The sequence below is a fragment of the Silene latifolia genome, chromosome 9 (assembly GCF_048544455.1).
Source record: "Silene latifolia isolate original U9 population chromosome 9, ASM4854445v1, whole genome shotgun sequence".
In the NCBI taxonomy this organism is placed as follows: domain Eukaryota; kingdom Viridiplantae; phylum Streptophyta; class Magnoliopsida; order Caryophyllales; family Caryophyllaceae; genus Silene; species Silene latifolia.
This window is the reverse complement of record NC_133534.1, coordinates 7,144,699-7,216,787: the sequence shown is the minus strand read 5'-3', so window position 1 is coordinate 7,216,787 and position 72,089 is coordinate 7,144,699. Positions and strand designations below refer to the sequence as shown.

Genomic DNA, 72,089 nt, shown 5'->3' with positions numbered 1-72,089 from the left:
AAAATTTCATAGCTATGAAGATTGGGCTTTACTTGCGAGAGGGTCAACAATCTTATTCAACGGTCCGGGGCAAATTGCTTTGAATGCCCTTAACTTATGGAGAGATGGAAGACAACATTGTTACATTCGTATGTAGTTTTACCTTGGATGGATATAATGATTACAAATGAGTGATTAGCGTAATAAAATCGGATTATATAATTAAGATTATGTAAACTAATTGTAAAATATGTTATTTTAAAATAAATTTATGTGATGAATCATATTAATAATACATCACCCTTTCTTTTCAAGTCATTTTCATACGTGTATTCAAAATTTCTCCAACAAAATTGGAACTAACGTATGGGTTTGTCGAAAATATCTATAACATATCATTAATAATATAGTCATGAGCTAATCCAGATTATTTTTTTTTGATGAAAAATAAATTTATTCTAATTTAGTTGTTTAACTAAAAGTTAATTCCCAAAATAGTGTTGATTTAAGATTATATTGGAGATTTTTTTTATTAATAATCCGATTTTATGGAATAATAAAACATGCATGGAGAAGTAGAGTTAAAAATATTGATTTTGTGTTTGTTACATAGATGATGAAGATGAGTTAAAAAATTCGACAAATGTTTGTTTAGGAGTAGATATTTTCTCGGGACTCAAGTGAATTTAATTTTGACCTTTTAATTAGTTTTGGTTTTTTCTTTCATTAAATAAAATGTGCCATTATAACTTTAGTGTTATACGGACTATATTTTTTAATAGTTATAATGGGTAAAACTCGTATAATAAATGAGTTTTCAAGAGGAAAAATGGTGAAACTTTGACATATGGGACATGTTGACTATCAACAAATACACCAACAAATATGCCTACGGAGATTAATGAAACTGCACCTCTTTATGCTTATAATCGTACCATAACGTCTTAATATTTTATTATGTAAAGCCTTCATATAAAGGCGGTTTTATTGTGGACGTAACAAAAATTACGGCCCAGGTAAGGTGAAATTTGGTCTGAGCTTCATCCCTGCTCACAATCGCCTTCCCTTACTAACATCATTTTAATCAATTTGAGACGTTAAAAGCTTGTAACACGTCACAAATATGAATTTGTGTTGACACATCTACAAATCTTTCATAGTACAAAATTTACCCGTGCGAAATAACCCTACACCAAGAAAAATAAGCCCACATGATTTAATATTGTCTACTTAATACGTAAGTTACTTATACAGTTATACATATATACTCTCTCTAAGTTTTTTTTATCTTCCCTTTTTAATAAAATACTCTTCTCATATATTAGAGGAAGGGGAAGATAAAAAAAAAAAATTGGAGGGAGTATGTTCGAAGGTAGATCCACTATGATGATATGATCTTTACCAAGATCCTTACACGAAGCACAATGCATTTGTACCACACCTAAAACACAAATTCTCATTTATGACGGAGATTTTTCGTCATAAGTATCTAATCTCTCAAAAAATACAACTGAAAGAGCAAGGGAAAAAAATAGGAGAGAGCTTATGAGACGTCACAAGCTTATAACCATTATAAGCAAGACTTAATGCACCTAAAAAGACTAAGTTAAAATACAGAGGAGTGTTGTATAGAGACAATACATGGGACAAAATATATACACAACATTGGAAAAGTTTTCTATCTACATGCGTTCCTATGAAACATCTTGACCAAGTGGTAAACATCCAGTGCTAGCAGGGAACAGGCCCCTGCTAGCATAACAATAATTATCCGCCACTACTTTGTTCCATGAAATTACTCCCATAGTCGTACAAAAAAAAGTGGAGTGTTTTCGTGTTCTATAATTACCCTCACTTTATTTATAGTATTCCAGACAAAATTTTATGAGCTCTTAGAGCAAGTCTAATGATTTGGCTTAGAGAATGTAATGTTAAAAATGTGGGTCTAATCAAGTTAGTAAAAAATTAAGCTAAACCATTGAAATACATTACTAGCTTAAACATTTTGTTAGAACACATTTAGTTGATGATGTCAAGTCCCTTTGTTATTTGATTGTTTGCTTTTAGTTGAAAATGCTTAGTTATTGAAGCAATCAAATGGACTCTCAATGATGGCTCAAGATGATCAAGATAAAGCAATCAAGAAGTCAAGACAATGATATTATCCTAGCCTTAGTCGAAAATTGTAAGTGTAACATTCTCAATCAAGTCTAGTTATGACAAAACCATGCAACAGTACGTTGTACTGTAGTTTCTGATACTACCGTAAGGAGAAAGGTTTTATATGAAATGTTTAAGTGTCAAAATCTTCACAAATTTCATATTTTCAAAGATTTTACATTTGAATTATCCCAGCTTAAAAACAAATCTGAAAAATCACATGTTGACTCCTCTAAAGTTGTGCCTCTACTTTTGACATAAATGGAAAGTTGATTTAGCCAAGTAATAAAACACTCTTCCATTTGTGATAAGTTGTCATTTGTCAAATGTGTTGAAGTCTTAAAACTGAAATAAGAAGCAAAGCAACCTGGTTGTTGCACTCACATGCAACACCTAATACTTACAATCAAATAAGGCTAGTTATTTTATTGTGTGATTAATTAATCTTAAAGTATTCACCTCAAGACCACTTCTTCTACTATAAATAGCAAGCCTTAGCATCATTTATTTCTCAAGACTTTCCAAAGCATTTATTGTAAAACATTACAAATCATTTGTGCATTTTCAGATTTTCCTTATTGCGAATTCGTATGCCCAAATATGTTTGGACCTGAGAATGTAGTTAACCAACATTTTAGAAAAGAATGATATTATATGCGCTTTAATTTGTTGCTTTATATGAGTATATACGAAAATCCTAATTAACTAGCTACTCCATATGAGATGAGATAAGATGAGATGACATGCTTTAATTTGTTTGGTTTTTTCACAAAATGGAGTAAGAATCCTTCCAATTATCTATCATCTTGGTTGTAGTTACCAATTTGTTGCTTTATATGAAAGCAAAGTATTGATTTTTTTATTCTTATCTTAAGAATGAAATTAAAAACGAGCCTTTGTATACATTTAAATATGTGGGTTTCACTTTCAATCATTTATTTTTGTACTTAACCATAACATTCATAAAACAAAAATTTTCTTTAATTTAACCCTTTTGGATCGATGGCACACGTAAGTTAAAAAACTATATATGATTATTCCGAAAATAGTGGTTATTTACGTAGGATCGTTAGTTGGGATAACAAATTAACAATGCTAGTTAGTTATTGCCTTGATTTGTACTCAACTCTTCGTTTATTTTGTTAATACATTATATCCTGTGTTGGCTTAATTTGGGAATTTGAGTTTTCAAAGTGTTGACGTTATAGGAAAAGGACTACGCAGGCATGGAAAACAGTGGAGAACAAAGTGGAGAAGAAGCTCCCATGTACTCGGATCGGATTCTTACCTTTTGCCGATACTTGAAGAGTTACATAAGCCTGAAAAATATGTTGGTTATCCCAGGGGGGTGTGGTTGAATGTTGCTGAGGAGTTTATTAAACCTGCTACTGGAACCATTAAACAAGGTTCAAAGGTATATATGTTGGTAATTTATTACTCCCTCCGTCCCAGTCAATACTTACAAAATAAAGTAAAGTAAATCAACTGATGTTTATTGTTTATGCAAACTTGGTGATTTATCATTTATATAGGATGCTTTATTGCAGGGCCGCCTTATAGTAATACATGACCTTCAGCAGCTTGCAAGGCAGAATAAAGGTCTAGATAAACTTGGAAGGCTATTCTCTGAGGTAGTCATTACCGGCGGATGATTAACTGATTAGCATATATACTAATGTATCAGTATTGAATTAACTGATTAGCATATATACTTATTTCTGACAAAGAGAAATAATGAATGCAGATGACAAGTGAGATTTTGAATGACAATGATACACACAGTATCACACTCAAAGTGCTCAAGTACTTATCAAACTATGGTTGGGAAGAAAAAGTGACTCGCGCATTTGCGGCATTTGCACTTACCTTTTGCGGCTTCTGGCTCCTTGTTAGGATTTACGCTGACAATGTTGTTAAGTTTAACGAACCCACGACAGGCGATCAGAGGGAACTGATATCTGCGAACAAAGAAGCTTACAGAAAACAGATCGAAGCCAATAATGAATTCATCAAAATCCTGGTTAAGTCATTGTGATACTATTTTGATATTATGATGATCTCACGTTTTGGCCATGTTGATATGCCCGATGATCGACGAGCAATAAATGGCTACTGGATAGTGAGATGTACGATTGTCGCTGCAACCCAAATTATTGTATTGTCTAGCAGGGGACTTGACCAGTAAGCCTATATATTTAATTCTAATAGTGTCTTGTCATATTTTGAAATACGAGTAACTCACTAAGTGTCGTTGTAAATTAAATACGTTGCAAATGGACTTTAACGCTTTGAATGATGTAAGTCATCATGTATTATGATGGAACAGATATTTAACAGGGATTCGAACCCCAGCAGAAGTTGAAAAGCTCATATCACTCAACGGGGAACTAATGTACATAATATCCAAGAGAGACGAACGTGAAAGTAAGTAAATGTACATCTGTCTAATTCTAAACCCATAATTTGAAATATGATTTAAAATCTTCAATGTGAACCAATGCAGGGGCACTTAAAACTATTACTAGAATAAAATATCAGGACGACGTTGTTGGAATCATGAGAGTTCTAGTCACAGATAAAGATGAAGACATGCCCCCATTATACCATGGTGAGACCAAGAGTAAGGTATGGCTTAAATTAATTTGGCCACCCTTTGTTCTTTATAGCTCAAAACCTCAATGTCACGTGTAATGGGTCTGACAGGATCATCTTGACGTCTTGACGGGGAAACGTGTGTTGTTACTCATCTCTGGGATAGACATTCCTTCTGAAGATATAGAAAGTATTAAGCGTGCCACCGTTGACACTGAAAAAGATGAAATTGTATGGATACCTGTTATAAACCGCTTGATTGCTGGGTTAGACCGTGTCAAGAATGAGATAGAGACCTTGCAAAATTCCATGTCATGGTACTCAGTCCAACCTTCAAGGGTGACAGACCATGCAAGTTACTTCTTCGAACTTGAATGGGGTTTCAGAGGTACGCCTATGCTTGTTCTTTTAAGTCCATGGGGAAGATTACTGAGACATGGTGCACTCGATATGGTGCGAATTTGGCAAAACCTTTCCGTTGATAACCTTACACGTGATATGGAGCGACAATTGTGGAAGAAGGAAACATGGAACCTAAAGCTTCTTGTAAATGACATTATTGATCCAATCATCCAAAAATGGGTAAGTTCCACTCATTTCATATTAGCTTTCAATCTTAATACATATTACCTGTCTGATCTTCAACATGCGTATAATTGAACTTTAAACTCCAACTAGTTTTATACTTGTGCAAAAAATGCACGGGTTTGCTTAAAATTTCTGATATACAAAATGTTATACACAATTATAAAAAAAAATTCAGATCTGATATTATTCTGCTAATACAATACTTTTTCTCCAACTTTTGTAAAACTTAATATCTGAGGCAGTGACGAAGCCCACTGGGCCAGGGCCCGGGCGGAGTTTCAGAAAAAAATTGCGCATAATTAGGATGTATTACCTTTACACTATTGATCTTCTCTAAACTTATTCATTGAATATAAAAGGAAGTAGGGCCATAAATATTTAAACAAATAAATCTTTCTCACTATTTATTATTCTCCGTATATATATTCCATCCCTTATATGAACTTTCTGAAAATAAATTTAATATTTTAAAAACTATAGTGAATTTTAAAACGGATTATTTCACAGTAATAATCCATTCTATTGTTGTCCAACTTATATTAATTCATCCTTCATATTAACTCACAATAATACCAACTATCACACGACTTTCCTAGCTTGCACTTACCGACTTAATTGACCTACTAATTCCGGTTACTTTTTTTAAACCCCATATGTGGCTGTCTTTCTTCTTCTTCTCCTTCATTTGGTTCCTCTTTCTCCCTCCATTACTGCCAAATTCACCATTTTTTTTCTTTCTTCAAACCTTTGTTCTTCTTTAGATCAACATTTACTTATCCTATTCACCCCTTCACTTCTCCATCACTAACAATCAAACACTAAAAAACCACCACCACCAACCTGCTGCTGTCACACACGCCACCACCAACAACATCATCACACAAATTAGCTAGAACAAAAATCTCATCCCTAACCTAATTTCATCAAACTCAAATCAATCACCCCCAAAACAACCCTAAAATCCCTAAATTCAAATTCAAATACAATTAACAAAACACCCCAGAAAAAGTACTCAAGAATAATCTGAAATTCAACATTATTCAGAGAAATAGAAGAATCAAACGCGGGATTGAGCTTTTCTTTGAGACCATCGCATAAACAACAACCAGGCTTTGAATATAATATTAATTTTCTGGGGTTTTCAATTGAAGATGATGAAGCGAAACAGATGAGTTTATATTAGGAAGGAGTAAGAGATATGATATATTAGTGACGATGATGATGATGATGATACTGGAGGTTAACACCATTTTTGGGAATGAGCTTGAATTTTGAGTAATGATAGTGACAATGGCTTGTGACTGAAAATTGACGCCATTGATTTCTGGATTGATTTTTGAGTTTTCGTTTGTGTTGGTGGAGTAAATGGTTGATGAAGGGTGAAGGTGGTTGGCCGGATTGAGGCCTTGAGGTACTGGAGTGGTGGACCGGTGATTGGTGATGAAGGAGGTGTGACAGAGAAAGATAAGGGATGAATAAGATGATAATGACTTTTTTGGTGTAATTAGTATATGGGTGTACCTGTTTAACAGGTAGCCCTTCACCTGAGTGCATAGTGGGAAGTTAAGGTTGTGTAATAAGTTGGATTATTGTAAGATATTGTGAAGGATGGATTAATATAGGTTAGACAGCAATAAGATGGATTATTCCTGTGAAATAAGAAAATAAATACGATTACAAAGAACGAAATAGTCTCAAATTAAAAAGATTAGAATATTTGATAGGAAAAAGAGGAGAGAAGAATGCATGTCTCAATTTAATTTGTTGGAGACTAGAATTTTAAGAGATTAAAGCACAACTATCACTCCAAATTTGCACAATTAGTGTTGAAGCCACTACTTGAAGGTAATTTCGCATTTAGTCATATCTTTATTTAAAATTGGTTTTGCGTATAATGATTTTTTTAAAGTAATGTCGATATTCAATGTTCATTTCAAATGATGTTTGACGAAATGTTGAGAAATTAGTTATATGAACAATGGTTTAAGATGCCCGAATGATGAACATGATATTATTTCGGCCCAGGTTAGAATTCGACTCTAGCTTCGTCCCTGATCTGAGAAAATTATACAATCAATAATACTCTCTGTATGACGATTACTTGTTCGTTTTTTTAAAATAAAAGTTAATTAAACCTAATGATTTTTGAAAGTAATTAATGATTTTGAGTTGTTTACTGAATTGAGAAAGAAAGAATTAATGAATTAATAGAAGAAATAGAGGAAGGAGGAGAGGGTAATTAATTAGCTTGATGATCATGGGGCTCTTACATTAACAAAAAATCAAATTCTTTTCCAAAATTCACCAGTCAATCACAATCCCCTAAATGTTTTAGCTTTTATAGATAGGAGATTGGAGGATCGGAGTTGAACGTAACTCATCTTGCATTTATCAATTTATCACATCAAGCATACGATTTGTTACTTTTTTTACGCAGCAGTTATTAAAACATCTAAAAGCTAAGTTATTTCTTGCATTCTTATTGGCCAATAATTGTCAAGACTTATTTTTTTTTGTAGGCCCCCATGTTCTTCATACATATTTAATTACTATCTCTCCTAATTTCTTTAATTAATTACTCTACTCTATTTCCTACTTTTTTAAAATAAATACCTTACAGTATACAGTATTATGTTTTTTTAATGTATTATAAAAAAACTAGGTTTGTGACCCGTGAAATCCACGGGTTTATCTGTTTTAGTTTTGATATTTTTATCGTATTGTTAATATTTGTTCGAACAATAAGTTGTTGATCCATTTAAAAATATACAGTCTTGAAATACATAGAAATTAGTTAGTTGATACCTTATTTCTTTAACAACTTTGGGGTTTTTTTTTAAATCGAATTCTGCAAGTGACAATGTGGTAGCTACTAATTTTGAGAAACTTGACAACGGAGCAATGACAAAGACGACTCATTATATATACGTGTGTTTTACTCCGCAATATAATAAAGTGAGTTTTTTAAATATTAAAAGTTGAAATCATCCGTATATAAGGTTGTAAACTCAATACCTCAGTATAATCATCTCCAAATTATTTCCAGACCTCTTTATCAACCCTCCTATAGAAATATCTTTGAAGTCTTATCACCACGTGCATGCTTCAAATATTATTTATATCCGAAAAACATTTATTATATCGTTAGAAAAATATTAGATTTCATTCAATGGTATGGTCGGTATCTACTCCATGTATTACAAATTAAATTTTCATTTCAATTGCTCAATAGTCTAAAAAACTATATTCCTTAAATCCGAATTCCAAAAGGTTCATAAAAGTTTTTAAGTTCCTTATTACTATTTCAAGAATTTGATCCATCTCTTGTTATACTTATGTCCACGATCCTATATAAAAATAAAAATTGTATTAAAGACTATAAAATAATCTATTCCGGTTTTGAAAAAAAAAACACATAAACTTAAAAATATACGGATTAGAATTTAGAAACCATACCATTTAATATTTGTCTGAAGGTTCACTTTCGTTTCCGTTTAGTACGCTTCCTTTTAGTACATACCTTGATAATAGTTCATATGAAATGAAAAAGAAAAATATATGTTAGAGATGATTATACTCATGAATACAAAAATACAAATTCAAATAGGTTGATCGGGAAAGCATAATAGTAAAATTACACAACAATATACGCTTAATAACAAATTTAATGAAATTTTATAAGATCTACATTTTTAGATCAACGATCATATTATAGTGGTTAAAAAAGCGTAAACCACTTGAAAAAGTAAAGTAAATTTTTATAGAAAAACAATCAAAAGGTGGGAGTTGGAGAAAACTTAAATTGGAAGAAGAAATGACATATAATTAAAATGATTAATTATTGTCATGATGGTTCAAAAAGTAAATTGTGAAATTTTAAAGATTTTTCATTCAATTATTTGTACTTATTTATTTATCATTAACTATATGAGAGTAGTTTTTTTTTTTTGGATATTATGAAAGTAAGTTTTATGTATTATTACTATTTTGACAAAAAAACACATAAAGTTAAAAACACACGACACGAAATAGAATTTAGAAATTATACTATTTAATATTTACCCGAAAGTTCACTTTCGCTTCCTTTTATTACATGCCTTGATAATAGTTCATATAAAATGAAAAAGAAAAATATATGTTTGAGATGATTATATTCGTGAATACAAAATTACAAATTCAAATAGGTTGATCAGGAAAGTATAATAGTAAAATTACACCACAATATACGTTTAATAAAAAATTAAAAGAAATATTATAAGACTTCTATTTTGAGATCAACAATCATCCATTACTTATCAGTTTCTACCTTATATTTTTCTACCTTTAATTTTTCCTCAGTTTCGTGCCTTTTGTATTTCTTCCCACTTCAGATTACCCACGTGATGGTTTGTCTTATCTGCATTCACATACGTTTCATGGTGCTTTAAAGATATATAAAAAACACATTGACCAAAAGATAAAACATCAACCTGGTTAAAACTTGACAAATGAATCAAAACATTGTCACACGTAAGTCACTTAAATTAAACCAACTGGAAAACCTGAATTCAAATATAAAGCAAACGATTAATAAAACCAACAACATAACCAATTAAATTATACTTTATTGGACACAACAACAACAACAACAACAACAACAACAACAACAACAACAACAACAACAACAACAACAATACTCGACAATAATATTCAATATAATCAATATAATGAAAAAAAATAAATTAAACCATAAAATACAATCCACAACTTAGAAACTCATTACAAATGGGCATATTTTAAATAAATAAAGTGAATAAAAACTATTATAGGTATTGTAGGTTTTATAGTCATTACACAACCATAAATTTCCATATTTTAATTTAAATTTTAATTTATTTTGTGGTATTATTAAATTAGATAATTAATTGCCGAGGACCCCAAGAGATGAATTTAATAGGACAAAATGTTAAAGAAAATTATGGGTGTTGAGTAATATAAGGAGTTTTAATAAAATTATTAACGTATTATATTACAAAAAATAATTAAATAGGAAATTTTTTTAATTAATTTGGTGTGTATTAAGTATTATGAAGAGTTTTAATCAATTTATTACCATTTTTAATTAAAAAAATTAAATAGGAAAATGTTAATAATGGTGGGTGTTCAGTAATATGAAGAGGTTTAATTAATTTATTAACAGATTTTATTACAAAATTTTTAAAAACAATGAATTAAATAGGAAAATATAAATAATGGTGAGTGTTTAGTAATATGAAGAGGTTTAATTATTTCCTTAACATGTTTTATTACAAAAATTTCAATTAAAATTTCAATTTTAATTACAAATTATGAAATTTATTAAATGTTTTATTACAAAAAATTCAATTAAAATGTCAATATTAATTATAAATTATGAAATTTGATGTAAATTTGTAAGGGTTATATAAATTTTGGAAGACAGTATATTTAATATACAAAATTAATTTAAGAATAATGATAATATCCTTTCATATTATAGATATACGTGAATTAAGTTAATTTATAGATAAATGATTTAAATTAATGTCATGTAATAATAAATCTATAATCCATGTCACATTAATTCGCCATGTCACATTAAAAATATGCAACATCACATTTAAATATGTCATGTCACATTAAATTTTAATCTAGGTGGCTTTTTGGATCCTATGTGGCTTTGTCAAGGTGGCGTTTATTTGTCATTTTAGGATAGCCTTTTAATTATATTTTATAGATTAACGTATAACTATAAAGTGTCAAGTGTATATATTAAAGTTTAATTAATTATTCCTACATAGCTATATATGGAGCCAATGGAGGGAATAGTTTTCAAAGAAATTTTTCGATAACTGTAATTATATTAGTATTTTAAGTTATAATTATTTGGAATTTTATTTTTAATATTTATACATTTGATTAAATTATTGAATATATAACCCCGTACAATTTTATTGCACAGGTATAAAACTAGTAACGATTAAAAAACAAGACTAACAACTAAATGAAAAAAAGTTATAGGACAACGACGTCCCAGATACCCTTCAATTTTCCATAATAAGCGATAACATACATAACTTCCGTTTGCTTGCAATAACTAACGACTTTAGCTTTGAGAGAATGTATTTTAGAACCCACAAAAACCCCAAAGAGACGGTCTTTCAATAGCGTTATTTTTTGGTGTTGACCAGGAGTATTCCCTACCGACAGCTGGGGCAATCTCCTTCGGCAGTGAGGATCCTCTGTCCCACTTTTGTGTCCCATTTCGTGTCCCACTCCATACACATCTTGACACATCATTTGATACAAATAAAAAATACACAATAAATATGGTGGTGTGTTGATGTGTCAAAATGTGTATGGAGTGGGACACGAAATGGGACACAAAAGTGGGACAGAGGATCCTCACTGCTCCTTCGGGATACTAAAGGCAATTTAATGGGTTGACCCCTCCCAAGTTTGACTTTTTTTATTCGCAAGAGTCAGGAATCGAACCCCTGACCACTTGTTTAAGAGATGAGAGCCCTTACCACTCACACCAACCAACTACACCTCTCACATGATTGGGTAAGGGACCCACTGAATTTCTTTTTTCCATATTATGTCTCCCGCTAAATTAATGGGAAGATTGTCTCATGAGACCTGATAAGTAGCATTTTAGTTGTATTTTACCCCGCATTTATACCTTATTCCGACTCGATTTTGCGTGCTTAATGATTAAATAGCTCATTTAATTTACTAATTATAATAATTAGTCATCGTAGTCATATTTATTAATTAGTCGGATATTTATTTAATATTATTATTAATATTACTTTATTATAATAATTTGTAGGTAAGGCGAAATAATAAAGAGGATATTCGATTCAAAATAAATCAAGACGGAATTGAGACGGGTCAGATAGCAAAAACGGATCAAATGAAAACAAGAAAAAGGAAAGTCAAAGGTTGACTTTGACCTTCCATGAACCAACTAATTGTCTCCTGCATCGTCTTCTTCCCCTGCATTTCCATTTTTCCATAACCAAATACCACCTTCATCTTCACCATTCACCACCTTCACCATTTTTTGGCCCATCACCATTGTTGTCCCCTGTCTCCACCACACGACATCATCAAACTCACATCACCAACCTTCACTCACCATTAATTCACCTTCCTCATGTCATCCGTCATCGTCCTCCATTAACAGACATCACCACCATTACCATCGTCATCTTCATCATTCAGCTCCACCTCGCCACCATTTTAATCCACCACCATTAACCAATTAGCAGCTAGTACTCACCACCATTACCGTCCCACCTCAACAATCACCATTTTCACTCCCCTGCAATTCAACCATCATCATATTCAGTCACCATCCGTACCCGCATCATCATCAACTCGTATCATCGGGTATGAACTCGGAATCAAAGCAACAACAGAATTGAAGACGAGAATGAAGAATTTTGGCCCACTCAAATCAATGAAAACTGATGAAGCTTTGCCCTGCCGGTCAACCGGCAGCCGACATCCTCAACCGGCAGAACGCACCCATTTATCCTCCCTTTTGGTAAAGGTCTCGCTACCGGTATAGGGACCGGCAGCCGTCTAGCCGGCAAAACGCACCAAATCAACTACCTCGCATCACTTTTGTGCTCCATGCCGGTGCCCCGGCTGCCGACAGGCCGGCATAACGCACACCCATCCTTTTTCTGCTCTTTCTTCAATGGCCTCGCTGCCGGCATCAAGCCCGGCCGCCGGTGGACCGGCAAAGAACCCATGATCGTCCTTTTTCCTTGTTTTGTCCTTTTTTGTCTACTTTTTTTGTTCAATTATTTGGGGAATGCGTGAGTGTATTATTATTATTATTAATATTATTATTATTATTAGTGGTAGTGGAATTATTAGTAAAGTGGTATATAAAGACCACATTAGATTAGAACTTGGACACTACTCATTACATTACCCATTACTTACCTTAGAAATTAGATTAGAAATTAGTCTCTCTTACTCTCTCAATATTTGTAGAACCCTAAATATTTCCTCTCTTATTTTCATTCAATAAAAAGTTGTTATCTTTCTTTAATTATTAGTTTAATTCTTCTTTTGTTCATTCAAGTTCTTTCCTTTTCATTAGTTTTACAATTAGTAATTTTGGGTTGTATTTGGGGAATTGAAGAATCCTTTCATTCTTTCAATCCAAGTTTCCACCTTTTGCAATTAAGTGGTATAATTTCTCTTCCTAATTTCATTTGCTTACATTTGTTTTTCTTTCAAGTTTAATCTTAATTGTTTATGCTAGATTGTTGTTATTCTCTCTCTTGTTCATCTTTTCTCTATTCACCATTGTTGTTTACAAGATTGAATCTTTGAATTTCTCATGTTAAAGATTGAGTCTTTGAGTTTATTGAGTTAAAGTTTGTGCCTTTAGTTTAATCTTCATTGTCTCTTGAATTAAATTGTCTCTCCTTATAATTTAAGTTGGATTGTTGCATGATTAGTAATAGAATTTGTTCTTCCACCATGTTTATGCTTAAAGTTTCCATCTTTGTTGTTTCTCTTGCAATTAGGAACATGATTAGTGAGTAGTCTTCTACTAGGACTCGGTTTGACCCGACATGAGTAACTTCACTAATTGAATCTCATAAAGGCTAATTATTTGGGGAAATTGGTGAGGGTAGTTTAGAGGAATTTGCATGTTTAAGGTTTGGCTTTTGGGTAGTGTCGACTTGTGACCCTTGTCCACCAACGGGAGTTGGTTAGGTTGTAAATTGGATACCCGAAATTTGACCTTGTCACCAACTAAGGTTGAGACCTAAGGGAGAACCGAGGGAGGGTGCCTCTAGACTAGCGTTTGAAATCGACCTCCGGAAGGAGGAGTGGGATGACCCGGAATACGATGAGTACTTAATGATCTTGACCAAATTCTTGACCTCCTTGGAAAAATGCATGTTTTCGTGGTTGTTGGGTTTTGAGTTAGGAATACCAACTTTCGAACCCGGGAGGGGGGTTAGTTGGAGTAGCTAGTGTCCTTTTGCGAACCCGGAAGGGAGGTTCTAGGCGAATTAGAGCCATCTCCTCCTTGCCCGTTTACCTAAACGATTAGCCTAGGGAATTAGTATGTGGAATTACGAATTGTTGTGGGAGAACCGAGTTCTAGGCCTTTTATACATTTGATTTACAACTTTAATCCTCTCTTATTCAATTATCATCTTTTGTTAATTTGCATTTTATTTTATCTAGTTTAGTTGTTTAGTTTTTAACCTCATCCAATTATCTCCGACTTAGCTAAACAAAGATTTAAAACGATTAGTAATCACCCATGCTCCCTGTGGATTCGACCTCGACTACCCTACTACATTAGTTGAGTAAATTGTTTGATCGGGGGAGTGCGACAAACCCCGCTATCAAAATGGCGCCGTTGCCGGGGAGTATTGGCATGATATTAGTTGTTTTGTTCTAGTTTAGACTAAGTCATTGTTGTTTTTGCACACCTTGGTGTGCCGTTTGTCTTTTTAACTCTCTCCTTTAAGTGTATAAGCTTTTTGCATGAGAAGTTCGAGTTTGAAATCAATAAGTCCATGAAGTTTTCCTCTATGAGTGACTCTTGTTATAGAGTGGATGTATTGGAGGTTGATATGAAAGAAGATTTTAATGAAGATGGTTTGAGGGAAAGTGAGTTTGAACCTCAAATTATGAAGGAAATTGAATTGTATTTGAACTCCCCAAAATCATTACTTGATGTTGGGTCTTGGCTAGATGACTCTTCAAATGATTCTTGGGAAGCTCAAGTTGATGCCTTGGAGATGGCTCTTAATGGAGGTGGAATGGAGTATACCAAGAGTTGTGAGGAAGATGAACTTGGCCCTCCCATATGGGACACTTATGAAGACTCCTTGCAAAATGATAAGTGTGGGGAGGGAAGTTATGAAGAGCTTGGTGCCCCTATTTGGGATGTTTATGACAATGAGGAAGACTCCCTTCTACCACCTCCTACCGAAATATTTGAAGAGGGAGTGATTGTCAATGACAAGTGTGGGGAAGAAGGAAAAAGTTGGGAATTGGAGGTTGATGAATTCGAACTTGCCATATTGGGAGAGTTGAGGAGCCATGAGAAAAACTACGACCCTTGTAGTTTTGACTCTAACTTGGAAGAAATTGAAGCTCTCATCTTTGGTAGTGATTCGGTTCAATTGAAGAGTCAAGAGAATTTGGATAAAAATGATGATATCATGAACCTCAATGTTGAGAAGTTGACTCCTTCACCTCTTATTCTTCACCACTCTCCTTGTCTTGATTTGCATGAGGAGGTTTCCTCATTCTATGAGGTCTATGAGATTCCGTCTCTCTCTCCTTCTAGCCACTACATTGAAATTGAGGATCCTATACACCAAGAGGATCCTAGAAACAATACCGAGAGGAGCAAGAGGAAGAATGGGAGGAAGCGTTGGAAAAGAGGCCGGGTGCGGTTTGCTATAGCTTGGCACTCCTTGTTTCGAGTTGAAGGTTTTGATAGAGCATTTGACCGTCTTCTCCGTGCCTTGAGTGACATGGATCATGCTATGTGGAGATTCAAGCAAGACAATTTTGGATGAGAGGTTTGGTGGAGTCCCTTAAGAACCACCATATTGTTAGTATTCTCTTCCCTTGCTTTATTTATGTTTTGCTTGCATTTGCATTTAGTTTACTTAACCGAATAGGAGTTAATCTAAATTAGCTCTCTTTGCATTCATGTAGTGTAGTTGCCATTGTTCTTTAAATTTAGCATATAGAATAGTTCATGCATTACATTCATTAACCAAAAACCACTAAAAATTTGAAAAATTAAAAAAATTCTTCAAAAACATGTATTTTATTTCGAAATTTCCTCCACACATTTATTTCCATTTGAAATATGTAAATAAATAAGTGTGGGGAGGAAATTCCATCATTTAAAAATACCAAAAACATGTTATTTATTTTCAAATATTCAAAAAAAAAAAAATTAAAAACATGTTCTTACATTTTGAAAAATTTGAAAAATCTCAAAAATATGTTATTTAGTTTATTGCACCTTTCTTTCAAAAAATTCAAAAATTCCAAAAATGAATATTTCAAAAATACAAAAACAAGTTATTTAATTTTGAAAGATTTTAAAAATCAAAAATATGTTCTTTAATTTTCCATTCTCTCCCTATGCTTTGTTCCATTGAGGACAATGTAAATTTCAAGTGTGGGGAGGGAAATATCCACTGTGTGCATATTGTTTATATTTGTATATATATTTGCTTGTTAATTTGAGAAAATCACAAAAATGCCTAAAAATTAAAAAATTTCAAAAATTTCAAAAATATTGCATTGTTTATATTATATATATTGCATTTGTCCTAACCATTTTAATAGGCAACACATGAGAGCATCGGAGAAGATATTTGGTAAAATTCTTCCAATCTTTTCTCCTTTATCCTTCCTTTTCTTTTTGTATATATAAGCATGGAGGAGGACGGGATATGTGATGTGGGTGTTCCTTTTGGGAACCGTTTTTTATATGCGTGTGTTGTTGATGTGTTGTTAGGACTAGAACTTGTATGCATTTAGATTAGACATGAATATATGTGTTCACTCTTGCATTCACGTAGTTTGTTCATATGTTTAATTGCACTTCATACACGTTGCATCTCGTATGTAAATAGTTGCATAGATGGTCTAAAAGTGGAGGGCGATGTCGCCAATGATGATAATTTGTTTTGCCCGTGTCATTTCCCTCTTGATAGCTCGTGCCTTTTGATGACACATGTTAGGGTTTTTGCTTGCAAAAACCTGGAAGTCTAGCTTAACAATCAAGTTGCGACCACCTTGTGAGACCGTATTAGGCTCGAGACTTGACCTTAGACCGACATAGCTACTAAAATGTGAGGATAGAGCCTCCATATGGCCGGTCCATCAAACCGGTCCCGTTTAGGTCATGAGAGTAGTTCTCCTTACGTGGTATGTCATGTCAAAACGCATAAGTATGGTGCTCATTCCTTACCGTAGAAGTGTAGATGTGCATATTGAGACATATTTGTTCAAATAAAGTAACCTCACAATAGCCAAATAAGCTTATTTTTCACCCATTTGATCATCTTTCCCTTTTGTTTACCCAATTTGTGCCTAAGCCTTGTCACTTCAGTTGCCAATAAAATAGCTACATTCCATAAACATCTCACCTAGTTGAGTAGTTCGTCTTTGTAGTTGTTTTGAGGAGTATAATTGGGTAGGAAATTTGATTTTTATTGAGGTGAACGGTCCGAAATATCACAAAAGTGAAGTGAAGCTTGACGGTTGGCCAATTTTTCAATTGTTGAGGAGGTTACAAGTGAATGAAAAGAAAAAAAAATGAAGAAGAAAGAAAATCAAATAGAAAAAAAAATGAAGAAGAAAAACAAATAGAAAAAGAGAAAAATGAAATGTAAAAGCAAAAAGAAAAGAATGTATATTTTTGTCTCAAATAAAGGGTCGGTAATTTGCAAATTGAGTTTGTTTTGAAGAGTTGAATAATTTTTGAAAATGACAATCTTGTCATATTTTGTGAAAGAATTCATTTGCATTGGTTGAGTTTAGTGAATTGGTTAGATGTGGCGACTACTCGATCTTTAGCCCCACATTTCCTAAAAACGGTGCTTGCACCAACCCCTTTTCACCGAACCCAAGCCCCATTACAACCCGATTGTCTCTTGTATGTGCATCATTTGGCATTTCTCTTGCGGAAATTGGATATAGTACCATATTAGATTGCGGGCATCCTTCGCAAGTCGAGTTAGGAGAGTGATTTTGGTTACTTTTGTTCACAAAAATCACCCCGTTCTTTCATTCGAGTGACTAGTGAAACCCGTGAGAGTCGGTCTTTGGTCTCCTTTTGGTCAATGGTTTGATATGGAGTCGAATCTTGTGTGTATCGTGTCATTCTTGGGAGTATAGCTAAGTACTTCCCCTTTCCCGCCAAGAATTTGTTTCTTTGGCATCCCGTGTTGTCAATGTTGGCTACTTGAGCTAGAATTAGGGAGTCGGCACCTTGGTAAGACCCGGAGACGACATCCTCCACTAATGACTCTCTTTGTTCAGTTTTTGAAAACAAAAAGGCCGCTTAGATGAGGAAAGCGGTTTGATTTTTGTGATGCATCATATATGTTGACTTGTGCTTAATTGAATGATTGCATCAAAATTTTCTGCAAGCCCCCACTTGCCTTGCATCGGAATGCATACCTCATTGTGTTTTGGTGTAAGTTGAAGGGACGGAGAAGGCCCGTTAATTGTCTTTCATCGGATATTAGTAGCTTAGATAGTCTTTTATATTAAGGGTCTTAGTTTAATTTAAATGAGCTTACTCGAGGACGAGTAAGGTTTAAGTGTGGGAAGATTTGATAAGTAGCATTTTAGTTGTATTTTACCCCGCATTTATACCTTATTCCGACTCGATTTTGCGTGCTTAATGATTAAATAGCTCATTTAATTTACTAATTATAATAATTAGTCATCGTAGTCATATTTATTAATTAGTCGGATATTTATTTAATATTATTATTAATATTACTTTATTATAATAATTTGTAGGTAAGGCGAAATAATAAAGAGGATATTCGATTCAAAATAAATCAAGACGGAATTGAGACGGGTCAGATAGCAAAAACGGATCAAATGAAAACAAGAAAAAGGAAAGTCAAAGGTTGACTTTGACCTTCCATGAACCAACTAATTGTCTCCTGCATCGTCTTCTTCCCCTGCATTTCCATTTTTCCATAACCAAATACCACCTTCATCTTCACCATTCACCACCTTCACCATTTTTTGGCCCATCACCATTGTTGTCCCCTGTCTCCACCACACGACATCATCAAACTCACATCACCAACCTTCACTCACCATTAATTCACCTTCCTCATGTCATCCGTCATCGTCCTCCATTAACAGACATCACCACCATTACCATCGTCATCTTCATCATTCAGCTCCACCTCGCCACCATTTTAATCCACCACCATTAACCAATTAGCAGCTAGTACTCACCACCATTACCGTCCCACCTCAACAATCACCATTTTCACTCCCCTGCAATTCAACCATCATCATATTCAGTCACCATCCGTACCCGCATCATCATCAACTCGTATCATCGGGTATGAACTCGGAATCAAAGCAACAACAGAATTGAAGACGAGAATGAAGAATTTTGGCCCACTCAAATCAATGAAAACTGATGAAGCTTTGCCCTGCCGGTCAACCGGCAGCCGACATCCTCAACCGGCAGAACGCACCCATTTATCCTCCCTTTTGGTAAAGGTCTCGCTACCGGTATAGGGACCGGCAGCCGTCTAGCCGGCAAAACGCACCAAATCAACTACCTCGCATCACTTTTGTGCTCCATGCCGGTGCCCCGGCTGCCGACAGGCCGGCATAACGCACACCCATCCTTTTTCTGCTCTTTCTTCAATGGCCTCGCTGCCGGCATCAAGCCCGGCCGCCGGTGGACCGGCAAAGAACCCATGATCGTCCTTTTTCCTTGTTTTGTCCTTTTTTGTCTACTTTTTTTGTTCAATTATTTGGGGAATGCGTGAGTGTATTATTATTATTATTAATATTATTATTATTATTAGTGGTAGTGGAATTATTAGTAAAGTGGTATATAAAGACCACATTAGATTAGAACTTGGACACTACTCATTACATTACCCATTACTTACCTTAGAAATTAGATTAGAAATTAGTCTCTCTTACTCTCTCAATATTTGTAGAACCCTAAATATTTCCTCTCTTATTTTCATTCAATAAAAAGTTGTTATCTTTCTTTAATTATTAGTTTAATTCTTCTTTTGTTCATTCAAGTTCTTTCCTTTTCATTAGTTTTACAATTAGTAATTTTGGGTTGTATTTGGGGAATTGAAGAATCCTTTCATTCTTTCAATCCAAGTTTCCACCTTTTGCAATTAAGTGGTATAATTTCTCTTCCTAATTTCATTTGCTTACATTTGTTTTTCTTTCAAGTTTAATCTTAATTGTTTATGCTAGATTGTTGTTATTCTCTCTCTTGTTCATCTTTTCTCTATTCACCATTGTTGTTTACAAGATTGAATCTTTGAATTTCTCATGTTAAAGATTGAGTCTTTGAGTTTATTGAGTTAAAGTTTGTGCCTTTAGTTTAATCTTCATTGTCTCTTGAATTAAATTGTCTCTCCTTATAATTTAAGTTGGATTGTTGCATGATTAGTAATAGAATTTGTTCTTCCACCATGTTTATGCTTAAAGTTTCCATCTTTGTTGTTTCTCTTGCAATTAGGAACATGATTAGTGAGTAGTCTTCTACTAGGACTCGGTTTGACCCGACATGAGTAACTTCACTAATTGAATCTCATAAAGGCTAATTATTTGGGGAAATTGGTGAGGGTAGTTTAGAGGAATTTGCATGTTTAAGGTTTGGCTTTTGGGTAGTGTCGACTTGTGACCCTTGTCCACCAACGGGAGTTGGTTAGGTTGTAAATTGGATACCCGAAATTTGACCTTGTCACCAACTAAGGTTGAGACCGGAAGGGAGAACCGAGGGAGGGTGCCTCTAGACTAGCGTTTGAAATCGACCTCCGGAAGGAGGAGTGGGATGACCCGGAATACGATGAGTACTTAATGATCTTGACCAAATTCTTGACCTCCTTGGAAAAATGCATGTTTTCGTGGTTGTTGGGTTTTGAGTTAGGAATACCAACTTTCGAACCCGGGAGGGGGGTTAGTTGGAGTAGCTAGTGTCCTTTTGCGAACCCGGAAGGGAGGTTCTAGGCGAATTAGAGCCATCTCCTCCTTGCCCGTTTACCTAAACGATTAGCCTAGGGAATTAGTATGTGGAATTACGAATTGTTGTGGGAGAACCGAGTTCTAGGCCTTTTATACATTTGATTTACAACTTTAATCCTCTCTTATTCAATTATCATCTTTTGTTAATTTGCATTTTATTTTATCTAGTTTAGTTGTTTAGTTTTTAACCTCATCCAATTATCTCCGACTTAGCTAAACAAAGATTTAAAACGATTAGTAATCACCCATGCTCCCTGTGGATTCGACCTCGACTACCCTACTACATTAGTTGAGTAAATTGTTTGATCGGGGGAGTGCGACAAACCCCGCTATCATGTCTCATGAGACCTACTGGTTTAGAACCATCACCAACATAAAAACGCTCCTTTATCAGATCAATCCAAAGCAAGGTTGCATCTTTTAAATACGACTAGTATTGGTGCCCGGCTTCTCCCGGGCTATCTCCATTTACCATTAATTTTTTTTCCAGTAAATAAAATTACTTAAAGTTGCATAACTCATAAATTTGTCATTAATATATTTTTTTATGATATATCCTAAAATTACGATGAAATAAATTTTGAGACAATTTCACTACTCCCGTTATTAATATTTTACTCTTATTAATGAAATAATAGTAATAACATTTCACTACTTGCCCGTAATCATTGTTACTTTCACAACTCTCACCGTAATTATTGTTACTGCCACTACTGCCGCATTAATATTGATAATTTCACTACTCCCGCCGTAACTATTGTTACTTTCACTATTAACGCATTAATATTGATTATTTCACTACTCCCACTGTTGTTTCTACCACTTTCACTAATCTCGCTGATAATATTGTTACTTTTACTATTCAAATGAGTGATTACTATCATATAACTATATCGAATGTTACTACAATTCTTTTCTTTACTGACGAAATTATTTTTACTATTTAGACATGCAATTTAAGAGGATTATATATTTATATAAATATATTACATATATGCATTAAATCAAATCGAAAGAATTATGCAATATTATATATTATGGAATCTAACTTGAATTATTTATAACCTACTAATATTATATTTTTGAATGTTAAATAATTAACATCTCTATACATCAAATAAACGATAAGGTTTAATAAAACTGCATAGATTTTAAATTTAATATATAATTTTATGATGATATTAATTAATACCATAAGTGTGCAAGTTTATACTAATTAATTATTTTATTTTAAGGAAATTAACCATCTTTTAGTCTTCTATAAATATTTATGAAAATTACCAAGCATCTTCATTCTTTTAGTCTCCTTGAAATTGACCATCTTAATTAATTATTTTATTTTAAGGAAACTGACTATTTTAATTAATTATTTTATTTTATGGAAACTAACCATATTTTAGTCTCTTACAAATGTTTGGGAAAATTACCAAGCTTTTATATAATTTAATTTAACCCAAACTATATAATATTTGCATTGAGATCCCTTAATCGGGTCCATCACACGGTGCTAGTGATTTAAAACTATATAGTATAATTAATTTGTATAACTTTCTTTAATTACATTGAAGTCCCTTGGTTTTTGGATTTAATATATAGTATTGATATTGATTTGCATTGAGATTCCTTAATCGGGTCCATCACACGGTGCTAATGATTTAAAACTATATAGTATAATTAATTTGTATAACTTTCTTTAATTACATTGAAGTCCCATGGTTTCTGGATTTAATATATAGTATTGATATGCTAATATGCTATCAAGCAAAAAAGCTCCAATAAAGTTCATGACACATTGAACGATGGTGCAGTGAACGCTTCCCATTGATCAAGGAAAAATTTGTCGGTAGTCTTATTCATCGTACCATCACAAAAACCGAACTTTGGTCTCGATTTAAGTGACATTCTCACATTTGGTGATACTCATTTCTCACTTCAATATTATTCATAATATGTGAGTAAATTTAATGAAAAATATTCTCATATAATACCCTTTAGTCCTTTACATAACTAATTTGATGCAAGGAGGGAGGGGGGGGGGGGGAAGGGAAGGAGGGCGGGTGCCACTCTCAAAATTTCAGAAATAATTTATTATTGGTTGGCTCGGTGGTTGAAATTTTCTTTCTAAATAGGAGCACTAGGGTTCAAATCTCAACAAGTGCATACTTTTTGCATTATTTTTTTTTGGAAAAAAAAATGCAAAACCAACATTCAACATTCTTTCAGTAAAAAAATTTTCAGTGCTCTCCCTTAAGTAAAATCCTGCGTCCGCCTAGGTTGCACGAAAACGGACACGGACACGACACGGACACGTGACACGGCACTTCAAAATTTTCAGGACACGGACACGGCAAAAAAAAAATCAATATACATATTAAACTAAAGGGAATTTGAAGAACATTATAACCAACATCTAAACTTTGGTCATTTAAACATTTTAAAGCCACAAAATCGTAAAATGACAACCAATATTAATGTCTTATACGTTAAAATCAACATGTCTTAAAAGCTACAAATTTTCAAATTACAAACCCAAATTTAAAGAAGCATTCACTCAAGTCTTACAAAATTAAATAAAAAGTGTCAAAGGTTCCAAATTACAAACCCAAATTCGAGTCTTACAATACTATTCACCATAGTCATCAAACCGAATATTTTCCGCAAAATATATTAACATTAAAAGGCACCAGAAATAAGTTGGACAAACAATGCTCACCAAAAGCTAAAAAAAAGGGAGTTCACGGATCATCCTTTGCACCATTGTAATTATTCATTAAACTTCTTTCAATAAGTGGGAATAACAACTCAGTTATTCGCTTCCGAAATTTATCCCTAAATCAAACAAACCCTAACTTCCGAAAAATAAACAATCTCCAAATTTAAAACTCTCAAATTTAATAACTACAACAATAATAATCATTATAACGATTGATTTTGATTCATTTGATTATTTAGAAACTTATTATTATGTATAATATATATAGAGATTAATATATAAATAACATATAGATTGAGAAATTAGGAAAAAATGAAAAAGCGAGCTACGTGGCAAGCAGAGGCTGACGGCGGGGAAGGGGAGGCTCACGGCAGCCGGACTGAGTCGAGGGCAGGTGGGAAGGCGTCACAATGCAAGAGAAAAAAAAGGATAAGTGAGATGTAAGAGGAAAATGGAAAAGTGAGATGACGTGATAACTGATAAAGTGAGATTTTTATTTCAAAGCTGCTTATTTGGTGTGTCCAGCGGACACGGGCCGTGTCCAACCATGTTGGACCGTGTCCGACACGTTTTCTTTTAACATAAAAACTGAGGACACGGTTCAAGGCGTGTCCAGAACGTTTTCAGGCGTGTCCTACGAGTGTCGGTGTCCGACACGGGAACGCTCAAAACTAGGCGTGTCCGTGCAACCTAGGCGTCCGCCACTGATTTAATGGTATATTTTTTTTGAGAAATATGTCTAAAAAATTAAAGTTAAGATCCATCTCCTAAAACGAGAATGTGTCATATATTTTATAAAAAGGTGGGGTATCTAAATAAATGTTGGCTATTTCAAGAAATTGGTGTATTGAATTTTAGCTCATGTGAAACAGATTGAAGATGAAAGATACATTATAATGTATGGAGGCGATGATATAGACTGGATACGAAGGTTCACAAGACAAGTACAATCTGTAGCAAGTGATTTACAGGTGCGTATAGAGATGGTTTATGTGGGAAATAGGCACAACAAAGACCTTGGTCGCGGTCGCCGGGTGCAGGATGTGATATTGATTGAACAACTAAGCCATTGTTTACCTGAATCAAGTATGGCGTATTTTTGGAAACGATTTGATAGCATCATAAAATCCAAAAGAACGTATAGTTCTAAAGAAAACCTATTATTTCAAGAGATGTTAAGATTTCATAGCTATGAAGATTGGGCTTTACTTGCGAAAGGGTCAACAATCTTATTCAATGGGCCGGGGCAAATTGCTTCGAATGCCCTTAACATATGGAGAGATGGAAGACAACATTGTTATATTCATACCTAGTTTTACCTTGGATGGATATAATGATTACAAATGAGTGATCATCTTAATAAAATCGGATTATATAATTAAGATTATGCAAACTAATTGTAAAATATGTTTTTTTTCATAATGTTATTGTTAAAACATGTTAAAATAAATTTATGTGATGAACCATATTAATAATACATTACCCTTTCTTTTCAAGTCATTTTCATATGTATATTCAAAATTTCTCTAACAAAATTGGACCTAACATATGGATTGTCGAAAATACCTATAACGTATCATTAATAATACAGTCATGTGTTAATCCAGATTATTTTTTTTTCTGATGAAAATTAAATTTATTCTTATTTAATTGTTTAACTAAAAATTAATTCCCACAATAGTGTTGATTTAAGATTATATTGGTAAATTTTTTATATATATCCGATTTTATGGAATAATAAAACATGCATGGAAAAGTAGAGTTAAAAATATTAATTTTGTGTTTAATTTGTTACATAGATGAAGTATGGCGGGTAGTTGTTTAGGAGTAGATATTTTCTCGGCTGAGTAGGTCTTCTGAGAGACGGTCTCTTAATAAGCTTTATTGAGAGACCATTGTACAATTTTAAGAAAAAGTGGTACTAAAGGTAAATAAAATGGGTACATTTATTATGTATATAGGTACAAAATTACTATATCACGATCAACAATAAAAATAGTATGAAATACAAATAAAAGGGTACGAAAGATTGGTCTCTCAATAATTTAGTGAGAGACCGTCTCTCCCAAGTTTTAGTATTTCTCGGGACTCAAGTGGATTTAATTTTGACCTTCTAATTAGTTTTGATATCTTCTTTCATTAAACAAATTTGTCATCATAACTTTACTGCTATACGGAGTATATTTTTTTAATAATTATAATACGTAAAACTCGTATAACAATTGAGTTTTTTCAAGAGAAAAAATGGTGAACTTTTGGCATATGAGACATGTTGACCATCAACAAATACACCAACAATTACGCCTACGGAGATTAACGAGATTACACCTCTGTATGCTTATAATCGCACCATAAATATTATGTAAAGCCTTCATATAAATGCGGTTTTATTGTGGACGTAACAAAAATTTCAGCCACAGGTGAAATTTGGTCTGAGCTTAATCCTTGCTCACAATCGCCTTCCCTTGCTAACATCATTATAATCAATTTGAGACGTTAAAAGCTTGTAACACGTCACAAATAAGAATTATGTTTAGACATCTACAAATCTTTCATAGTACAAAAGTTACCCGTGCGAAATGACCTACACCAAGAAAAATAAGCTCACATGATTTACTACACCAAGAAAAATCTTTCATAGTACAAAATTTACCCGTGCGAAATCTTTCATAAGTTCGCAGGTAGATCCGCTATGTAGGGTTGTCTCGGAGTTTTCGGAGCCCTTATGCAAAATCTAAAGATGGGGCGTTATATAACATTTTACGAAACAAAAACAATGTAAAAAAAAAAAAGACATAAATGTAGGAATTGGGTTTTGAACTTGAGTCTTGTGTTTAAAAATCTACTTACTAACCACCAAAACACTAGCTTTCAATGAGTTTTTGAAGACCCTAAATTTACTTATCCTTACTTTGTTTTGGTTTTCTAGCCCCAAAATTTTGGAGTCCTATGTAGCCACACGGACCCAAAGACGCCCCTGCCACTATGATCTTTACCAAGATCCATACATGAAGCACAATGCATTTGTACCACACCTAAAACACAAAATTCTCATTTGTGACAGACACTTTTCATCACAAGTTTATGATCTTTTACAAGATGTAAGTGGGAGAACAAATGGGAAAAAAAGTGGGTAAGAACTTATGAGACGTCACAAGCTTATAACCATTACAAGCAAGAGTTACTACTCCACATAAAAAGACTAAGTTAAAATACAGAGGAGGGGCACAAAATATATACACAACAAAAATTCTTGTTTTAAACGGACATTTTTGGTCTTATTTGTCAGACGGATAAAATGTTGTCATTTTTAAGAAAATGTAACCAATTAATTCACAAAATGTTATGACTAGAGATGTCATTTTTTACCCTAAAAATGATGTGAACAATAATGGTAACATGTTATCAGAAAATAACAACATTTTATTGTAAAATAATAATATGTTATCCGTCTTATTTCAAACCAAAAATAATGATCTTAAGAAAAACGGACCGTATACACAACACCGAAAAAGTTTTCTATTTACATGCGTTCCTATGAAACATCTTGTCCAAGTGGCAGACATCCAGTGCTAGCAGGGGCTGTCATAGCAATTATGCGCTACTACTTTGTTCCATGAAATTACTCATAGAGCCGTACAAGAAAAAGTTGATTGTTTTCGTGTTCTATAATGTAGCATCGTGCTTTACCTACTTTATTTATATTATTCCGGTCAAAATTTCATGAACTAATAGACTCGGGGGGCAAAATTAGGTTGAGAAGATGAATAAGGTAAGTAACTCAAAAGTCACACAAAATCAGACTAATAGACTCGGGGGCAAAATTGTCATTTCATAATTTTTTTCGTCGGAAAATGGGGTTGGGTGCAATTTATAACCTGAGCTATTAATTTGGGTGTAATTTAAAAAAAAAAAATTGACGTGGGAGTAAATGTAAAAATGTGCATTTGACGTGGGTGTAATTGATAATTTACTCTTTATATTATTCCGGACAAAATTTCATGAACTCTTAAAACAAGTCTAATGGATTGACTTATATTTGTAATTTTTAAAATGTGGATCTTTTAAGCTAGTAAAAAATTAGACTAAATTATTGTAATACATTACTCGCTCAAATATTTTATAGCTTAAACTGTTATGTTGCAAAGATAAGTTAGTTGCTACTAACTTACCATAAAACTTGCTCAGACATGCAAATAGAGCACGAAAATAATATAATCCCTTGCTTTACATACCTTCGATCTATATGACAGAAAAGTATATGGTAATTTGAACCTTGTATTATTATGTTTCGGATTACGTGAATGATATCTTTTTTATTGTTCAAGTGAGCGCACAATGTTGCAGATAAAAATCTAAATCCGAACCTCATGGTTGGAGTCAGAGAGCTCTTATTTTTGAGCTAATTCTTATTCTTAATTTACATGAACGATATAGAGAGTAAGAATCCTTCAAGTCATCAGCTTTTTTGGTTTTCTCGAAATTGAGTAAAAATCCTTCCAATCATATTGCTTGTAGTTATTACCAAAAAAAAAGTAGAAGGCGTTTGTCCCCAAAGAGCTAACGATGCACATGAAAGCAAAGTATTGATTTCTTTATTCTTATCTTCACTATTAAATTAAAACGAGCCTTTATATACGCATTTAAATAAATCATTTTCGATCATTTATTTATACACTTAACCAAAAGATTCATAAAACTATGTTATAGCCTTGTAGGGAAGCCGGACGCAGGCATGGAAAACAGTGGAGAGCGAAGTGGAGAAGAGTTGCATAATTATGAGAGTGAACCAGAAGCTCCCATCCCTTTGTTGACAATTGTTGAGAAGTTTATTGAACGTGCTACCCGAAATTGGAAGCCTATCCTCCCAGGTCATTACCGGTGGATGATTTTCAAGTAGTAACTGATTACCTCTGTTTTACATTTGTTTACCTTTATACTTATAAAAAAGAGAATTAATGAATGCAGATGACAAGTGGGATTATGCATGGCAATGATACACACACTATATCACACTCAAGGTGTTGAATCATTTCTCAAAATTTAGTTGGGATGACAAAGCCGGACTCACACTAGCGGCATTTGCGCTTACCTTTGGCGACTTCTGGCTCCTTGTTAGGATTTACGCCCACAATGTTGTTAATGAACCCATGACAGGTGATCAGAGGGAACTGATGACATCTACGAACAAAGAAGCTTACAGGAATCAAATCGAAGCCAATAATGAATTCATCAAAATGTTGGTTAATGCACTGCGATACCTTTTCGATATTACCGTTGATAAAGTGCATCGTGATCGAGGTCCAATATATGTCTATTGGATAGTGAGATGTGTAATTGCTGCTGCAACCCAGATCATTGTATTGTCTAACAAGGACTTGATCAGTAAGCTCAGTAAGCTTAGCTTATTTAAATTTAAGGTTGCTTAAGTATGAGGGAATGTGTATGTGAAGTAGTGGACAATATATTACAAGGTTTTAACTTATTTGATCAAAGTAGGCTTTTATTTGACCAAAAAATGTATTTGAAAATGAAATGCTACATAGAGTAGCATTTGAGATTTCAGTAACTGATTTGATGTGATTTTCCCTTTTTGCCCCTTAAATCTATACTATTAAATAATTATCATATCTTTTTTCGTCATTTCACCACACTTACTTACCATTTTAGTTAGTTTGCCAAACTTTTTTATATAATCGGTAGCTTATCAGCTCCTAATTTTCAACTACCTTATCAGTTATCTTTTCAGATTTCAATTAATTTTTCGGTTTTCAAATACCTTTTCGGTTAATTTTACTAAATGAACCTTAATATGAGAAAATGAGCGACTTTGTTTATTTTTATTTATTTATTTTTATCTTCGTCTCAAATTTAGTGTTTTTGTTGTCTCACATCGGTTAATTTTACTCATTTCTTGTGTTGATATAATTTTGTTTTGTTTTGTTTTGTTTCGTTGTTTGAGTTTGTGATTTAGGCTTCTCATAAGGGTATTTGGGTAATTGGGCGGGGCCAAATCTAGACTAGATAGAAAAAAAAAAAAGTCCAAATAGTTCAAAGAGAAAAAAAAATAAACTTCTTGCGCAATTATCTTCCTTTTTTATTTTAGTCGCAAATAGCATTGTGATGACTTATCGATAGCAAAACGAGGCATTTGCAACGAAATTGTGCGACAAATGCAGTCCCTTAAAAAATCAGTTGCAAATGTACTTTAGCAACGGGATTTGCTCACTTTACAACGTAAAATCATTGGAGCGCGTTATTTTTCTATATTGACTTATTATTGATATATATAAGTTTACGGCTTTGGAATTTGGATGATGAGTTATGTATTATGATGATCAGATATTTGGTAGGGATCCGAACCCCAATAGAAGTTGAAAAGCTCAAATCACTCAATGGAGACCTAATCCGCGAATTATCTAGAAAAAATGAACGTGAAAGTAAGTGAATGTACATCTATCTAATTCTAAACCCATAATTTGAAATACCTTCTAAATCTTGAGTTTTTGAACCAATACAGGGGTAGTAGAAACTTATGTTACCAAATTATTATCATATCCTGTTGATGACATTATCGAATTCATGAGAATTATCATCACAGATAAAGACATGCCTCCACTGTACCATGGTGTGACCAAAAGAAAGGTACGTGTTTAAATAATTGTTTGTGAAGAAGATGGAGTGGATGGATTGTTATTGTTCAGTGAAAAACTTTAGTTATGCCGGGAAGGGACACTGCCTCCGCCAATTTTTCAATTTTTTGTGAAAATTATTATCTGTTTCCCTTGACTCAATGATTAAGTATTAAATATTTATACATAAAGTCAACAGTTAAGACATTGATCCCTTTTATTGTTTGTTCAAAGACCTACCACTGTAATTGCCTATCCAACTTGCGAGGAGATGAATTTCGAACCTTAATCACATATAGAATAATATAGTGATTTATTGTAGCTATTTGAATGGATTAAAATCCTAGCATTTAATTTTATTTTGATATTCTTAATATACTCGCTAAGACGAATAAAACAAGATCACACATGACTATATCTTGTTAGGAAATTGGTTTTCACGAATTGGAATTGACAATAATTAACCGCACCGAATCGACTTCGCTTTCCTAATAGAATAATTCGACCCTTATTTGTGCCCGGGTTAAACCGAATTTCCTATTGAGATAAGACGATGTCCCTCTGATTTTGGGCACAAACCAAAAATCAAAGAAGTAATTTAGAAGTATTGTGTGTAGATTGTTAGATTGTTCTATGATGCAGAAGATGAGATTCTTTTCTGTGTCTCCTCTTCTCATTCCTCATGTCTATTTATATAGATATGAAGGGAAAAAAGGGAGAATGTATTTATGAAGAGTTGTTACTCTTCATAATTCAACCAGATTCAACCCCGTCATAATTATTCGAATGAAAACTATACCGTAATTCCGTAATAATTATGCAAGCGTACACTCCGTACTTCCCGAACTCACATTATATTAATTAGAAATTACCCATCTACGAACCAAACTAAATTACGCCAAAATGAACCGGTAATTACACTTAAATCACCAACATATCTTATGTTATATATTAGAATTTATTTTGAACATAAACTTCACTTATGAATAGTGTCTAAAAAGCAAATGATAACAATTCACCGGGACGGAGGTAGTATGATGATAGTTAGTTATCTATAGATAATATCACATAATCAAAGTTTTTCCTTACTAAATTGAGAAATGGGATAATAATTATATATGGGATAAAATTTAAAAGAAAAAGGGTTAGTCAAAGTTTTTCCTTACTAAATTTACAACCTCAATGTCATGTGTAATGCGCTTGACAGGATCATCTTGACGTCTTAAGAGGAAAACGTGTGTTGTTACTCATTTCGGAGATAGACATGTTTTTTGAAGATATAACAAGTCTTAAGCATGTCATCATTGACACTAAAAAGGATGAAATTGTATGGATACCCGTTATAAACCGCTCGATTGCAGACTTAGACCCCATCAATAATCAGCTAGAGATCTTGCAAAATTCGATGCCATGGTACTCAGTCCAACCTTCGATGGTCACAGACGTTGTAATTGACTTCTTCAAAATAGAATGGAAGTTTAAACCTAAGACTATCCTTTATCTTTTAAGTCCATCGGGAGAAATACTGAGATATGATGCAATCGACATGGTGCGGATTTGGCCAAATGTTTCCGTTGATAACCTTACAAATGATGATATGGAGGGAGAAATGTGGGACAAGGAAACATGGAACCTCAAGCTTCTTGTAAATGACATTATTGATCCAATCATCCAAAAATGGGTAAGTTCCACTCAGAGCATCCACAATAAAAAGTTTTTGTTGTTTTTTGTGGATCCTCCACCTCATTTTATCACTTTATACAACAATAATTAGCAAACTTCATGTCACTTAGATCAATAAAACAATAAAAGACAACCATTCTCTCATTATGAACACCTACAACAACAACAACAACAACAACAACAACAACAACAACAACAACAAAAACCCTTTCTAAAGTTGATATTTTCATATTCATTCCCCCACAACAATAAAAAAGTTTTTATCATAAAATAAGTTTTTGTGAAACTCATCCAAGTATGATGAGTTTCATCCAAGTATGATGAGTTTCACAAAAAGTCATTTTTTGATAAATTATTTTTGCTGTTGTGGGGTAGTAATTGTAAAAATATCAACTTTAAGTGTAGCTAGATCTTATTGTTGTTGTAGATGGTCTCATGTCTCTCTTAAATATTATTCAAAATGTGATTAAATAATAAATACTATGACAAATATGCTCATATAAATAGCCTTTACATAAGTAATTTGATGGTATAATCTTTGGACAAATATAAAGTTAAGGTTCATCTCATAACGAGAATGCCACATATTAAAAAAATGGTGGTAGACTCGGAGTATTAAAATAAAAGTTGACTATTTCAAGAAACCTGTGCATTGAATTTTAGTTAATATCAAACAGATTCGAGAAGAAAGGTACATTATATTGTATGGAGGCAATGACATAGACTGGATACGAAGGTTTACAAGACAAGTAAACTCTGTAGCAAGTGATTTACAGTGTCGTATAGAGATGGTTTATGTGGGAAATAGGCAAGACAAAGACCGTGGTCATGGAGTGCAGAATGTGATATTGATTGAACAACTGAGCCATTGCTTACCTAAATCAAGCATGGCGTATTTTTGGACACGATTTGATAGCATGTTTCAATCCAAAAGAGCATATGAAGATTGGAGAGTTCTTAAAGATATCCTATTACAAGAGATGTTAAGATTTCGTAACCATGAAAATTGGGCATTACTTGCGAGAGGGTCAACAATCTTAGTCAACGGGCCGGGGCAAATTGCTTTGAATGCCCTTGAGGATATGGAGAAATGGAAGACAAAATTGTTACAATCGTTGTTTTACTTTGGATCGATATAATAATTACAAATGAGTGATTAACTTAATAATATCGAATCATGTGATGAACAAACGTATGGGTTTATCTAAATTAGCTATAATGTTTCACTAATATTATTGTTAAGAGTTAATCCGATTTATTTTTTTAATGAAAAGTAAATTTATTCTAATTTAATGGTTTAACTGAAAGTTAATTTCGTGTGTTGATTTTTTTTTTGGTCAATCGAAGCGCGCACTTTGTTGCATTACAATAGAGGAGAGAGGAGATTCGAACCTGAGACTTATTGTACACAATACCTTATCTTAACCACTAGACTAAGACATCTTCGGTTCATGTGTTGACGTTGGTATGGAAGATAGTTCTAACATGCGTGAATACTATATTTGAGATTTATGTTATAATCAAGTCTAGAATGAGAATTTGTTTTTATTCTCAACTCCATCCTATGATTCAATAATTGCACAAAAGACTTGCACTTTTTATCCTTGAGCGTGTCAATTGGTAACCATCAATCTAATGACGCATTAATTATTCTTGCTTGTGACGTAAAGTAATTTAGGATATCTCATAACCACCTTCTTTTAGTAACATTAATTTAATCTGTTGTGACTTGTGAAACGTCAAAAGATTTTGACGCCTCACAAATAATAAGAATTTGTGTTTACACATTCCCTTCTACAAATCCTTCTATTACAAAATTTATCCGTTCAGAATGACCCTACACCAAGAAATATAAGCCCATAAAATTTACTATTTAGTACGTACATTACTTAACAAGAAAAATTCTAAGGTCAACCAGGTATTTATATACAAACATATGTTCGAAGATTTTTACTATTTAGTATGTACACATACTATATAATCTTCACCAAGTCCATACATGTACAACACCGAAAATACAGAGCAATGTTGTAGAAAGACATTACATAGGAAAAAATATATGTACAACACCGAAAAAGGATTTGTATCTACATGCGTTCCTAATACTTCCTATGGAACATTCTATGAAACTCTGACTGTTGCACTCTATGTTAGCTGGTTTGCTTTTCCAATAGTTTTTTATCTCGTTATCTGTTCTTTCAGGGAGTTGTGTTGTTAGATAATACAAAGTTTGTATTATCCAAACAAAATTTCATGAACTCTTAGATGGCGTGCAAATAGAACACGAAAATAATTAAATTCCTTGCTTTACCTCACTTGTTAGAGTGGAGTTCAAGGATCAAAAGAATGATATAAGTATTTGCTTTTTGTTGCTTTACAAATACCAAAATCCTAGTACACTCTTTCTAAAAAAAATGGCTTCTCTATGACAAAAAAAGTAAGTACTCCTAGTCTAGTTGTTGGTTCCCTTTCTTTTGACACTAAAATTAAGGAAATGAATTTGGAACACATAAAATATTTTACACCACATAGAATATAATTTGGATCACACAAAACTTACCAGAAAAAAGAAAGGGGAACCAACACCCGACTAGCATCGAAAAGGAAAGAGGAACCAACAATTAGACTAGGAGAGAGTATATAATAATTCGAACCTTATATTATATGTTCCGGATTACATTAATTATATCGTTTTTTTTCAAGTGATCGCACTATATCGCGGGTAAGAATCTAACTTTCAACCTCACAGTTGGAGTAAGAGAGCTCTTACCTATTGAGCTAACTCTTATTATTGAGTTACATGAACAATATAAAGAGTAAGAATCCTTCAAATCGTCTTTATTAGAGGTTTTTTTTCCTCAAAGTTGATTAAGAATCCTTCACGTCATCTTCCTTGCATGTAGTTACCAAAAAAGTAGAAGGTGGCCGCCCCTAAAGAAAACGATACACATCAAAGGAAAGTATTTTATTTTTTCAAGTGATCGCACCATGTCGCGGTTAAGAATCTAATTCTTAACCTCACACTTAGAAACTCTTATTCTTGAATTACATGAATAATATAAAGAGTAAGAATTCGAGATTTTTTTTTCTCAAAATTGAATACGAATCCTTCCAATCGATCATCTTGCTTGTAGTTACCAAAAAGGTAGCTAGAAGGTTTTGTCCCCAAAGATAGTATAATACACATGAAAGCAAAGTATTGATTTTTATATTCTTATCTTAACTATTAAATTAAAATGTGCCTTTATATACGTTTAATGGTATTTATTTGAGCTACACTTAACCAAAACATTCATAAAATATTCATATACCCCCTCCTTTATTTTGGGTCGATCACACACGGTGAGTATAAAAGACTATATATTCATATACCCCCTCCTGCGTCCGCCTAGGTTGCACGAAAACGGACACGGACACGGAAACGGACACGGCACTTCAAAATTTTCAGGACACGGACACGGCAAAAAAAAAATCAATATACATATTAAACTAAAGGGAATTTGAAGAACATTATAACCAACATCTAAACTTTGGTCATTTAAACATTTTAAACCCACAAAATCGTAAAATGACAACCAATATTAATGTCTTATACGTTAAAATCAACATGTCTTAAAAGCTACAAATTTTCAAATTACAAACCCAAATTTAAATAAACATTCACTCAAGTCTTACAAAATTAAATAAAAAGTGTCAAAGGTTCCAAATTACAAACCCAAATTCGAGTCTTACAATACTATTCACCATAGTCATCAAACCGAATATTTTCCGCAAAATATATTAACATTAAAAGGCACCAGAAATAAGTTGGACAAACAATGCTCACCAAGAGCTAAAAAAAGGGAGTTCACGGATCATCCTTTGCACCATTGTAATTATTCATTAAACTTCTTTCAATAAGTGGTGGGAATAACAACTCAGTTATTCGCTTCCGAAAATTATCCCTAAATCAAACAAACCCTAACTTCCGAAAAATAAACAATCTCCAAATTTAAAACTCTCAAATTTAATAACTACAACAATAATAATCATTATAACGATTGATTTTGATTCATTTGATTATTTAGAAACTTATTATTATGTATAATATATATAGAGATTAATATATAAATAACATATAGATTGAGAAATTAGGAAAAAATGAAAAAGCGAGCTACGTGGCAAGCAGATGCTGGCGGCGGGGAAGGGGAGGCTCACGGCAGCCGGACTGAGTCGAGGGCAGGTGGGAAGGCGTCACAATGCAAGAGAAAAAAAAGGATAAGTGAGATGTAAGAGGAAAATGGAAAAGTGAGATGTCGTGATAACTGATAAAGTGAGATTTTTATTTCAAAGCTGCTTATTTGGTGTGTCCAGCGGACACGGGCCGTGTGCAACCATGTTGGACCGTGTCCGACATGTTTTCTTTTAACATAAAAACCGGGGACACGGTTCAAGGCGTGTCCAGAACGTTTTCAGGCGTGTCCTACGAATGTCGGTGTCCGACACGGGAACGCTCAAAACTAGGCGTGTCCGTGCAACTTAGGCGTCCGCCACTGATTTAATGGTATATTTTTTTTGAGAAATATGTCTAAAAAATTAAAGTTAAGATCCATCTCCTAAAACGAGAATGTGTCATATATTTTATAAAAAGGTGGGGTATCTAAATAAATGTTGGCTATTTCAAGAAATTGGTGTAATGAATTTTAGCTCATGTGAAACAGATTGAAGATGAAAGATACATTATAATGTATGGAGGCGATGATATAGACTGGATACGAAAGTTCACAAGACAAGTACAATCTGTAGCAAGTGATTTACAGGTGCGTATAGAGATGGTTTATGTGGGAAATAGGCACAACAAAGACCTTGGTCGCGGTCGCCGGGTGCAGGATGTGGTATTGATTGAACAACTAAGCCATTGTTTACCTGAATCAAGTATGGCGTATTTTTGGAAACGATTTGATAGCATCATAAAATCCAAAAGAACGTATAGTTCTAAAGAAAACCTATTATTTCAAGAGATGTTAAGATTTCATAGCTATGAAGATTGGGCTTTACTTGCGAGAGGGTCAACAATCTTATTCAATGGGCCGGGGCAAATTGCTTTGAATGCCCTTAACATATGGAAAGATGGAAGACAACATTGTTATATTCATACCTAGTTTTACCTTGGATGGATATAATGATTACAAATGAGTGATCATCTTAATAAAATCGGATTATATAATTAAGATTATGCAAACTAATTGTAAAATATGTTTTTGATGGGGCATATTCTGCACCGCTGACCAAGTCAACATATTAGGCAAGGTCAAGGGTATCCACAGCAAAGTCAACGACTTAGACAGCCTAGCCGATGGAGCCCATCGGCCGACACTGGTCTCGGCTGGCAACCACCACCGGGCACATATCCGCGTACTCATATCCAAGACCCTCGGCCGGCCTGCCATAGGTCCATCGGCCGAGGGTGAAACGGTCTTTTCACCTGCTAGCCACATGGCCACTTGGCCACTACGTGACAAAAGGTAAAAGTCTATAAATACTCCTCAACCTTCATTGAGGAAAGGATCCACAAATTGACCTAATAACCACTATTCATCTGGTAATATCTTCCTTATCTCTCTACAATATACTCTTAACCAAGTAACAACAACTTACCTCTCTAAGTTAACTGACTTGAGCGTCGGAGTGAGTACGCTCGGCCAAAGCCGAGCCCTCAGTTTGTTCATCGTTTCAGGAGACCGCAAGGAGGATTCAAGCAAAGACATCTTTCTACGAGCTACGAGTGGTATCAAATATCTGCTCTGAAATTACACCCGGAACAGTTTTTTTTCATAATGTTATTGTTAAAACATGTTAAAATAAATTTATGTGATGAACCATATTAATAATACATTACCCTTTCTTTTCAAGTCATTTTCATATGTATATTCAAAATTTCTCTAACAAAATTGGACCTAACATATGGATTGTCAAAAATACCTATAACGTATCATTAATAATACAGTCATGTGTTAATCCAGATTATTTTTTTTTCTGATGAAAATTAAATTTATTCTTATTTAATTGTTTAACTAAAAATTAATTCCCACAATAGTGTTGATTTAAGATTATATTGGTAAATTTTTTATATATATCCGATTTTATGGAATAATAAAACATGCATGGAAAAGTAGAGTTAAAAATATTAATTTTGTGTTTAATTTGTTACATAGATGAAGTATGGCGGGTAGTTGTTTAGGAGTAGATATTTTCTCAGGGAGTAGGTCTTCTGAGAGACGGTCTCTTAATAAGCTTTATTGAGAGACCATTGTACAATTTTAAGAAAAAGTGGTACTAAAGATAAATAAAATGGGTACATTTATTATGTATATAGGTACAAAATTACTATATCACGATTCACGATCAACAATAAAAATAGTACGAAATACAAATAAAAGCGTACGAAAGATTGGTCTCTCAATAATTTAGTGAGAGACCGTCTCTCCCAAGTTTTAGTATTTCTCGGGACTCAAGTGGATTTAATTTTGACCTTCTAATTAGTTTTGATATCTTCTTTCATTAAACAAATTTGTCATCATAACTTTACTGCTATACGGAGTATATTTTTTTAATAATTATAATACGTAAAACTCGTATAACAATTGAGTTTTTTCAAGAGAAAAAATGGTGAACTTTTGGCATATGAGACATGTTGACCATCAACAAATACACCAACAATTACGCCTACGGAGATTAACGAGATTACACCTCTGTATGCTTATAATCGCACCATAAATATTATGTAAAGCCTTCATATAAATGCGGTTTCATTGTGGACGTAACAAAAATTTCGGCCACAGGTGAAATTTGGTCTGAGCTTAATCCTTGCTCACAATCGCCTTCCCTTGCTAACATCATTATAATCAATTTGAGACGTTAAAAGCTTGTAACACGTCACAAATAAGAATTATGTTTAGACATCTACAAATCTTTCATAGTACAAAAGTTACCCGTGCGAAATGACCTACACCAAGAAAAATAAGCTCACGTGATTTACTACACCAAGAAAAATCTTTCATAGTACAAAATTTACCCGTGCGAAATCTTTCATAAGTTCGCAGGTAGATCCGCTATGTAGGGCTGTCTCGGAGTTTTCGGAGCCCTTATGCAAAATCTAAAGATGAGGCGTTATATAACAGTTTACGAAACAAAAACAATGTAAAAAAAAGAAGACATAAATGTAGGAATTGGGTTTTGAACTTGAGTCTTCTGTTTAAAAATCTACTTACTAACCACCAAAACACTAGCTTTCAATGAGTTTTTGAAGGCCCTAAATTTACTTATCCTTACTTTGTTTTGGTTTTCTAGCCCCAAAATTTTGGAGTCCTATGTAGCCACACGGACCCAAAGACGCCCCTGCCACTATGATCTTTACCAAGATCCATACATGAAGCACAATGCATTTGTACCACACCTAAAACACAAAATTCTCATTTGTGACAGACACTTTTCATCACAAGCTTATGATCTTTTACCAGATGTAAGTGGGAGAACAAATGGGAAAAAAAGTGGGTAAGAACTTATGAGACGTCACAAGCTTATAATCATTACAAGCAAGAGTTACTACTCCACATAAAAAGACTAAGTTAAAATACAGAGGAGGGGCACAAAATATATACACAACAAAAATTCTTGTTTTAGACGGACATTTTTGGTCTTATTTGTCAGACGGATAAAATGTTGCCATTTTTAAGAAAATGTAACCAATTAATTCATAAAATGTTATGACTAGAGTTGTCATTTTTTACCCTGAAAATGATGTGAACAATAATGGTAACATGTTATCAGAAAATAACAACATTTTATTGTAAAATAATGACATGTTACCCGTCTTATTTCAAACCAAAAATAATGGTCTTTAAGAAAAACGGACCGTATACACAACACCGGAAAAGTTTTCTATTTACATGCGTTCCTATGAAACATCTTGTCCAAGTGGCAGACATCCAGTGCTAGCAGGGGCTGTCATAGCAATTATGCGCTGCTACTTTGTTCCATGAAATTACTCCCAGAGCCGTACAAGAAAAAGTTGATTGTTTTCGTGTTCTATAATGTAGCATCGTGCTTTACCTACTTTATTTATATTATTCCGGTCAAAATTTCATGAACTCTTAATAAAACAAGTCTAATGAATTGGCTTATATTTGTAATTTTTAAAATGTGGATCTAATTAAGCTAGTAAAAAATTAAACTAAATTATTGTAATACATTACTCGCTCAAATATTTTATAGTTTAAACTGTTATGTGGCAAAGATAAGTTAGTTGCTACTAACTTACCATAAAACTTGCTCAGACATGCAAATAGAGCACGAAAATAATATAATCCCTTGCTTTACATACCTTCTATATGACAGAAAAGTATATGGTAATTTGAACCTTGTATTATTATGTTTCGGATTACGTGAATGATATCTTTTTTATTGTTCAAGTGAGCGCACAATGTTGCAGATAAAAATCTAAATCCGAACCTCATGGTTGGAGTAAGAGAGCTCTTACTTTTTGAGCTAATTCTTATTCTTAATTTACATGAACGATATAGAGAGTAAGAATCCTTCAAGTCATCTCTTATTAGAGCTTTTTTGGTTTTTATAAACACCAAGGTATTCATTAATGGTGATGAAAGATATAGCTACTGAATAGAGGAAGAAGAAGTAGTTAGAGAGATTATGTAAGAGAGTAATGTGATTCTATTATTTGAGCAATCAATCTTTTACATCAGGGAGAGTTGGTATTTATACATCATGTGTAACAAACCTAACTGCCTAACTAATCATGTTCAAAGTCGGTTACAGTTTGTTAGTTTGTTAGACTAATATCTCATATACTCTACATCCCCCCCTCAAGATGGACTAGAAGGATTTAGCTGGAGTCCAAGCTTGGCAACCAAAAACTGATGTTCTGCTGTACCCAGTGGCTTTGTCATAACATCTGCTAGTTGTAACTTTGTACCCACATGCTGTGTCTGCAGAAAACCCTCCATTTGTTTATCTCGCACAAAGTGGCAGTCCACATTTATGTGTTTGGTCCTCTCATGAAACACAGGGTGCCTGGCTATATGTTGTGCAGCCTTGTTATCGCAATATAAAGGAATAGGCAACATGACTGGCACTTTGAGCTCCTGCAAGGCACCTGCAGTCCAAACCAGTTCACTGGTTGTGTAGCTCATGCTCCTGTATTCGGCTTCAGCAGAGCTCTTGCTCACGGTCTTCTGTTTTTTAGTCTTCCATGAGATGAGTGAGCTACCCAAAAAGATGCAATACCCACTCAAGGATCTGCTACTGAAGGCTCAATTCTAAAGATGCAGATGCTGAATAGAACAGGCCAGCATTAATGGTCCCCTTTAGATACTTGACTAAATGTTGGGCAGCTGCATAGTGTGCATCTCGTGGAGCACTCAAAAATTGACTCAAGTCTTTGGATCGTAAAAGAAATATCAGGCCTAGTCAAACTGAGATAGAGCATTCTCCCAATAAGTCTTCTATACTTCTCTGGCTCTGCTAGCAACTGTCCTTTATCAGTTGACAGTTTGAGCCCTTTTTGCATGGGAAAGCTCACTGCCTTTGACTCCTCAAACCCTGCATCTTTGACTATGTCAATAATGTACTTTCTTTGGTTAAGAAGAATGCCATTTTTATTCCTGGCCACTTCTAATCCCAAAAAGTATCTCATCAAACCCAGATCTTTAATGGTGAATTTGGCATGTAGCTGATCTTTTAACTTCTGAATGGCCACATTATCATCACCAGTTACCAAAACATCATCTACATAAACCAGAACAACCAAAAATTTCTGACTGACACCATCTGTCCTAGTAAATAAGGAATAGTCCAATTTAGACTGTATGAACCCTAACTCCAAGAGATACTTTGTTAACTCAAGATTCCATTGCCTTGAGACTTGCTTGAGGCCATAGAGAGATCTCTTGAGCTTACAAACTTGTCCTTTCTTTGCAAGATTATACCCCAAAGGTGGCTTCATGTAAACATCTTCATCCAAGTACCCATGAAGAAAAGCATTGTTGATATCCAACTGATGCAAAGGCCGCTTAACAGCAGCTATTGCTAAAAGAATCCTCACAGTAGAAAATTTTGCCACTGGAGAAAAAGTCAGCTTGTAATCTCTATCTTTAACTTGATTGTAACCTTTGGCTACCAATCGTGCCTTGTATCTCTCAATGGATCCATCTTGCTTGTACTTGATCTTATATATCCATTTACATCCTATGGCCTTCTTATTGGCAGGCAAAGTTGTCAACTCCCATGTATGATTTGTTTCAAGTGCTTGCAGCTCCTGATTCATTGCTGTCACCCACTTGTCATCTGTACATGCTTGTGAGTAATAACTTGGCTCATTTGCTTCAACTACATTACATAAGGAGAGCACATAATCCTTGTCAAAAGCTTGCAGCTCATTTAGGACATGAGTATGCAAAGCTGCAGACTTCTTGGCTTTCTGAGGAGGACAATGATAGCCTGATAATAAGACAGATGGTACCCTGGGTCTACCTGATCTCCTTACACCCTGATCCTGCTGGACTGTGACTATTTCAGGTGGCACATCCTCAGTGTTGATGTCATCAGTCCCAACAGTTTCATTAGGTGCACCAGTCATGAGATCCATGTTATGTATGGTCTCATCTGCTGGTGTAGAAACTCCATTCTGCGTTTGTTCAGAACTGGCAACAGGAGATGAACTACCAGTGTTGATAGACTGCAGAAAATCAGAGATCTCTGGCTCGACAGTTGGACTATCATGGACATTGTCTTGAACTTTATTTCTGAAAGGATAGATCCCTTCTCGGAAGATAACATCTCTGCTAGAAAAGATTTTGTGACTGTCCAAGTCATATAACTTATAACCCTTTTGGTTATAAGGATACCCAATGAACAAGCATTTTCTTGCCCTTTTCTGAAATTTATCTGTAGCAGTAGGAGGCATTGATGCAAAACACAAACTACCAAATATTCTCAATTCATCATAGCTTGGTTTAGTCTTGAACAGTAACTCATAAGGAGTTTTCCACTTCAACACAGCAGATGGCATTTTATTAATTAGATAGGTTGCTGTTAACAGGCACTCACCCCAAAATTTAATAGGAATATTAGACTGTATTTGAAGTGCCCTAGCAGTGTCTAGTAAATGCCTGTGTTTTCTCTCCACTCTGCCATTTTGTTGTGGCCTCCCTACTATAGATGTTTGATGTACTATGCCTTTTTCATTAAAAAACTCTCTACAATAAGTCTGGAAAAACTCTGTGCCATTGTCTGATCTAATCACCTGAACTTGTTTACCAAACTGAGTGGCAACATATGACACAAACCCCTTCACCAAACCAGGTACCTGAGTCTTGTTATGCATTAAAAATGTCCAGGTTAACCTAGAGTGGTCATCTAATATGGTCAAAAAAGACCTAGCACCAGTCAAAGTAGGTATTCTGTAAGGTCCCCACACATCCATGTGCACCAACTGAAAGCAATGACTAGCATAAGACAAACTTTTAGGAAAAGGCAAGGTGTGATGCTTAGCAAGAATACAAGTATCACAATTGAATTTCTTTATTCCTTTAAAAGATTCATGACTTACATGCTTCATTTTGTCTAATGATGAATGTCCCAATCTAGCATGTAACAAACTTACATTCTTACTTTTATTTAATGCATTAGCACTACTTACAAAAGCTCTATTATTAGCCAAATTGCAGCTAGCTGCTAAACAATAAGTACTACTAGTTCTTAGCTTGTATAAATCCCCATTCCTCTTAGCCAATGCAACTATTTCCTTACTTGTAGGGTCCTGAAACACACAATTAGAATCCAAAAACAACACAAGTAAGCCAGCAGTAGTGATTAGTTTTCCTACAGATAATAAGTTCTGTTTAAAATCTGGAATGAACAACACATTCTGCAACGTTATTTTATCAGTGATTCTAGCATGTCCTGACTGATACACTACCTTTATACTCCCATCAGGCAACCCAACATAAACAGGCCTAGGCAAACATACTATATTATGAAGCAAAGACAAATTGGAGGTCATATGATCAGACGCTCCTGTGTCCACAATCCAGTCTATATTTGAGCTAGAATTATTAACTGCACAGGCATGAGATGACTGATACATACCAGCAAAATTGACAGACGACTGAAGTGTAGAATGTGATGGCTCAGGCCTTTCATTCAGAGCTTGTAAAACCTTGGTCATGACTGAGTTAACAATGCCCTGAACAAAATCAGGAGAGACATGAGCATTAGTTGCTATCTGATTATTTCCAGAAAGCCCCATGGAACAATTGCCAGCAGAAGAGTCAGACATCTGGGTATGATTCACAGAGAATGGAGCTATATCTTGATACTGAGAATCTTGATCTGAATAGAAAACCCCAGCATTATTAACAGCTTTAGATGACCCTGCATCCCCATTGTTCTTGCCCTTCTTAGCATTGAATGCCTTAAACTTGTAGCACCTTTCCTTGATATGGCCTTTGACATTGCAGAAAGTACAAGTTTTACGTCTCCAACACTCATCAATTGTATGTCCAGTCCTTCCACAGAACTCACAGGACTTCTCATCTTCAGGATCATCAACATCACTATCCTTAAGACGTTTCTTGCTAGCTCCATCTTTAGAAGAATAAGACTGACTACGCTTCTTGGCAGCATAGGCAACTGACTCCACAGCAACGTCAGAAGTTACATCATTAATTAACTTCTGACGTTCAACCTTTTGCAACATCCCTAAAGCTTTGTTAATGGGAGGCAAAGGATCTAAGGTCAGTATGTGTGTCTGCAACTGCTCAAAACCAGAGTTCAATCCCATCAAGAGCTGTATCAGCTTTGCCTGTGTTTCCCTCACTACTACAAAAACAAGAATAAGTAACACATAATAGAGAACGGTTAAGTTGAAGAACCGTTTTCTGACAGTAAAGAGAACGCTTTCCTGAAGTGAGCGTTATGTAAAAAATAAATAGAGAACGCTTCTTATATTCACAGTTATCTAAACTTATTATTAAAATAATAAAATAATAAAGATCAAAAAAGATAAAGTAAAACCCAATCTTGTGTCCCCAATCGCCTCTTCATACCCAGTATAAGTTAACAAAACACAAGTGATGAACAATAACCCTTTATTCTGTCTTACGCTCATCTCCCTCAAGCAGATTTGCCATTCGTTAAGAACAGCCGCCGCCGGCCGCCTAACTAACGTCGTCGTCCGCATGGCCCGCATCACCACCTTCGGCATTCTTATCAGGTTCGAAAATTATTCTAGGGTTTGCTCACCTTAATCCAAAAATAGGGCTTTATTAGGTTCGGATTCGAATTGTGGTTATAAATCAAGAAACTTACATGCTTCTTTGAAAATTTCAGGTTGGCTTCCTATTTGATGTTTTTACACTTTAATAAACCCTAGAAATTTGGGGATTTTACAATGAACAAGGAAAGTCGACTGTGGCTTGTTTATAATCAATTTGTAAGTCATACTTGATTGTTGATTTGGGGATTTTACACTTCAATAAACCCTAGAAATTGGGCTTTATTAAGTTTATTTCTATTTGCATTTGTTATTGATTTTCTTTGCTTGATTTGTAAGTCATACTTGATTGTTGTAACTCAATCAAATTTGTCGTTGTTGCTTGTTTATCATCAATTTCTTCTTCTTAATTTGATTTGTTTTTAGCAATTGATTCTTGTTCCCTCCGTCTCAATCATTTGCTTAGCAATTCGTTCTTTTGTTGATTGTTGTTTATTGGGAGATTATTGTAATTTACAGCTGTTTTATTCGTCGTCTTTCATGCCAAGGATTATTGTAGTTTGTCCAGCTGAATTCAATTGCAGATTGCATTTCCCAGTATGAATCAACGAATTTCGATTCGACGTTTATTTTTTTCTTGATTTTTTTCTTTAAAATTAGGATCGATGATAGCGAGTATGGATAGATTAACCAGTTTACCTGATAATTTATTGAGACTTATTTTGTCGATGCTCCCAACCAAGGATGCTGCTGCGTCCTAAGTAAGAGTACGCCACGACCTTTCAGTTGTATAACGTGTGTAGACTTGGATGATTCTGTTATATCACATTGTGTTGAATATCCCCATCTGGTTGACCGCTCCTCTCTTTTTGAGTCCTGCATAAATTATCTCTGTCTCAGCAGCGTCGTACCCGGTTTAGACTTCTTTTGGGTGGGGATAAAACCACTTTCCTTCGTTCCATGACTAGTGATGATCACATGTGTGGGGATTGTCTTATTCTTTTACACCTCTTGCATCCATTCTACTGGTATTTCATTTACTCTTTTCAGTATTCTGTATATACGTTGAATATTATTGTTTTTTTCGGGTTTTTTGTGTAATTTTGAGTATTCTACTTATTGGATAATATACCCATATGATGTGTCTCATTTGATTTTGTTTGATATTACCTCAATATTACTTTTTTTAATTGTAATTGATGAACACATTTATTTTCCGCCGATGATTGTAATGGTTTTTCATTCGATCCTCTATATATGTTTTCTTATGCCTTTTGCTTTCCTCCTGAATGTGTGACTTTCTATAATTTCAAAGAATCAAAGATGTATAAGTCAAGATTATACAATCAGCTATGTGCGGCTGTGTTGTGTACCCTTAGCTTTTAGGTTCAAAAATTGAGAATCATTGATCGATTAAGGAAGCTGCAAGAGTTGGTCGCAATTATGGACAAGGTAGACTATTTGGGGATGGCCTGAATTCGCCCATTCTAGGCTCTATTGGGTTTGCCATAAGTAGCAAAACTGCCAAATATTTCAGGACAATCAATTTACTACTATCATATTTAATTTCAGCTAGATTATATGCTCTATTTTTAGATCAACAGATTTCAGTGCTCTCAGTAGATTCCTTCTTTCTTTTGTGATTAGTTTGTAATTTATGTATACTGTCTTGCATACTTGGTTAATCACTTAATTCTAATGTCGGTCTTTTGCAATTGATTATATATCCCTTTTGTTACTTTCTATAGGATCCAACTCAGCAAACGGAAATTGACAACTTCATGGTTCAACAACTCGATGGAAGTGTGAATGAGTGGGGTTGGTGTAAGCAGAAGGTGAGTTATGGGCTCACTGACATTGTTTTTCGGTGTATTGATGCCCTAATGTATGTGTTTTGATCAACCAGTATTGATTGCGCATGAACTTCATTTGACTACTATATTTGTCTTTACTCGGTGTACTTATGGGTTCTTTGAATTGTAGTGCGAATTGCAGAGTGTGATCAAGAAGAAGTATGGCCAATATGCACCCAATGTTGGTTATGAGGGTGGCTTTGCTCCTAATATCCAGGTTTTGCCACTACCACTAGCTGCTTGTTCAGTAATGTCTTTATTTGTGATATAAGTTTTGGACACTGTATTCATATTCTGCTTTCGACCCTTCAGGAGAACAAGGAAGGTCTTGAGTTGCTCAAGACAGCTATTGAGAAGGCTGGATACACCGGCAAGGTAAATAACTTCGTCAGTGGTAGTTTGTCAAATCTGATCATAGGAAATTTATTCAGTGAGCTTATTTTTACATGTTCTCTATCGCAGGTGGTTATTGGGGTGGATGTTGCTGCATCTGAGTTCTACATGGAGGACAAGTCATATGACTTAAAATTCAAGGAAGAGGTATGCTTCAGTTGCCTTTCAAATTGGTTAAGATCGATTTTGTTTGATCGCGACAGAATGTTTACTAATTGGACTTCACCGACTGCGATGTTTGCAAAATAACGATGGGTCACAAAGGATTTCTGGTGAGTCCCTCAAGGATTTCTACAAGTCATTTGTGGCTGAGTACCCCATTGTGTCAATTGAAGATCCTTTTGACCAAGATGACTAGGAGCACTATGCTAAGATGACCGCAGAAATCGGAGACAAAGTACAAATTTTTAGAGATGATCTCTTGATGACCGCAGAAATCGGACTTAGTTAGTTTGCTCGCTATTTTAGCTCTAGTTGTGAAACAAGTGTATTTTTTTTTTTGTGCTATGTGAAACAAGTGTATTGGTATTGGTGTTTGATTTTAATGAGAATAAATATATTAATTTTATTCAAATATCATCAATATTTTTTTTTTAAAAAAGCCAAGAGGGATAGAGAACTGTTAGCTTACCCAACCGTTCTCTTTTACTAGGAAAAGAGAACGCTTATCAGGTGTTCTTTAAAGCTCATTTTAGCCGTTCTCTATGACTATGAATACAAAACGCCTCTTCTAACAGTTCTCTAAGCTTTAGAGAACACTGAGTTGGAGAACGCCTCTAAAGCGTTCTCTAATGTTAATTCCAACAGTTCTCTAAGCCTATTTATGTAGTAGTGCCTATCCAACAACCTCTTAAGCAGCTGACAAGTACAGTTATTCATAGCACCACAGGTACATTGTGGGATTGGATCCATGGTGTCAATATTCTCCCACAGGTTCTTGATTTTACCATAGTAATCAAGAATGGAGGATGTGTCTTGTGAAACATTACTTAAATCCTTTTTAAGAGCATATAAATCCAATACATTCAATTGACCATATCGCTCAAGGATGTCAGACCACAAAGACTTAGCAGATGCAGCATATTGCAGATTATTAACAATAGGCTTTGCAATGGAATTCTTAATCCAACGAGAGACGAGAATGTCGCATCTTACCCAGGAATTGTGTTTCTTGTCTGTAGCAGGAGGACAGGGACACTCGCCAGTAATAAACCCGACCTTGTTCTTTGAAAGAAGTGCCCAAATGATCTCTCTCTGCCATTGAACAAAGTTTGAGCCATCAAAGAGGAAAGAAGACAGAGTTAAGCTAGGTTGATCTGTCTGAGAAAGAAAAAGAGGATCGTCTAAAGGTGAATACAACGTTTCTTCAGGCATGATTCAGAATTTAGAGTTTATTATGCGGAAGCAATTGATAAAATCGATTGAAAAGGATCTTTTATTTAGGCTGATACCATATAAACACCAAGGTATTCATTAATGGTGATGAAAGATATAGCTACTGAATAGAGGAAGAAGAAGTAGTTAGAGAGATTATGTAAGAGAGTAATGTGATTCTATTATTTGAGCAATCAATCTTTTACATCAGGGAGAGTTGGTATTTATACATCATGTGTAACAAACCTAACTGCCTAACTAATCATGTTCAAAGTCGGTTACAGTTTGTTAGTTTGTTACACTAATATCTCATATACTCTACAGTTTTCTCGAAATTGAGTAAGAATCCTTCCAATCATATTGCTTGTAGTTATTACCAAAAAAAGTAGAAGGCGTTTGTCCCCAAAGAGCTAACGATGCACATGAAAGCAAAGTATTGATTTCTTTATTCTTATCTTCACTATTAAATTAAAACGAGCCTTTATATACGCATTTAAATAAATCATTTTCGATCATTTATTTATACACTTAACCAAAAGATTCATAAAACTATGTTATAGCCTTGTAGGGAAGCCGGACGCAGGCATGGAAAACAGTGGAGAGCGAAGTGGAGAAGAGTTGCATAATTATGAGAGTGAACCAGAAGCTCCCATCCCTTTGTTGACAATTGTTGAGAAGTTTATTGAACGTGCTACCCGAAATTGGAAGCCTATCCTCCCAGGTCATTACCGGTGGATGATTTTCAAGTAGTAACTGATTACCTCTGTTTCGGTCATTTGTTTACCTTTATACTTATAAAAAAGAGAATTAATGAATGCAGATGACAAGTGGGATTATGCATGGCAATGATACACACACTATATCACACTCAAGGTGTTGAATCATTTCTCAAAATTTAGTTGGGATGACAAAGCCGGACTCACACTAGCGGCATTTGCGCTTACCTTTGGCGACTTCTGGCTCCTTGTTAGGATTTACGCCCACAATGTTGTTAATGAACCCATGACAGGTGATCAGAGGGAACTGATGACATCTACGAACAAAGAAGCTTACAGGAATCAAATCGAAGCCAATAATGAATTCATCAAAATGTTGGTTAATGCACTGCGATACCTTTTCGATATTACCGTTGATAAAGTGCATCGTGATCGAGGTCCAATATATGTCTATTGGATAGTGAGATGTGTAATTGCTGCTGCAACCCAGATCATTGTATTGTCTAACAAGGACTTGATCAGTAAGCTCAGTAAGCTTAGCTTATTTAAATTTAAGGTTGCTTAAGTATGAGGGAATGTGTATGTGAAGTAGTGGACAATATATTACAGGTTTCTTATTTGATCAAAGTAGCTTATTTGACCAAATAAGCTATTTGAAATGAAATGCTACATAGAGTAGCATTTGAGATTTCAGTAACTGATTTGATGTGATTTTCCCTTTTTGCCCCTTAAATCTATACTATTAAATAATTATCATATCTTTTTTCGTCATTTCACCACACTTACTTACCATTTTAGTTAGTTTGCCAAACTTTTTTTTATATAATCAGTAGCTTATCAGCTCCTAATTTTCAACTACCTTATCAGTTATCTTTTCAGATTTCAATTAATTTTTCGGTTTTCAAATACCTTTTCGGTTAATTTTACTAAACAGAACCTTAATATGAGAAAATGAGCGACGGACTGTTTATTTTTATTTATTTATTTTTATCTTCGTCTCAAATTTAGTGTTTTTGTTGTCTCACATCGGTTAATTTTACTCATTTCTTGTGTTGATATAATTTTGTTTTGTTTTGTTTTGTTTCGTTGTTTGAGTTTGTGATTTAGGCTTCTCATAAGGGTATTTGGGTAATTGGGCGGGGCCAAATCTAGACTAGATAGAAAAAAAAAAAAGTCCAAATAGTTCAAAGAGAAAAAAAAATAAACTTCTTGCGCAATTATCTTCCTTTTTTATTTTAGTCGCAAATAGCATTGTGATGACTTATCGATAGCAAAACGAGGCATTTGCAACGAAATTGTGCGACAAATGCAGTCCCTTAAAAAATCAGTTGCAAATGTACTTTAGCAACGGGATTTGCTCACTTTACAACGTAAAATCATTGGAGCGCGTTATTTTTCTATATTGACTTATTATTGATATATATAAGTTTACGGCTTTGGAATTTGGATGATGAGTTATGTATTATGATGATCAGATATTTGGTAGGGATCCGAACCCCAATAGAAGTTGAAAAGCTCAAATCACTCAATGGAGACCTAATCCGCGAATTATCTAGAAAAAATGAACGTGAAAGTAAGTGAATGTACATCTATCTAATTCTAAACCCATAATTTGAAATACCTTCTAAATCTTGAGTTTTTGAACCAATACAGGGGTAGTAGAAACTTATGTTACCAAATTATTATCATATCCTGTTGATGACATTATCGAATTCATGAGAATTATCATCACAGATAAAGACATGCCTCCACTGTACCATGGTGTGACCAAAAGAAAGGTACGTGTTTAAATAATTGTTTGTGAAGAAGATGGAGTGGATGGATTGTTATTGTTCAGTGAAAAACTTTAGTTATGCCGGGAAGGGACACTGCCTCCGCCAATTTTTCAATTTTTTGTGAAAATTATTATCTGTTTCCCTTGACTCAATGATTAAGTATTAAATATTTATACATAAAGTCAACAGTTAAGACATTGATCCCTTTTATTGTTTGTTCAAAGACCTACCACTGTAATTGCCTATCCAACTTGCGAGGAGATGAATTTCGAACCTTAATCACATATAGAATAATATAGTGATTTATTGTAGCTATTTGAATGGATTAAAATCCTAGCATTTAATTTTATTTTGATATTCTTAATATACTCGCTAAGACGAATAAAACAAGATCACACATGACTATATCTTGTTAGGAAATTGGTTTTCACGAATTGGAATTGACAATAATTAACCGCACCGAATCGACTTCGCTTTCCTAATAGAATAATTCGACCCTTATTTGTGCCCGGGTTAAACCGAATTTCCTATTGAGATAAGACGATGTCCCTCTGATTTTGGGCACAAACCAAAAATCAAAGAAGTAATTTAGAAGTATTGTGTGTAGATTGTTAGATTGTTCTATGATGCAGAAGATGAGATTCTTTTCTGTGTCTCCTCTTCTCATTCCTCATGTCTATTTATATAGATATGAAGGGAAAAAAGGGAGAATGTATTTATGAAGAGTTGTTACTCTTCATAATTCAACCAGATTCAACCCCGTCATAATTATTCGAATGAAAACTATACCGTAATTCCGTAATAATTATGCAAGCGTACACTCCGTACTTCCCGAACTCACATTATATTAATTAGAAATTACCCATCTACGAACCAAACTAAATTACGCCAAAATGAACCGGTAATTACACTTAAATCACCAACATATCTTATGTTATATATTAGAATTTATTTTGAACATAAACTTCACTTATGAATAGTGTCTAAAAAGCAAATGATAACAATTCACCGGGACGGAGGTAGTATGATGATAGTTAGTTATCTATAGATAATATCACATAATCAAAGTTTTTCCTTACTAAATTGAGAAATGGGATAATAATTATATATGGGATAAAATTTAAAAGAAAAAGGGTTAGTCAAAGTTTTTCCTTACTAAATTTACAACCTCAATGTCATGTGTAATGCGCTTGACAGGATCATCTTGACGTCTTAAGAGGAAAACGTGTGTTGTTACTCATTTCGGAGATAGACATGTTTTTTGAAGATATAACAAGTCTTAAGCATGTCATCATTGACACTAAAAAGGATGAAATTGTATGGATACCCGTTATAAACCGCTCGATTGCAGACTTAGACCCCATCAATAATCAGCTAGAGATCTTGCAAAATTCGATGCCATGGTACTCAGTCCAACCTTCGATGGTCACAGACGTTGTAATTGACTTCTTCAAAATAGAATGGAAGTTTAAACCTAAGACTATCCTTTATCTTTTAAGTCCATCGGGAGAAATACTGAGATATGATGCAATCGACATGGTGCGGATTTGGCCAAATGTTTCCGTTGATAACCTTACAAATGATAATATGGAGCGACAACTATGGGAGAAGGAAACATGAAACCTCAAGCTTCTTGTAAATGACATTATTGATCCAATCATCCAAAAATGGGTAAGTTCCGCCCATTTCTCTCTTAAATATTATTCAAAATATGTGTTTAAATAATAAATACTATGACAAATATGCTTATATAAGAGCAATAACAATATTAGTTCTTAGTCTTGGGGTGATCACTAAGAACCCAAAATAAAAAGTTCTTCTATTGCAAGTAAAAGGTTGTTCTTAATTTTAAGAATTGAGTTTTAAAATAAGAATTTGATTATTCGGAATTTGAGGGCCAATAAGCATACTTTGAAAAATGTGGAAGACCGATTACTTATTTTATATTTTTTATTTAAGAACTTTATACAACTGTCATCTATTGTGGGCAAAAGTTATTAAACATTGGAACTAATAAAATCTGATATGGCATACAAAATTCTTCTATTGCTATTGCTCTAAATACCCTTTACATAAGTAATTCGATGGTATAATCTTTCGACAAATATAAAGTTAAGGCTCATCTCGTAAAATGAGAATGCCACATATTAAAAAAATGGTGTTAGACTTGGAGTATTAAAATAAAAGTTGACTATTTCAAGAAACCTGTGCATTGAATTTTAGTTAATATCAAACAGATTCAAGAAGAAAGGTACATTATATTGTATGGAGGCAATGACATAGACTGGATACGAAGGTTTACAAGACAAGTAAACTCTGTAGCAAGTGATTTACAGGGTCGTATAGAGATGGTTTATGAGGGAAATAGGCACGACAAAGACCGTGGTCACGGAGTGCAGAATGTGATATTGATTGAACAACTCAGCCATTGCTTACCTAAATCAAGCATGACGTATTTTTGGACACGATTTGATAGCATGTTTGAATCCAAAAGAGCATATGAAGATTGGAGAGTTCCTAAAGATATCCTATTACAAGAGATGTTAAGATTTCGTATCCATGAAAATTGGGCTTTACTTGCGAGGGGGTCAACAATCTTAGTCAACGGGTCGGGGCAAATTGCTTTGAATGTCCTTGAGGATATGGAGAAATGGAGGACAAAAATGTTACAATCGTTGTTTTACTTTGGATCGATATAATAATTACAAATAAGTGATCAACATAATAATATCAAATCATGTGATGAACAAACGTATGGGTTTATCTAAATTAGCTATAATGTATGTTTCACTAATATTATTGTTAAGAGTTAATCCGGTTTATTTTTTTAATGAAAAGTAAATTTATTCTAATTTAATGGTTTAACTGAAAGTTAATTTCGTGTGTTGATTTTATTTTTGGTCAATTAAAGCGCGCACTTTGTCGCATTACAATAGAGGGGAGGGGGGATTCGAACCTCGGACTTATTGTCCACAATACCTTATCTTAACCACTAGACTAAGACATCTTCGGTTCGTGTGTTGACGTTAGAGTTGATCATATGGCCCAGGCCCGCTAGCCTGACCCGGCCCAGCCCGATTTTTTCTCGGGCTTGGGCCTCGATTTTAGGTCCGAAAAGCCCACGGCCCGATTCAATATAATAGGGCCGGGTTTGGGCCGCCTTTACGGCCCGAATTTAGGCCCGGCCCGGCCCGAACATATGCAAAATTTACGAATATGTACAATTTAAGAATGTTAATAAGCATTAAGTAAAATAATTAACCAATCAATTGTTGTATTGTAAATAAGCCGTAATAACTTGTTTACATGTATTAGTTTGATAAGGCTTAGTATTTTCCTTCACCAGTATTTATATGATAAAAAATGAGCTAATGATTTTGTATCATACCAGTGCCGATAAATTATTTACCATTATCGGCGTGCTAAGTCAATGTTTTTGAGCCTAAAGAAAAACAAATATCAAATCAATTACAAAACTACAACAACATACGGTGAGCACCGCACTAAAATATATTATTACACTACTAAAAATTGTGCATTTAGTTTGTATGAATCACCTCAAGCAATACGTTCATAAAAGCTACATTAGGTTACTACTTCTTAATTGCAATACTCGAAAAAAATTAGACAATTCTATACGAAATTTTTGATAACAAATACACAAAGTATTATAACTTCATATGGGGATTTATAAACTTATTTCAAGAGAAAAAATATTTAGCCCGAATCGGCCCGAAAGCCAGCTTAAGCCCGCACGGGCCGGGTTTGGGCCGACAAAATAGGCCCGCACTTGTAGCCCGGCCCAGCCCGCACACTTGGGCTTAATTTAATGATTGGACCCGACCCAAATCCGGCCCGGCCCGGCCCATGATCACCTCTAGTTGACGTTGGTATGGAAGATAGTTCTAACATGCGTGAATACTATATTTGAGATTCAATAGGTCTTGGTATAGACGGGTGGGGCGAACAGACGGGTAAAGACCTCTAACAAAATGGGTAGAGGGGACAAGGTGGGGCACCCCATGTGCTTCCCACTTTATGGCAAATGGGTATTTTGTGAGGAAAAATGGTATCCGTCTATACGTATAGTGTCCGTCTATAATGAGAATTTGTGTTTGAGATTTATGTTATAATCAAGTCTAGAATGAGAATTTTTTTTTTTCTCAACTCCATCCTATGATTCAATATTTGCACAAAAGACTTGCACTTTTTATCCTTGAGCGTGTCAATTGGTAACCATCAATCTAATGACGCATTAATTATTCTTGCTTGTGACGTAAAGTAATTTAGGATATCTCATAACTACCTTCTTTTAGTGACGGCATATATCCGTCACTCTTGAGTGACGGATACCATTTTACCTCACAAAGTACCCACTTTTTCTCTCTCTGCAACACTATTCATGTGGTCCCCTTTCTCCACTAACCCATTTTGTTACCATTTTATCTCACAAAATATCCGGCACAAATGGTAACCCGTCACAAGAGAGACCAATTGTTTAATCTGTTGTGACTTGTGAAACGTCAAAAGATTTTGACGCCTCACAAATAATAAGAATTTGTGTTTACAAATCTTTCTATTACTCTACAAAATTTATCCGTTCAGAATGACCCTACACCAAGAAACATAAGCCCATAAAATTTACTATTTAGTACGTACATTACTTAACAAGAAAAATTCTAAAGTCCGCTGGGTGTTCACATACAAACATATGTTCGAAGATTTTTACTATTTAGTATGTACACATACTATATAATCTTCACCAAGTCCATACATGTACAACACCGAAAATACAGAGCAATGTTGTAGAAAGACATTACATAGGAAAAAATATATGTACAACACCGAAAAGGATTTTTATCTACATGCGTTCCTAATACTTCCTATGGAACATTCTATGAAACTCTGACTGTTGCCCTCTATGTTAGCTGGTTTGCTTTTTTTTTTTTTAACTCGGCTTTTCCAATAGTTTTTTATCTCGTTATCTGTCTTTCAGGGAGTTGTGTTGTTAGATAATACAAAGTTTGTATTATCCAAACAAAATTTCATGAGCTCTTAGATGGCGTGCAAATAGAACACGAAAATAATTAAATTCCTTGCTTTACCTCACTTGTTAGAGTGGAGTTCAAGGATCAAAAGAATGATATAGGTATTTGCTTTTTGTTGCTTTACAAATACCAAAATCCTAGTACACTCTTTCTAAAAAAAATGGCTTCTCTATGACAAAAAAAGTAAGTACTCCTAGTCTAGTTGTTGGTTCCCTTTCTTTTGACACTAAAATTAAGGAAATGAATTTGGAACACATAAAATACCCTACACCACATAGAATATAATTTGGACCACACAAAACTTATCGAAAAAAGAAAGGGGAATCAACACCAGACTAGCATCGAAAAGGAAAGAGGAACCAACAATTAGACTAGGAGAGAGTATATAATAATTCGAACCTTATATTATATGTTCCGGATTACATTAATTATATCGTTTTTTTTCAAGTGATCGCACTATATCGCGGGTAAGAATCTAACTTTCAACCTCACAGTTGGAGTAAGAGAGCTCTTACCTATTGAGCTAACTCTTATTATTGAGTTACATGAACAATATAAAGAGTAAGAATCCTTCAAATCGTCTTTATTAGAGTTTTTTTTCCTCAAAATTGATTAAGAATCCTTCACGTCATCTTAGCCTGTAGTTACCAAAAAAAGTAGAAGGTGGCCGCCCCTAAAGAAAACGATACACATCAAAGGAAAGTATTTTATTTTTTCAAGTGATCACACCATGTCGCGGTTAAGAATCTAATTCTCAACCTCGCACATAGAATAAGAGAGCTCTTATCTTTTGAGCTAACTCTTATTCTTGAATTACATGAATAATATAAAGAGTAAGAATCCTTCAAGTCACCACTTATTAGAGATTTTTTTTTTCTCAAAATTGAATACGAATCCTTCCAATCGATCATCTTGCTTGTAGTTACCAAAAAGGTAGCTAGAAGGTTTTGTCCCCAAAGATAGTATAATACACATGAAAGCAAAGTATTGATTTTTATATTCTTATCTTAACTATTAAATTAAAATGTGCCTTTATATACGTTTAATGGTATTTATTTGAGCTACACTTAACCAAAACATTCATAAAATATTCATATACCCTCCTTTATTTTGGGTCGATCGCACACGGTGAGTATAAAAGACTATATAATTATTTCTGTTATGATTTTTCTGAAACAATGCTAGTTGAATTGAGTGTCTTTAATCTCTATTGCCTTTATTTGTGTTGCGCGGAAGCGTAAATACCTCGTGTTGGGCCTCTGCTGCATCTGTGTTCACAATCCATAATACTACGCCCAAGAGTAAATATCGTACTATTATGGGTTGCGGACACAGATGCAGAAGCCCAACACAAGGTATTCACGGTTCCGCACAACAATTTGTCCTCAACTCTTTGTTTGTTTTGTTAATACTTTATCGATCCTGTGTTGGTTTAGAAATTTGAGTTTTGAAAATGTTGACGTACTTTGTTGTATTTCCGGTGGTAAACTACGTAACAGGAAAAGGTCGTAGGCATGGAAAACACTGGAGAGCAAAGTGGAGAAGAAGCTCCGATTTACTCGGATTCTTACCTTTTGCCCATACTTGAAGAGTTGTATCCGGATGATCGATATACAAAGTTTAATACCTTCCCTTTGTTGACAGTTGTTGAGGAAATAATTAAACGTGCTACTGCGACCATTGAACAAGGTTCAAAGGTATGTTCCAATGAACACATATTTATTATATAGGAGTTATTAGCTCCAATGAACTCGTTTTGATGAAATAAAACAACTGATCATTACGGATGGATAATTTGTAGAATGCTTTATTGGAGGGCGTTAATAATGGAGCAGATGTCCCTCAGCCACTTCTAGACGAGATTGGAAGAGTATCCTCCCAGGTCATTACGGGTGGATAATTTGTAGTAACTGATCGATTAACATACATACGTGTTTATTTCTACATTTTATGAAAGAAAATTAATGAATGCAGATGACAAGTGAGATTTTGAATGGCAATGATACACACAGTATCACACTCAAGGTGCTGAAGCATTTATCAAAGTTTGATTTGTCAACAACAGTGGTTCTCGGATTAGCGGCATTTGCACTTACCTTTGGCGACTTCTGGCTCCTTGTTCGGATCAACGCTGATAATGTTGTTAACGAACCCATGACAACTGATCACAGGGAACGGGAATTGATATCTACGAACAAAGAAGCTTACATTAATCAGATGGAAGCCAATAATGAATTCATCAAAATCCTGGTTAATTCATTGCGATACTTTGTCGTTATTCGAAATACAGCTTTTCGCGTATTTGATATGCCCATTGATCGAGCAAGAATATATACCTACTGGATCGTGAGATGTGCAATTGTTGCTGCAACCCAAATCATTGCATTGTCTAAAAGGGGATTTGATCATCAGTAAGCCTATTAAAATTTATAGCTTTTGTATATTGCAAGTTTTTTAATATGGGTGTTTGGTTCTCGTTAAAAACTTTGAGGGGGCAATTGTTTCGAGCATGGCTATTAGTTTGGAATCACGAATCATACTTGATTGGCATGGGGTTGAACTCCATTCTTCATACTTTGTGTTTGTTTCAATTCTAAGCGGTATGGCCTTATGGGTTTGAAACTCGGTTAAAGTTGAAATAGGTAAAATCGATTACTTTATATAATAATTTTTTACATTATAAAACCATGAACATCCCCTAACTATACTAAAAGAATAGGTGATCTCTATCATTTTCCCGCCAGAAAGTATATTTTCAAAAAAGAAAACTAACGATAATTATGTTCATTTACTGAATAAGGAAACTAACAATTACAATTTAATTAATCTATGATATTTTCATTAAAAATTAATCTTTTCATCAAACTATATTATTTTCACTACTCTAAAGTGTAATATTTTAAATAAAATAAAGTAAATTGATATAAAATTATAAATTGCTAAATCTTTTATTGATCCTATTATTAGATGTGAGTTGACTTGTAACACCCCGGCCCAAACCGGGTCGGGAACGGTTACATATGATAGCTCACCAGGCTGTGTACATGGCCCACAGATCAACACGGGTCCTTTATAGCGCATTTTGTCCTCACTCATACGCATCCCGGAAAACTTCCCAGGAGGTCACCCATCCTAAGACTACTCCCAGCCAAGCACGCTTAACTTTGGAGTTCTTTCGCATGGATGACCATAAAAGAAAGTGCACTTTGTTTATATGAGTAGTACTTCCAATCCCTTTAAGCACTAGTCATTTAAGCCTATCACTGGACCTCTTCAATTACCGTGGGGTGTTACATGACTCATACGGAGTATTGTGTATAAAACCAAAACTAGAAATCGATGTTATTACTTTCATGACAAAAAAAAAAAATTTGAAAAAAAAATATAAATTGAAACTCATTAGCTTTATGCAATAAATTTTTTTTCATTAAAATATATTTCAACTCATTATTCAATTTACTTAACTAATTTTTAGTTCTAGCTTTTATTTATCAAAACAAAATACAATTATGAGAAATGTATACAATCACAATGTACCAATTATATAAGTGATTTTATAAAAATATTAAATTTGAAGTACTGTGCATATAATGCACGAAGTCTAAACTAGTAAAGATTTAATCAAATAATTATATAAAAATTCATTTATTTTTTTTTGGCGAATAGGGTACGAGATTAATTACAGGAAACCAGTTTTACAAAGTATATTAGGGGGTGGGTCGGGAGATAAAATTACATTAGAACCATCTATTTTACAAAGGGGCTCAACAGAGAGAAAAACCTAGAGAGAGAAAAACCCTTTCTCTTTTGAAATGATTGATCCCATTAGCGGCCTCCCGCCGGAGACCGTTCCCATAGATGCATCACATGTCAACGATGAGTGTCCCAACAGTGAGATCCCTACTATCCCAGTTAAGAATGCTAAGAGAAAGACTATGCATTTGAGTAATTTCCTTGCCGCGTCACCGACTCAAGGTGGATCCGAGGAAATACCCGAAACCCCCAGCAGTGGCTATTGCTCCCCAGAGAAGAGACCGGCTGTGAATTCATCCTATAAGGATATGGTACAAGGATTCAACCCCCAGTCTTATTTCTTCGATGATCCTATGCTAGACGATTTCGAGGATGATTCCGAGGATGATATCGACTACAATGACGAAGAGGAGGATAAGACTTGCCCTAGAATTTGCCTAACGAAGCAGGAAAAATCGCAAATTCGAAAACCTTGGCGCCATTCTTTAATCGTTAAGATGTTCGATAAAAACATCGGCTATCTTTCGCTCATGAGGAAACTACAAGCCAAATGGTCGATTAAGAGTAAGCTTACTCTCACGGATTTGACTGGTTCTTATTATATCGCTCGTTTCTCATCTAGACAGGATTATGAGTTCGTTATCACCCAAGGACCTTGGATGATTGACGATCATTATCTAACCATTCGAAAATGGGTGCCTAATTTTGTACCGGCGGAGGATAGCATCAAGTACTTGACTGCATGGGTTAGAATCCCTAATTTGCCAGTCGAATATTTTAACGAGAGTTTTCTCAGAAAAGTCGGCTCAAAAATAGGGAAGGTCATCAGAATCGACAAGAACACGGCCTTAGCGGAACGAGGTCAATTTACCAGGTTAAGTGTGGAGGTTGACATCTCGAAGCCGCTGCTATCTAAGTTTCGATTGTATGGAAAAGTTTATTGCATTCAATATGAAGGTTTGAAAATGATATGTTTTAAATGCGGGAAGATGGGTCATCAAGCGGAGAATTGTGTCAAGGAGATAGACGGTAACTCCATCATGGTAACTGACTCCGACAATGGAAGTGCAAATTCCCCTGTTCCCGTTGAAGAGCATTCTCTGGAAGCCGGCCTCCGTCCAGAGGAACAATCCGACTTTGGAGATTGGATGGTCGTCAAAAAACCCCCTCGTAGAAAGCCAGCAGGCAAAGGTGATGCTGCCAATGCGCAGACTAACAATAAGCAGAGTACTTTCGAGTTCGGGAGCACTTCTAAGGACGGGTCAAGGTTTGGAGCCCTTAGTAATCTGGGTCAGTCTGATGGTAGTTCTAATCCAACCCATGGAATTTTTGGTCAACCAAAGAATCATTCTTCAAACAAGAATATCCCTTCAAATCATAGCCAAAATTCTACAATCCTTCCTAATCTAAACCAATTACCAAAAAATAGGAAAATCTCATCTCCTAAAAATATTAGCAATAATAAAACTTCTCGAAATATCCACCAAAGATCTCCTCTTGGTCCATCGTCCCACGTTGAGTCCAATATCCTACGTAATATTTCCAATAATATTCCTACTCCAACTAATAATCAAACAACAAAACCTACAAACAATAATATCAAATCCACCACTACCATTATTCACCCTATCAACCCTATTATTCCGCCACAAACGCAGAAAGAAAATTTACCTGTAAACACCGAGATACCAGAAATTGCTCAGAATGCTCAATTACTCGACAGTAGTCGAGTGCAATCCAGGGCCGGAGCACTCGATAGTGGACCTAACCCAGGTTCTAATGATACCCCCATATCACCGGTTCATGTTCACGTCTTGGGAGGGGATGGCCGTACCCTTTATGGGGGTGATGGCAAGGGAATCTCCATCAATGAACCTGACATTCGAAGTGGTCAAGGAGAATCCAACGAGCCTATGGGTCGAGATGTCGATTCCATGGAATGTTAATGAGGTATTATCTATCGTCAGTCGAGCGTATGTTTCGCAGTTGTCTTCTTTACCTTATTTTATGTCGGATAGAATCCCAAACTTGACACCGAACTTACCTCACATCACGTGTATGGTATGGAACTTTCAAGGATCTGCTAGCAAACCAAAGCTCGCAGCTTTAAAAGACGTTATTCGAACTTATAAACCCTCCGTCTTTGCACTTATCGAAACCCACATGGGCGGGGAGCATGCTGAAAAAGTACAAAAAATAGTAGGATACGATCGTCATGCTAGAGTTGATGCAGTAGGATTTCGAGGAGGGATTTGGGTGTATTGGAAATCGGATATCGTCGAAATCACTCATATTACTAAACATCCCCAGTACATCACCATGGAAGTATCAAGAAGCAGTGGTACTCCATGGTTTTTCACAGCAGTTTACGCAAGCCCAGACCCCCATAATAGGAGAGAACTTTGGGCCGAGTTAGAGGAGTTCGCGAGGCGTAATAATCAGCCCTGGATGGTGGCGGGTGATTTTAACGAAACGCGGAATCTCTCTGAAAGACACGGTGGTGATGCGAACATGGCCCGTCGTTGTGAAATTTTTAATGAATGGATCGAATCTTGCGAATTGGTCGAGCTCGATTTTTCAGGGGCTGCTCATACTCGGTCCCGGGGAAATAGTGTCGAAACCAGACAAAGTGCTAGATTGGACCGAGCTTTATGTAATAGTGAATGGAGTCTCCTTTTTAGCGAGGCAAGTGTTAAGCATCTGCCAGCTATTCAGTCCGACCATTGCCCCTTGCTAATTTCCCCAAACGGTTTCGCCCCCCTCAATGCTATTAATAGACCGTTTAGGTTCCAAGCTGCGTGGCTTACTCACGAAAAATTCTCTGATTTCGTTTCCAGTAACTGGCAACCAGGAGGTGATCTTATATCTCAGATTAGCTCCCTTTCATCGAAATTGCAGAACTGGAACGAAGAAGTGTTTGGCAACATCTTTAGAAAAAAGAGAGAGCTTATTGCTAGAATTAATGGATGCCAAAAGAAGTTAGCCTTAGTACGAGACAAAGGAACTATTGTGTTGGAGGGTAAACTCCGGCGTGAATTAGACGAAATTCTAGAACGGGAAGAGATCCTCTGGTACCAGAAATCGCGAATCGATTTTATTAGAGATGGAGACAGGAACACCTCGTATTTCCATGTTAGTACTCTTATCCGTCGATGGCGCAATCGAATAAACTCTCTAAAAAACAGTGAGGGCGAGTGGGTAGAGGATCGAAGTGCTCTTATTGATCTAGTTACTAATTTCTATAAAAATCTCTACTCACGGGAGGGTGATTATGATGCGAATGCCGAAGTCCCTTACGACCTTTTTCCCGAACTAACTCCTGATGATTTTGGGTGGCTCACTCGACCTTACACAGAATCCGAGGTGGAAAGTGTAGTTCATAATATGGGCGCCTTAAAGGCTCCGGGTCCAGACGGCTTTCAAGCTCTCTTTTATCAAAAGAATTGGGAACTAGTGAGACCGTCTGTTTGTGAGACAGTCATCAAAGCACTCCAAGGGAAGGGTTTCCCAGCTGAGTTTAACGACACCCACATATTTCTAATACCCAAGGTAACAGGCCCCGAGTATATCACGCAATTTCGCCCTATAAGTTTATGCAATGTCTCTTATAAAATTGTTAGTAAAATACTGGCCAATAGAATAAAAAGGGTACTTCCTCGATTAATCTCAGAGACTCAAAGCGGGTTTGTCCCGGGCCGGCAAATCTCCGACAATATTGTAGTTTTCCAGGAGGTCATTCATACAATGAGGAAAAAGAAGGGTAAGAAAGGGTTTATGGCGATAAAAATCGATCTTGAGAAAGCTTATGACCGATTGTGCTGGGACTTTATTCGAGACACTCTAAATGATATGTGTATACCGGCTTATTTAGTAGATGTCATTATGGAATGTGTCACAACTTCTAGAATGCAAATTTTATGGAATGGGGAACCGACTGAAATGTTTACGCCATCAAGGGGTGTTCGGCAAGGGGATCCTCTATCATCCTACCTATTTGTGATGTGTCTAGAGAAGTTACAACAACTGATTGACGCGGAAGTTCGAGAAAATCTATGGAAGCCGATCTCAGTTTGTTCGAATGGTCCTCGGATATCTAACCTCTTTTTTGCGGACGATATGATCTTATTTGCAGAAGCTACAACTGAACAGGCAGCAATCATAACTAAAGTGTTGGACATTTTTCGTCGAGCTGCTGGCGAGAAAGTAAGCTTAGCCAAATCCCGTGTTTTCTTCTCTGCAAACACGGATATAGCGGTCCAGCAATCCGTTTCAAACTGTCTGGGCTTCGAGACAACTAATGATTTAGGAACGTATTTGGGTATGCCAACAATAAATGGACGGGTCACTAGAAACACTTTCTCGAGTATAATGGAGCGGTTCAATAGAAGGCTTGCAGGGTGGAGCACCAAGCACTTATCCCTTGCGGGCAGGGCTACTTTAATTCAATCTACGTTGTCTACGATGGCTAATTATAGTATGCAGACGGCGAAGATCCCAAAAACGACTTGCGACACGCTAGACCGTAAAATGAGAAGCTTTCTCTGGGGAGGGAATGAGGAAAAAAGGAAGGTCCATCTAATCTCATGGGAAACTATTCAAAAACCGAAAAGCTTAGGTGGGCTCGGCATCACTTCCTCTCGTCAAGCTAATGCAGCGTTCCTTACAAAATTGGGCTGGAGAGTTTTAGCAGAACCTCAAACTCTTTGGTCTCGAGTTCTTAGAGCGAAGTATTGTAGTGGGAGGTGTGACATTGATATGTTCACATCCAAGGCAAATATGTCTAATGTGTGGGCAGGCATCTCATCGCAAGCTAGTAACATTGTAAAAGGTACTACTTCAGCAGTCGGAAACGGCCATAGGACTCTTTTTTTGGACCACTCATGGGTCGAAGAGGGAACCTTGTCTAACATAGCTGTAATGCCTATACCTAACACGTTGTTAGGAGCCACGGTGAGTGACATGTGGGACGATAATAATGGGTGGAAATGGGATACATTCGCCAACTACCTACCGCAAGAAGCTCTCTTAAAAATCGCCTCTTACTCGCTATCTCCGGATCCTAATGTAGCCGACTCTCTTTATTGGAATGGTACGTCACATGGTAAATTCTCTATAAAATCTGCCTTGAACATTATAAGAGCCTTGGAACCGTTCCCGGAAATTAATCAAGTGCAATGGCATGTCATATGGAAGCTGCCGGTACAACAACGAATTAAATTATTTATATGGTTAGCTGCACATGGTCGAGCTATGTGTAATGTGAATAGAGTCAGGCGTAATCTTTCAGACGATCCAAGCTGTCCACGGTGCCAAGCTAATGAGGAAACCATGGACCATGTTCTCAGATATTGTCCCATTTCTCGCGATATATGGTCCTCTTTGGGTATCCCGAACTCATCGTCCGCGTTTTATTTGTCATCGTTTTCGGATTGGATTTCGTGCAATGCTTCTAATAAAGTGCTCGTGGATATACAAGATTGGTCGAAGAAATTCGCTATTACTTGTTGGTGGATTTGGAGGTGGCGAAATAATGTCGCTTTCGGCCGCCATAATGAGAACCCTCTTAACCCAATTGCTCTCCTCCATCAACAGTTCGAATCCTCTAAGCATGCCTTCGACAAACACTCCCTATTTATACCTTCACCCGGTTCTATCCGCAATGAGGTCTTTATTCGCTGGCATCCACCCCCCTTCGGCTGGTGCCTGTTGAATACGGATGGTGCGTCTAAGGGGAATCCGGGTCCTGCAGGCTGTGGTGGTATTTTTAGAGACGATACAGGTAACTTCATCTCTGCTTTTTTCTTCTCTGGTGGAATTTGCACTTCGATGAGAGCGGAAATGCTCGCTTTACTAACTGGTCTCCAACGTGCGAAGGAGCTTCATATAGACAAGCTTTTAGTCCACATGGATAATGTCACTTGTGTGAATTTGGTGTTGAAAGAACAACTTCTTAGCAACAGCCTTCGCCATCTTGTGATTCGATGTAGAGAATTAATTCAGGACCCAGGTTGGAAGGTCAAGCTTTTGCATGTGTATCGAGAGGCAAACAAAGCTAGTGACTGGCTAGCGAACCAAGGAGTCTCGTCATCTACAACAGTGATCCATCTCGATGAACACCCCGCGGCTCTCCGTTCTATTTTACGCGAGGATATCATGGGTGTTACAATCCCTCGTCTAGTTCCTTAGTTATGGGCTTTGCCCTCTTATGTACCAAAAAAAAAAAAAAAAAACAAAGGGGCTCAACAAAGTTTGGTGCACTATACCAACAAAAGTTTCCATCACATGAAAACTGGTCTTGAATCGAGAAACGGGCACCTAGTATAGAGCCTCTTTTATTGTACCCTTGGATTTTTGTACATTAAATACATTTTTTTTTAAATATATGAGTATTCACTAAATTTTGATTAATTACACTAAATATTATGCTTGAATAAACTAAACAAATGGTAAATGATGCATTTAAGCTTACGAAATAAGGGTAAGATTATTGGTAGTCTTGAGACAAAACTTTGGTAAGTCTTGAGACAAGACTCACTCAAGACTACCAATAATCTACCCTAGTCTTAACAAAGTCTTAAGTTGAGTCTTAGAAATCCAAGACTCAACTTAAGACTTTGGGTGAGTCTTGACTCCACCTTAAAGAAAAATTATCCAATGAGTGGACAACATGTGTGCTTTCTTTTTGTTAAAAAAAATAAAGTGGAGTGGAAAAGTAGAGTCTGAGATGAGTCTGACGGATAATGTATAAAGTCTGAGCTGAGTCTGAGATGAGTCTGAACAATAAAGAAATAATAAAAGTTTGTGGAAAGCTGATGTGGCAGAGTTTTAAGACTTGAGAGAGTCTGACTGATAATCTCACCTTAATATTTGGTGGAAATTCAGAGAGAGTTCTCATGGTTCGCATTATGTTAGTGTCCTCACATCGACAAACTAGAGAGAGTTTATCATTACATAATCTGATAGTTATTCCACTCATTACAAATGGATATTTAAGGTGAAAATTTCCTTCGGTTATGAGTTGTCTCTTTGTTCTCATTATTATGGGGAAAAAATCTATATAATTTCAGTGTCCCACGTGAAAGAAGATGAGGGAGTTTATCTCTTTATAAGGTTACAGATTAATCCCTTTATTGGCAAGAGGTTTTAGATCGGAACCTACTTGAGCTTATAACATACAACCCCTAAGTTCGTAAGTATGTAGCGATGCGTTTTTTGTTAGAGATGTTCACGACAGAATCAAAAATTTGTTGCAAATGCGACATTTGCGAATAACTTTGTGTTTGTGACAAATCTTGTGACGCAACAGTTTGGCGGGTGGTTTGCGCCAAAATGTCACTTGACGTGTTTTGCGACAGAGTTTCTTTTTCGCGACAAGATTAGCAAAAATAAAAAATGATTGTGAGGGAATGTTCGACGAATTATTTGATTTTTATATTATTCTTTTTCGTCGCAAATTTAGGGTTATTGTTATCCTACATCGATGAATTTTATAAATTTCTTCTGTTTATAAGTGGTTTTGTATCGTTGTGAGAGCATGTTTGGCCTTGATTCTCAAAAATGAGTTTTTGTTTTTCAAGTTTAATTTTTCAAAAGTGTTTTTCAAAAGTAGAAGTAACAAATTGTTGCTTCTATTTCTATGGGCAAAAATATGGATTTTTAGCTTCTGAAATTTTTTTGTTTAACTTTTAGAAAATAATATGTTTGGCCAAAAAGTATTTTTGAGCCCAAAAACACTTTTCCAAGTTAGGCCAAACACACACTGAGTTTGGGATCTAGCCTTATCATAAGGGTATTTGTGTAATTGTGAAAAAAAATTGAAATAGTTAAAGAAAAATTATTTTGCAATTATTTTTAATTTTTTGCAAATTCTTATTTCAGATGATCACTTTTCGTCTGAAATTTCAGACGGGCATTCCTGACCATTTATGGATAAATATAATCACAATGGTACAGATAGTGTTACAAGTCTTACAACTTATATAAATTGTTTTTCAATAATGGTCACATAACGCTGTAAAATGGTTACAAAATTCCGTCTTATTGTTTCAGACCAAAATGGTCCATCTGAAGCAAGACCAACTATCAATTTTTATTTTCATCGCAAATTGCATTGTGATGACCTATTCAGTAGCAAAACAAGAAATTTGCCACGAAATTGTTCGACAAACGCAGTCCTTCACAAAATCCGTTGTAAATGGACTTTTGCAACGAAATTTCGTCATTTAAGGACGTAAAATTGTTGGAGGTCACTGCGCGTAATTTTTTTATATTGACTTATTGATATAAGTTTACGGCTTTGAATGATGTAAGTTATGTATTATGATGATCAGATATTTGGTAGGGATTCGAAGCCCAACAGAAATTGAAAAGCTCACATCGCTTAATGAAGATCTGATGCACACATTATCTAAGGCAAAGGAATGTCAAAGTAAGTGAATGTACATCCATCTAATTCTAAACCCATAATTTGAAATGCGATTCAGAATCTCGAGTGTTTGAACCAATGCAGGGGAACGAGAAAATTTTACGACCAAACTAAGAAATGCGGCTGACATTGTCGAATACATGAGAGTTATAATCACAGATGAAGACATGCCTCCATTGTACCATGGTGAGACAAAAAAAATGGTATGTGCTTAAATTAAAAATTTTGTACAATCATGTAAATTGATTAGGTTTATGGCCTTTTTGGTGTTTCAAGATTTTGACTTTGTTAGATATAGAATCCATAGTATTCAACTTTATTTCAAAACGACTTAACCATTCTTACAATAGATTACATCCATTCAAAATGACTTTGTTAGATATAGAATCCATAGTATTCAATTCTTACAATATTAAAATAGATTACATCCATTCAAAATGAAAAATGATTTAACTAGTCAACCCTAAATTCATACAGCGTACAAAAAAAAAGAACGACCTTAATACAATACAATAAAAGTATTAGAGCAGTAGCAACGACAGTTCTTTTAGAAAAACTATTTCATCTATTAGGATCAAACATTAGAGCTATGTATATGGTACACGGACTAGACGCAGCACTTCAATTGGTGCGTGAGGTGCAACGCACAAAATGAAATTGCAAATATACCTCATGATGGTATCAAATATACCTCAAACGTTTACAACGCCAATTTGCACATTCTAAAACGTTTGGAAATAGGTGTAAACGTTATTTATACCCATTTCTTTAATAACTTACGTAGTATTTATACCCAAACTTTATTTATACCCATTTCTTTAATAACTTACGTAGTATTTGGATTTTTGGGTAATCAAATGGCCCAAATCTATTGGCTCGATTCGAATCAGACCGCTTTTTTGAAGGATTTGAGTCTTTAATTCGACCCAAAGTATTTTAGGGCCGGGATTGGACCAAGCTTTTGGCATGGCCCGACCCAACTCACATTTATTAATAGAAGAACAGTTTTTTTGCAAGATTTGTTGAAGTAGCGTTAAAATTATAAGGAACTCTTTAGAAACTGATGTATAATTATTGAGTTTAAAAACAATGTCTACATAACATAAATCATATCTACGACTACATGATTATGCATTCTAAAGTGGCGGTGTTTGTCTTTATTTTATTTTTGGAGAACAATGTATATGCGCTTAATCATATACTGTACACTTTTATAAACTAAAGTATGTGGCGGTGATGTGTCAGAGAACAAACTTACCACTCTTATATATCATATCTTGTTTGTCTACTACTAATGCTCTTAAGCCCAACCCTCCAACAGGCACTATTTTTTTCATGTTAAACAAACTTTCGGATTGCAAAATCGCGATATTTTCAAACTTGGCGTAACTGACATTGTTATAGCTCAGAACCTTAATGTGATGTGTAATGCGTGTGGCAGGATCGTCTTGACGTCTTAAAAGGGAAACGTGTGTTGTTACTCGATTCGGGGATAGACATTGCTTCTGAAGATATAGCAAGTCTTAAGCATATCAGCATTGACCCTAGAAAAGACGAAATTGTATGGATGCCAATCATAAATGACCGCTCGATTGCAGAGAATCAGCTAAAGACCTTGCAAAATTCGATGCCGTGGTACTCTGTCCGCCAACCATCAATGGTCAGACAAGTTGCGCTTGACCTCTTCCTCAAACGTAGGCCTAACCTTATTATATATAGTCCCTCGGGGAGTGAACTGACATTTGATGCAATCCCCATAGTGCGGATTTGGCAAAATCTTTCCGTTGATAACCTTATTAATGGCGATATGGAGCGACAACTGTGGGAGAAGGAAACATGGAACCTCAAACTTCTTGTAAATGACGTTATTGATCCAATCGTGCAACAATGGGTAAGTTTCACTCATTCCGTTTTACGTAGTAGCTTTTAATCTTGTATTCCCTATTTTCCTATCTTCAACTTGTGCATTTAATTTTAGCTCATGTTAAACAGGTTAAAGATGAAAGGTACATTTTAATGTATGGAAGCAATGATATAAACTGGATACGAAATTTCATAAAGCAAGCACGTTCAATAGCATGTAATTTGCTTGTCCATATAGAGATGGTCTATATGGGAAATAGCCACAACGCAGACCATGCTTGCAAGGTGCAAGATGCGATCATGTCCGAAAAACTAAGCCGTTGTTTACCTGAATCAAGTCGAGCATATTTTTGGTCACGAATTAATAACATGATAGAATCTAAAAGGAAACTCGGGAAAATGAATGATCCTAGTGATAAAGTATTACAAGAGATTCAAAGATTTAAAAGCCACGAAGAATGGGTTTTGCTTGCAAAAGGATCAACAATCATAGGACATGTATCGGGTCAAAATGCATTGACTGCCCTTGAAGAGGTACAAAAATTGAGGACAACGTTGTTCAAATCGTAAGTCCACTTTGATTGTTATAGCGGTCTGGACAAACTCGATAAGATCTGATCGAAGGTTGAATTATAAGATTGTGCAAACTAATTGTAAAGCATAACTTAACATATAGCTTTATTTGTAAAACATGAGAATCATGTCAATATATACTACTCCATTGAGATTCCGTGCTAAAGTACGGCATTTGTGATGTTTAAATTAATTGAGCTTGTAAAAATTAAAAAAAATTACATTAAATGAATTGTAGTTATAATAGTTTGTTGTAATGTATTGATTATAATGTTTGTAAAATTATATAAAAAAAAAAGTTGAATATTCAAAAAACGTTTAGATTAAGTTATTTTTGTGTGGACCTATTTTTATTATTAAAAATAATGATAGGTGACTATTATGGAATAACATAATCTAATATAGGGTTAGTATTCTGTTATTATAAAGCACATATTGACCTTATAACGGAAACATATATAAACAGTATACGACACATCTAGAAGGACGATTTACAAACAATTAAAAATATTTTTAATAGGAAAAATTAGAATTATCTCAAAACAAGAACAAGAACAACAACAACAATAATAATAATAACAGTAACAACAATAATAATAATAACAGTAACAACAATAACAATAACAATAACAATAATAATAATAATTAAGTTAAATTAATTTAAGTTAATTTAAATTCGGATCGTGTAAGTTCAGTTCAGAACTTATAAGTACAGTTCATATCCTATAAGTTCATTCGCCTTCGATCTTATAAGTTCATTCCTATTCAAATCCTATAAGTTCATTCGATTGGATCCTATAAGTTCGATTCGATCCTATAAGTTCGATTCATTGTTCGATCTTATAAGTTCGATTCGATTCAGATCAAATTGCTTTGACCAAAAGAACAGGGCCTAATACATCTTTATTAATTTAATTTT

General features: G+C 34.9%; 6 protein-coding genes across 10 annotated transcripts; 5 read left to right on the top strand and 1 right to left on the bottom strand.

The window, feature by feature from the left end:
- Positions 1 to 3,082: 3,082 nt before the first annotated feature.
- On the top strand, positions 3,083 to 25,398 carry LOC141602377 (protein SIEVE ELEMENT OCCLUSION B-like). Its single transcript, XM_074422676.1, has 6 exons — positions 3,083 to 3,565; positions 3,824 to 4,320; positions 4,466 to 4,563; positions 4,643 to 4,764; positions 4,843 to 5,313; positions 24,685 to 25,398. Exons 2-6 carry the CDS (start codon positions 4,190 to 4,192, stop codon positions 25,123 to 25,125), a joined length of 1,263 nt encoding a protein of 420 aa, XP_074278777.1. The 5' UTR covers positions 3,083 to 3,565; positions 3,824 to 4,189; the 3' UTR covers positions 25,126 to 25,398.
- Positions 25,399 to 30,146: 4,748 nt separating this feature from the next.
- LOC141600538 (protein SIEVE ELEMENT OCCLUSION B-like) lies at positions 30,147 to 33,266 on the top strand. The gene is made up of 4 exons (XM_074420782.1): positions 30,147 to 30,252; positions 30,333 to 30,457; positions 31,652 to 32,125; positions 32,805 to 33,266. Exons 1-4 carry the CDS (start codon positions 30,147 to 30,149, stop codon positions 33,264 to 33,266), a joined length of 1,167 nt encoding a protein of 388 aa, XP_074276883.1.
- An 11,955-nt stretch (positions 33,267 to 45,221) lies between these two features.
- On the top strand, positions 45,222 to 48,211 carry LOC141602376 (enolase-like). 3 transcript variants are annotated; one of them, XM_074422675.1, is made up of 6 exons: positions 45,222 to 45,397; positions 45,514 to 45,616; positions 47,146 to 47,232; positions 47,381 to 47,467; positions 47,563 to 47,625; positions 47,713 to 48,211. In XM_074422675.1, the coding sequence occupies exons 2-6, from the start codon at positions 45,575 to 45,577 to the stop codon at positions 47,890 to 47,892; spliced, it is 459 nt and encodes a 152-aa protein (XP_074278776.1). In that variant the 5' UTR covers positions 45,222 to 45,397; positions 45,514 to 45,574; the 3' UTR covers positions 47,893 to 48,211. The 3 variants fall into 3 exon arrangements, with proteins under 3 accessions (XP_074278776.1, XP_074278774.1, XP_074278775.1); XM_074422673.1 differs by having other exon boundaries at positions 47,563 to 48,211; XM_074422674.1 differs by lacking the exon at positions 45,514 to 45,616 and having other exon boundaries at positions 47,563 to 48,211.
- Positions 48,212 to 48,384: 173 nt separating this feature from the next.
- LOC141600536 (uncharacterized) lies at positions 48,385 to 49,017 on the bottom strand. Its single transcript, XM_074420781.1, has one exon. The coding sequence runs from the start codon at positions 49,015 to 49,017 to the stop codon at positions 48,385 to 48,387; it is 633 nt and encodes a 210-aa protein (XP_074276882.1).
- A 540-nt stretch (positions 49,018 to 49,557) lies between these two features.
- Positions 49,558 to 71,434, top strand: LOC141598936 (protein SIEVE ELEMENT OCCLUSION B-like). Of its 3 annotated transcripts, XM_074418770.1 has the most exons (8): positions 57,582 to 57,684; positions 58,056 to 58,253; positions 58,358 to 58,438; positions 58,531 to 58,967; positions 68,640 to 68,737; positions 68,819 to 68,937; positions 70,176 to 70,625; positions 70,727 to 71,432. In XM_074418770.1, exons 2-8 carry the CDS (start codon positions 58,071 to 58,073, stop codon positions 71,165 to 71,167), a joined length of 1,809 nt encoding a protein of 602 aa, XP_074274871.1. In that variant the 5' UTR covers positions 57,582 to 57,684; positions 58,056 to 58,070; the 3' UTR covers positions 71,168 to 71,432. The 3 variants fall into 3 exon arrangements, with proteins under 3 accessions (XP_074274873.1, XP_074274872.1, XP_074274871.1); XM_074418771.1 differs by lacking the exon at positions 58,358 to 58,438 and having other exon boundaries at positions 57,579 to 57,684; positions 70,727 to 71,434; XM_074418772.1 differs by lacking the exons at positions 57,582 to 57,684; positions 58,056 to 58,253; positions 58,358 to 58,438 and adding an exon at positions 49,558 to 49,738.
- Positions 49,603 to 54,258, top strand: LOC141600535 (protein SIEVE ELEMENT OCCLUSION B-like). The gene is made up of 7 exons (XM_074420780.1): positions 49,603 to 49,738; positions 49,874 to 50,289; positions 51,005 to 51,069; positions 51,209 to 51,306; positions 51,387 to 51,511; positions 52,706 to 53,047; positions 53,746 to 54,258. The coding sequence occupies exons 1-7, from the start codon at positions 49,603 to 49,605 to the stop codon at positions 54,205 to 54,207; spliced, it is 1,644 nt and encodes a 547-aa protein (XP_074276881.1). The 3' UTR covers positions 54,208 to 54,258.
- Positions 71,435 to 72,089: the final 655 nt, after the last annotated feature.

Coding starts and splice junctions, on each gene's coding strand:
- LOC141602377 (XM_074422676.1), top strand. CDS start 4,190: ATGATGATCTCACGTTTTGGCCATGTTGATATGCCCGATGATCGACGA. Junction 4,321..4,465: donor TCTAGCAGGGGACTTGACCA/GTAAGCCTATAT, acceptor ATGATGGAACAG/ATATTTAACAGGGATTCGAA. Junction 5,314..24,684: donor ATCCAATCATCCAAAAATGG/GTAAGTTCCACT, acceptor CATGTGAAACAG/ATTGAAGATGAAAGATACAT.
- LOC141600538 (XM_074420782.1), top strand. CDS start 30,147: ATGATCAGATATTTGGTAGGGATCCGAACCCCAATAGAAGTTGAAAAG. Junction 30,253..30,332: donor TAGAAAAAATGAACGTGAAA/GTAAGTGAATGT, acceptor GAACCAATACAG/GGGTAGTAGAAACTTATGTT. Junction 32,126..32,804: donor ATCCAATCATCCAAAAATGG/GTAAGTTCCACT, acceptor AATATCAAACAG/ATTCGAGAAGAAAGGTACAT.
- LOC141602376 (XM_074422673.1), top strand. CDS start 45,575: ATGAACAAGGAAAGTCGACTGTGGCTTGTTTATAATCAATTT. Junction 45,617..47,145: donor GGCTTGTTTATAATCAATTT/GTAAGTCATACT, acceptor TACTTTCTATAG/GATCCAACTCAGCAAACGGA. Junction 47,468..47,562: donor GCTTTGCTCCTAATATCCAG/GTTTTGCCACTA, acceptor TCGACCCTTCAG/GAGAACAAGGAAGGTCTTGA.
- LOC141600536 (XM_074420781.1), bottom strand. CDS start 49,017: ATGCCTGAAGAAACGTTGTATTCACCTTTAGACGATCCTCTTTTTCTT.
- LOC141600535 (XM_074420780.1), top strand. CDS start 49,603: ATGGAAAACAGTGGAGAGCGAAGTGGAGAAGAGTTGCATAATTATGAG. Junction 51,307..51,386: donor TAGAAAAAATGAACGTGAAA/GTAAGTGAATGT, acceptor GAACCAATACAG/GGGTAGTAGAAACTTATGTT. Junction 51,512..52,705: donor ATGGTGTGACCAAAAGAAAG/GTACGTGTTTAA, acceptor TGCGCTTGACAG/GATCATCTTGACGTCTTAAG.
- LOC141598936 (XM_074418770.1), top strand. CDS start 58,071: ATGGAAAACACTGGAGAGCAAAGTGGAGAAGAAGCTCCGATTTACTCG. Junction 58,439..58,530: donor TTGGAAGAGTATCCTCCCAG/GTCATTACGGGT, acceptor TAATGAATGCAG/ATGACAAGTGAGATTTTGAA. Junction 68,738..68,818: donor TAAGGCAAAGGAATGTCAAA/GTAAGTGAATGT, acceptor GAACCAATGCAG/GGGAACGAGAAAATTTTACG.